The 72,089-nt window shown below is 36.9% G+C and overlaps 2 protein-coding genes across 3 annotated transcripts in view; one reads left to right on the forward strand and one right to left on the reverse strand.

Moving 5' to 3' along the window:
• Positions 1–14,131: 14,131 nt before the first annotated feature.
• On the forward strand, positions 14,132–50,155 carry LOC128982349 (protein Wnt-16-like). The gene is made up of 7 exons (XM_054401312.1): positions 14,132–14,220; positions 24,152–24,438; positions 30,272–30,428; positions 33,562–33,709; positions 36,569–36,709; positions 40,650–40,898; positions 47,560–50,155. The coding sequence occupies exons 1-7, from the start codon at positions 14,132–14,134 to the stop codon at positions 47,659–47,661; spliced, it is 1,173 nt and encodes a 390-aa protein (XP_054257287.1). The 3' UTR covers positions 47,662–50,155.
• A 4,416-nt stretch (positions 50,156–54,571) lies between these two features.
• Positions 54,572–72,089, reverse strand: part of LOC128982347 (5'-AMP-activated protein kinase catalytic subunit alpha-2-like) — a 51,958-nt gene continuing 34,440 nt past the window's right edge. The window contains exons 2-7 of one of the 2 annotated variants that reach the window (XM_054401308.1): positions 67,102–67,330; positions 65,562–65,609; positions 61,471–61,560; positions 60,232–60,302; positions 57,227–57,395; positions 54,572–56,333 (exon numbers count right to left, since the gene is read on the reverse strand). In XM_054401308.1, coding sequence (XP_054257283.1) covers positions 56,242–56,333; positions 57,227–57,395; positions 60,232–60,302; positions 61,471–61,560; positions 65,562–65,609; positions 67,102–67,330 — 699 coding nt within the window. In that variant the 3' untranslated portion in view covers positions 54,572–56,241. The remainder of the gene's footprint in view (positions 56,334–57,226; positions 57,396–60,231; positions 60,303–61,470; positions 61,561–65,561; positions 65,610–67,101; positions 67,331–72,089) is intronic. The other variant, XM_054401310.1, reaches the window with a different exon arrangement.

The raw sequence follows: 72,089 nt of genomic DNA on the forward strand, positions 1-72,089 counted from the left end.
GTCCGGACACGCGCCAACTGTATGATACTCAGTCGATGTCTTGGTCCAGACACGCGACAACTGTATGATACTCAGTCGATGTCTTGGTCCGGACACGCGACAACTGTGTGATACTCAGTCGATGTCTTGGTCCGGACACGCGCCAACTGTATGATACTCAGTCGATGTCTTGGTCCGGACACGCGCCAACTGTGTGATACTCAGTCGATGTCTTGGTCCGGACACGCGCCAACTGTATGATACTCAGTCGATGTCTTGGTCCGGACACGCGCCAACTGTATGATACTCAGTCGATGTCTTGGTCCGGACACGCGCCAACTGTATGATACTCAGTCGATGTCTTGGTCCGGACACGCGCCAACTGTATGATACTCAGTCGATGTCTTGGTCCGGACACGCGACAACTGTGTGATACTCAGTCGATGTCTTGGTCCGGACACGCGCCAACTGTATGATACTCAGTCGATGTCTTGGTCCGGACACGCGCCAACTGTATGATACTCAGTCGATGTCTTGCTCCAGACACGCGACAACTGTATGATACTCAGTCGATGTCTTGGTCCGGACACGCGCCAACTGTATGATACTCAGTCGATGTCTTGGTCCGGACACGCGCCAACTGTATGATACTCAGTCGATGTCTTGGTCCGGACACGCGACAACTGTGTGATACTCAGTCGATGTCTTGGTCCGGACACGCGCCAACTGTATGATACTCAGTCGATGTCTTGGTCCGGACACGCGCCAACTGTATGATACTCAGTCGATGTCTTGGTCCGGACACGCGCCAACTGTATGATACTCAGTCGATGTCTTGGTCCGGACACGCGCCAACTGTATGATACTCAGTCGATGTCTTGGTCCGGACACGCGCCAACTGTATGATACTCAGTCGATGTCTTGGTCCGGACACGCGACAACTGTATGATACTCAGTCGATGTCTTGGTCCGGACACGCGACAACTGTATGATACTCAGTCGATGTCTTGGTCCGGACACGCGCCAACTGTATGATACTCAGTCGATGTCTTGGTCCGGACACGCGACAACTGTATGATACTCAGTCGATGTCTTGCTCCAGACACGCGACAACTGTATGATACTCAGTCGATGTCTTGGTCCGGACACGCGACAACTGTATGATACTCAGTCGATGTCTTGCTCCAGACACGCGACAACTGTATGATACTCAGTCGATGTCTTGGTCCAGACACGCGACAACTGTATGATACTCAGTCGATGTCTTGGTCCGGACACGCGACAACTGTATGATACTCAGTTGATGTCTTGCTCCAGACACGCGACAACTGTATGATACTCAGTCGATGTCTTGGTCCGGACACGCGACAACTGTATGATACTCAGTTGATGTCTTGGTCCGGACACGCGACAACTGTATGATACTCAGTCGATGTCTTGGTCCGGACACGCGCCAACTGTATGATACTCAGTCGATGTCTTGGTCCGGACACGCGACAACTTTATGATACTCAGTTGATGTCTTGGTCCGGACACGCGACAACTGTATGATACTCAGTCGATGTCTTGCTCCAGACACGCGACAACTGTATGATACTCAGTCGATGTCTTGGTCCAGACACGCGACAACTGTATGATACTCAGTCGATGTCTTGGTCCGGACACGCGACAACTGTATGATACTCAGTCGATGTCTTGCTCCAGACACGCGACAACTGTATGATACTCAGTCGATGTCTTGGTCCGGACACGCGACAACTGTATGATACTCAGTTGATGTCTTGGTCCGGACACGCGACAACTGTATGATACTCAGTCGATGTCTTGGTCCGGACACGCGCCAACTGTATGATACTCAGTTGATGTCTTGCTCCAGACACGTGTCTCAAGCAATGTGTGTTTAAGCTCTGATTTTATACTAGGACACGATTTTTTTCCAAATACGGTGTCTACGACACCAGTGTTGAAGCAGCCTGCTGAAAAGGATAAGGATTGAAATTGAAGATTAAGAATGGAACCTCAAACAGTTGGCAATGTGGATAAGCAGATAACATAACATATAAGTATAAAGAAGAACTATTGAAAATGACAAAACATTATGTACAGTATCACGGCAATCACTTAAAAATATTGTGTGTACCCCTTTTTAAATCCTAAGCAGCTAATATACGGTGTTTTTTATGCAACCCAAAATACAAGTACCATAACACACTGTTTAACGACAAAACAAGCTCACATTTTGGTATCCCTGTATTCTTTATTTCATTGCCAATCAGCTGATATGCATTGTTGCATAGTTATCTATGAGTATTGTTAATAAGTCTCAACTTGGCGTTTTCGCAAGCTCTATTTGAGCATGGGAAAATCAATATTTCGTCTTATTTAGAACAAATTATCAATAACACTAAACCGATATCTGGAATGATGCAAAATAGTTGATCGGCAATGAACGAATCAAAGCAAACGGGGTAATATCATATGAACTGGTATTGTCGTTAAAAGTGTCTCACGGTAGTTGTAATTATTTTGGTTGCGTTTAAAAAAAACACCCTGTACCTAACTCTGAACAGTTGTATATATTTTTTACAGGAGGCTAGACCTAGAGGGACGCGGTACTGCTAAAAGGTCATAATAGTCACTAAAAGGGTTAAGGCCATAAGTTATTGGCGGGATTTGAACACGGGATCTCGGGGACCAGGATCGCGGTCTATCACTAGACCAGTCTCTTTCAATAACCCAGACCAGGCTGTAAGCATAGATGAAGTAATATTATTATATGATTATATTACTATAACGTAATATTATAGTATAATTATATAAGTATAATTATTATAATTGTATTAATTCATCTATGCTGAAGATATTGCCGACCGACCCGGCGAAGGACAGGAATATTAAATTAAGCTGTTAGGCTAATCATATTTCGCATGGTTAATTATAAAATCTATAATCAGCTGACATTATTTATTTGTGCAACTAGTGAGCAAAGGGAGCAATTGACTCACTCGAGAGAAATACTCACGAGCCGTAAGCGTGTGAGGAATGGTTTCTCGAGTGAGACAATTGCACTTTGCACTCGAGTTGCACATTATATTTTTCCTACAGTTACCATAAAACAAACAAATCGGTAAAGAAACGTGACATATTTTTACACAGAAGTGAACTTTTAATATAACAGTTAATGATACAACAGTACAACAGCTGACCAGCTGATTTACAGCCAGTGCTGCCAACGTATTTCACGCGCATACGACCTTGTCTGCATGTTACGCGCTCACTATTTCGTGCCTTCACGTTGCAAGTCTGGAGTGAGACAAAGTAATTAGAGCATTGTCTCACTGATGAGCGAATTGGCCACTTTGCTTTCTCAAATCAGTGAGAGAACATGTACATTGTTAGGTAACTGTAGGAAAACAATATTATTTAAATTTGATAATGACGCAATAACTAAATAATTTGTTTGTGTTTACGTCTTGATTTAGAATACGCATTATTCAGCATATAACATACTACGACGACATCAATACAATATTAGGTGGTTGTAGGATACTTAAATTGAGATCGAATAGCTAATTAAAGAGGTTCGGTTTTAACCAGCAAATAGTAATGTTTATAACAAACAAAGGAATTTTGACAAAACAGTATACTTTAATTTGTCAAACCGCTTATATTACTTTTTTATAACTTTATATAACTTTATATATATATAACTTTACTTTATATATATATATAACTTTATATTTGCTTGATTAAAATGGACAACATCCCAATATGAAAACCTGCTCTATATCAGGGACCAGGGTGAAAAGATAAACAGGTTTACGAAAGGGAAGTTCTAAATAAGACACACAAAACTTGGTGTTCATGAAACATTGACCCTGATTTCCATCTTATAAAACACCACGTCCTCTGATCCACCCCTACTGACCTGTTGCCGGCAAATAATTCAAGGTTCACTTGTGAAAATGCAATGAGACGGCCTTAATCGGGTCAACTTAATTAAACTAATATGCTTTTATATTTCTTCATTTTCCAAAATGTTTTCCTATAGGACTTGAGATTGGTTGAGCTTAATTCAACTCCAAGCATGGTTTATGTGTACACATACTAAACAATATACGACAAGTCAATACACTTTTACGAAATTGAATTTGAAATCACTTCGTTTAACAAGTCATCAATTCATTAAGTAAAAACAATTAGATATAGGTTCTAATCCCACCAATCACCAATGAATTTGATCAGGTAGTGATAATGCCCTCCAGGTTTGATCTGAAGTAATGTAAATGGTTCCGGGTAAGAGCCTAGTGTCCTAAAATGTGAGGGCGGGACATAAATAGAATAAATGAGATATCAATGAAATAGTTATTTGTGTAACTAGAGCAACAAAGGACATTTGTGCTCGTGTTACACATGATATTTTTCCTACAGTCACTATAAAGCATATAAATAATTAGTCTTTCAAACACTATACAACACGTTTTTAGGTTAGGTTAAACCCAAGCGTTGACTGGAATGGGAAATAATGAACCAGCTGATTGTAGTCGTAGTATTTTAAGTGTTACTTATTTAAAAGAGTTCAAGTATAAACAGTAGGCCTAATAATCATTAGCATATAGAATAATCAAGTTGATTCTTCTGCAAAATATGCCAATATAGTATATTACGTTACTAGTCCTGAAAATAAGTGTTTACCGGACAAGTGTGGTCGTTCCCGTGCGAGACCATGGTGGAAGTAAATATTTTTTTATTTTTTTTAATCTGCCTAAAAAATGCTTTAAAGGTATTTTCTTGTTTATTAAGATCGTATGAATGTTTTAAAAACGTTTAAAAGAAAAGTCCAGAAAGTTCAGAAATACCGAAACTATAAACACGAAATGACAGGTTAAATCGTAGTTATAATAGTCAATCAGGTGATTATAGTATTATTATCTTTAAGTCATGCCAATCTATTTCCAAGCGTACACGGATTACGTGCATAATAGAACCACGCTGTTTTGTGTTGTTTCGTTGGAATCCTGATGTGCGCCAAAGTATAAACCTCACGACAATAGTTATTCGTGTAACTAATGGGCAAAGGCCTTTTGCAATCGTGTTACACATAATATTTTTCCTACAGTCACTATAAAGCACATAAATAATTAGTCTTTCAAACACTATACAACACGTTTTTAGGTTCAGCTGGCAACACAAAAAGGTGCCCTAGAGAAAGTAGTACCCGGTCCGTATCACTCCGCTATTTTTCCTCGGCAAGAAATGTGTTCTGCGTTTTGAGAATATAGTTCCGTATGTTTTTGTAATTTGAAGTGGTTTCCGCGCCTAAAAAAAATGCTTTAAAGGTATTTTCTTGTTTATTAAGATCGTAGGAATGTTTTAAACACGTTTAAAAGAAAAGTCCAGAAAGTTCAGAAATACCGAAACTATAAACACGAAATGACAGGTTAAATTGTAGTTATAATAGTCAATCAGCTGCTCATAGTATTATTATCTTTAAGTGTTGCCAACCTATTTCCAAGCGTACACGGATTACGTGCATAATAGAACCACGCTGTTTTGTGTTGTTTCGTTGGAATCCTGATGTGCGGTAAAGTATACACCGGACGACAAAGTATGAACCGTACGGCAAAGTATAAATATGCAGCAATTAGCAGCTTTCTGTACTATAAACAGTACAAGAAAGCCAACTTTGTCTGGTGACTGTAGGGAAATATAATTTTATAATTCGTTAATTATCAATTCAATGATTTTCATATTTCTCACAGTAATTCTTACAGATACTCGAGTATTATTAATCTAAATCATGTTTGATTTAGGAATAATAAAATATTGAAATTGTTTTCTAATTTTATCGTCCAAATTATATTAAGTTCAAAACGTAAACTGTTTTACAATTTTAAGATTCAAAATCCTCACTAAACTAAAATAAAACAATAAAAAGCCTCCACTCCGTCAAAAGTTACACAATTGCTTTTAAAAGCTACAAACTAAGCAATGAGCACTTGGAGAACGAGTGAACAGTTTCTTTAGTTAATTTAAGTTCGAAAGCAACTCCAACCGTGCATAAAATTTGAAGTAATAGAGCAGATTAGAGAAGTTTAATTTCGGCGATCTGGTGCAGACAGGGAGCAAGTTTATCGGGCGTAAAAACTCTTTATATCCAGACCAACTTTTAATGACTTTATTGCAGTCTGTCTGGATACACTTCAACTTTCTACAAGGCACTGTTCTACATTTCTGTTTAGTTATCTCTTTAGCCACTGGTCCCGGACCTTTTTGTTATGAAAATTGGTTGAAACAACGATTTTTAACATGAATCGACACTAAAAATGTTTGGAATAATTTGTAAATGGTTTTAGTTTAATTTAAGGACATGTGGTTCAGTTTACTTGCATACGAGACTGACTGTGCTCAGTACCAAGGCAGCGATGTCGTGGGCTCGAGTCCCGGCTCAGTACCAAGGCAGCGATGTCGTGGTTTGAGTCCCGGCTCAGTACCAAGGCAGCGATGTCGTGGGCTCGAGTCCCAGCTCAGTACCAAGGCAGCGATGTCGTGGGCTCGAGTCCCAGCTCAGTACCAAGGCAGCGATGTCGTGGGCTCGAGTCCCAGCTCAGTACCAAGGCAGCGATGTCGTGGGCTCGAGTCCCAGCTCAGTACCAAGGCAGCGATGTCGTGGGCTCGAGTCCCAGCTCAGTACCAAGGCAGCGATGTCGTGGGCTCGAGTCCCGGCTCAGTACCAAGGCAGCGATGTCGTGGGCTCGAGTCCCGGCTCAGTACCAAGGCAGCGATGTCGTGGTTTGAGTCCCGGCTCAGTACCAAGGCAGCGATGTCGTGGGCTCGAGTCCCAGCTCAGTACCAAGGCAGCGATGTCGTGGGCTCGAGTCCCAGCTCAGTACCAAGGCAGCGATGTCGTGGGCTCGAGTCCCGGTTCAGTACCAAGGCAGCGATGTCGTGGTTTGAGTCCCGGCTCAGTACCAAGGCAGCGATGTCGTGGGCTCGAGTCCCGGCTCAGTACCAAGGCAGCGATGTCGTGGGCTCGAGTCCCAGCTCAGTACCAAGGCAGCGATGTCGTGGGCTCGAGTCCCGGCTCAGTACCAAGGCAGCGATGTCGTGGGCTCGAGTCCCGGCTCAGTACCAAGGCAGCGATGACGTGGGCTCGAGTCCCGGCTCAGTACCAAGGCAGCGATGTCGTGGTTTGAGTCCCGGCTCAGTACCAAGGCAGCGATGTCGTGGTTTGAGTCCCAGCTCAGTACCAAGGCAGCGATGTCGTGGGCTCGAGTCCCGGCTCAGTACCAAGGCAGCGATGTCGTGGTTTGAGTCCCGGCTCAGCACCAAGGCAGCGATGTCGTGGGCTCGAGTCAATCCAACTAGTACCAACTAGTATCCAAGATGAGTTTTGTCTCGAAATACAAATGTGAAACTTTTTCAATTAACTGCAAGTTAGTGTACCATCGACTTGTTCGTCAAGTGCCAAGAGTCCATTAATATCCATCTCCAACGACTGCTGTCTCACTTCGCCATGGTCCATTCATCCATTCACAATCATTAATCCTAGTTAATGATCAAAACGGATATGAGGCCGTTTTACGCACAGAATTAACATTTATTTTTGATGCCACGCACTTCGGTCTTGGCCCTCGTGTTCACACGTATAGTCCATATTATGATTTAGGAATTCGTAACGGTTCTAATTTATATTTATTTTAAAACTGTCAAACCCTGAGAAATTGTCACGGGTTTTTAGAAGAAATTTGTTTTGTACATATATTTTTTTAAATTCCTGGCCTTGTTACTAATATGAACATAAGATTTTACATAACAAATATTCAGTTTTATTTAGAAACAAAAATTAATTTAGGACCAGTATTTGGGAAGAGGTGATAAAATTGTATTCGTAAATTTAATTCTAGCAGTACAAAGACACGAGTACGTGGCTGGAGCAAAGAGGATTACATTAATTCGTTGTCCAATCGGGAAAATCTAGTGAACCAATAGTCAAAGTTCAACTTCTATGTATCTTTACAAAAATGGGTGTGCATGTGATTATAAAACAAATCGTATGATCAATGGTGAACCAAACCTAATAATCAGGTAATTTACTCAAATGAAGTATACTGTTTAGGATAAAATAATAAAATAATAGAAATAAAATATATGACATAACTTATACCAAGAAACTCAAAGTCTTTAGAAAAAAATCACAACATGCAATTTTGTGGAACAGAATTATGGAAATGTTATTAGGCCTACTCTGTGTAATACGGGACTGTGCATTTTCTCTGTTAACTAAAATAACTATGTCCAAACACATATTTAAAAACCTAAACGGCTATAAACCAAATTACATCGAATTTACCAAATATTACTTTCTACTGGATTGGAATCTGGAAGAGGGGTAGGTGACATGTCGGAGCCTCAACTATTTCAATTAATTGAGCCTCAGAACCATACGATTTATCGGACATTCGGACCAACTTAATTGGACATGGCAACAAACTCACAATCAACTCATTCATAGATTCCATCTCTTCAACAAACTCATCACAAACATCGTGATTGGCAATTTTTGTAACTGTTAAAGTATCTATGAGTCAATTTCCGAGTAATTTTCCCAAATCAAAATACCTGTAACAAGGATTGTTTTGTTTAAAATCTTAGTATTTTAAATATTGGACAGAATTTTGATTGCCTGAATAACATAGCCGAGTGTTTTCAAATCTGAAGGTAGCTGGTCCAATCCCACGCTGGTTTGACGTAATTCGTCATTGGACTATAAATCTCAACGAGATATATCGACAAGAATATGGCTTGCACCTTCCATTACAAAAGACGAGAACATATAATGTCTTAAACACACAAGGATTTACACTAATATATATTTATGGTACATAATACTCCCTATCACCCTCTTACATCATGTGCATGAAAGGATATTTTTACATAATATTGTTAAAGAAAATGTTAACATAAGTACAAATAATTTCCTTTACAGTACTAAGAGTATAGTAATTTCAACTTTCAGTAAAAGTTCATAACGATTATGTTGTTAGTAATTAGTAATTTTAGTTTATCCAGCTGATAGTGGTGGCCTCTTTAAACTTGACATTTGCCTATAAATAATAATATAAATATAAAAAAGTAATAGTATATTACTTTACTAGTCCTGAAAATAGATGTTTGCTGGACGAGTGTGGTCGTTCCCGTGCGAGACGAAGTCGAGTGTGGGATTACCATACGAGTCCGGTACACACATTTTGGACGAGTTACGTACGATAGTTTACGCCATACTAATAAATCTGTACAAATCCTTATATATTTCCACCAACTAAAGGACTAAAAATCACTAGTCATAACCTCTATCGTACGTCACTCGTCCAAAACACATTTTGGACGAGTGACGTACGATATTTTACGCCATACTACTCTAAGCTAACTTAACAATAAAAAATCTGTACAAATGCCTATGTATTCCCACTAACTAAAGGACTTAACAATCACTACTCATAACTAGAGGTTATGTTTTTGTTTATAAGCATTCATTGCCAAATATAATATAATCAGCTGATTAGTGTCCGGTAAATACTCAATACAGTACAGTAGTACGTAATGAAACCCCATTTGATTAAGCTGGCGGCAAACAGCTGTTTTCTGTACTAAATCCTTGTTTGAAAATTTTGTTAAACAGTGTAGTGTGGCGTAAAATAAAATACAACCAAAAACCAAATTCTATCAAACGAAACTAAAAATAAGTAAGACCTTCATATTCTCCTTTTGTATTTTGTAAAGAATATATAGCAACTTTAGCCTAGCCACCTATGACTTTAATAAAACTACCTATTTAGTGGAAAACCAGTATTTTGAAATTCAATTTTGAGGTTATTTTCTAATATTATGTATTGAAAATGAACTAGTTTTAGTTTGTTTCTACAGGTATATTGTCTGCACACGTTTAATGATTTTTATACATTAATTTCTTTATGACTAGCTAATTAGGTAAAATATTACACTTCAAAACAAGTTAAGAAAATATTTTCAGACAACGCAATTGTTCGTTGATTTGGCTAGTTCTTGTAAGTTCAGCGAGTAACAGAAGTATATACAGGCAAGATTCGCTTCTGAATTCTATTGATTTAATTTAAACTATTAGTTCTTACATGTTCAAAACTATAACTAACACATTTGGTTCCTTGGATGAATTTTCATGAGACATTTGTACTGATAAAGTATACATTCTGATGTCCGATTTCCGATTCACTGTTCAGCTGCGCAACAGGTTCTACTACTGCATTGGGTGGTGTGAATAAAAACTAGTATTTGCTTAAACTAAGCTGATTTCAAGTATATTCTAAGTTCTAGGTGAATAAAAATAGTCAGAATATACTACCCCTAGTAAATTCTAAGATCACCAAATGACTAGAATATTCTAACCTTTGTAGGTGAATAAACGCTAGTTTTTACTAGCCAAGGTTAGTATATTCTTAAAGATTTTTAAGCTAGGGGTAGGCAGGCTAGCTTTCTAGTGACGGAGGCTAAAGTAGGGTTTTCATTCAGTCATATGGCTATGTTTATGATAGAAAAACGCACTGTGATAGCCGTGAGTTAGATGTAGATATGTAAAGCAGCTTATGCGTTTTACTAGTGAAAACATGGATTTTACAAGTGAATTTTTAAAACTGCTGTAGCAGTACTAAACGTTGAAGTTCCGCAAGTGATCTTTGGTTTCATCTGTTTTATATTCGTTTTTCTTTTGTTTTACTCATTTAATATTTTTCTTTAAACCCCTCCAATTCACCAGTGAAGGAAACAGAAGGTCCTTAGAGTGGGTCTCCTTCATTTTCTGCGTGTCTTTTAATGCCCACTGAAATGGAACCGGTAACTTTACTAAACACGTCTTTTCTTCCTGATTCATATCTAGAAATTAATTTTCCTAGTCTTTCGGCTTGATGGCTTTGTTTCCCGTAGCTTTCATATCCGTCTTCTTTTTCAAACAGTTTTTTATCAGTCAGTCAGTTCAGACAGTCAGTCAAACAGTTATTTATGAGTTTTTTTTTACTTGTGCCTCAGTATTAACCTTTCCTACTACATTGCAAAACTTTTTTGTTAATAAGGACAAGGCTTTAGTTTTTGTTTGAATTTTTTATTTATCCAAGACATAACAATTTTTTTAAGATTTTTACCAGCAATGCCCGATCAACGTTAGTACATGGAGGGTAATCTTCACTTGCAGACAGATTAAGCTATAGACTGAGGTATTCCTGTGTAGTGTCATAGATTAAATTAAAAGAATGGTAGTGTGTAGAAACAAAGGGCACCAAGGCGGGTGATATGTTCAGAATTGAAAGTTTGTAATTTGTTTAGTATTTTCTAGGCCTAATTTACTCTAACCTGTTAGAATGTACTAGGATTCGCCAAATGACCCAAGTATATTCTAACTAGTTTTAGCAAATTCTTATTCACCTCGTTTTGAGAATTAGCTAAATAGTCCAGTCGGCAGGTAAAAAAAGAGGTGTTAGATGGAAAAAGGTCGGAAGTTAATGAAACTTGGGGATGTTGTTCAGGGATGATAAATCAACATTTTCCCAAGTTTTGGACCTCGAGAACCCTGTGGAAAAAAGGGGGTGGGGGAAAAACATCAAAATTTTCGACAATTTTTTTCTTTTATCTCAATAACTTTTTTCCCTTACTTCCTACCGAAAAAGCATACCTTACACTTTTGCAGACCGTTAAATTTCCTACAATTCTATATTTCAAACATGTTTGTACGATAATTTGTTACCGAGCAATAGTATTTTAATTTTAATGTATTTTTTAAAAACCCACCAAAATATGCAAAAAAGCAGAATTCTAACTTATTTTTTCTATTACACACAAATTATCACAAAATGTTGTAGTAATTATGGTTCCTAGTTATAAGAACCATCTCTGGATACCCCCCATATCCCACTTACCCCTGACTCACCTGACTAAGGTGGCTTCCTACACCCCCCCCTTGGTTCCACACTACCACAATATTACATTATCTTCTACGTATTATAGAATATTTTACAATTGTAATTGATTAGTATGCATGTATACATACTATCACCATCACATCCATCAGTCTGCAAGGTCGTTAGATGTTTCTTTTCTGTCTTCACTCATTTTTGCCTTATATACTCTGCCGTGTTGTCGCACTGCCGCGCTGTGTAGCTTACAGTTATATATTAGTTTTAGTCCTCCATTAATTACGTTAAATTTCTTGTTCACAAGAAATGTAGGAATGAAGAGTGTGTACATCCCTTGCGCATTCCTTCCTCGGTAAAGATTGATATAGGGAAGGGGTCGAGTTTAAACTTAAATAGCTTATTATTCCTCAGATCCTTTTGCGATACAGACACACTGGAAAAGAGTAAGAGGATCGACAGTGAGTTTTTTTGCCAGCAATTTCAACGAGCATGGAACGGAAGTGAGATTCACGACCTTATCATTCTGTTTAAGTTTAAATTCCATAACATTTTCACTCACCATTTTCTGAACATCACCATTTTCTTCATGTATGATATCCCTATCTCCCGTGCTAAGTGACAGTTAACTTCGTCATGACCAATAATTCATGTGCTCAAATAAATCTCCTGGATGTGAGGGAATTGGGGATGTTGTTAACTATGCGAGCAGTTTATCAAAGCCCATGTTGTCTCTCACTACATGGGTTGGTCTCATGTCTAAATGCTGCTCAGATGTCTCTGAGCGAACTTCAGCGAACAATTCTACTTGGTCACAAATGCGTTGAAGACATAGCGTGCCCAATGTACATGGGCTTATCCCAACTCCGCGCGGTGGTCAGAAATATGTCAAACCCGACTGTCCGACTCTGCGTGGTGGTCAATTTTGGCCTGGAGCTGTGAGTTTGTATTTGAAGTTTGAAATTGTTATAAATGTACATAATTTAGTACTGTAAGAAACCACATTTACTAATAAAATAAAGTTAATTAGTAAAAAATAGAATACTTATGTTTCATTTGAATTTACCTATCATTAACTTAGCCTAACCAAACCTAACCTGTCACATGAACAAAGTAGCTATGGACATTTAAAAGTGTAACATTACTTGGGGACACACGGTATGTATATAGAATATTTTACATTAAACACATCATATCTCACACGAAATTACGTTAGACTAAAAGTGACCACCGCGCGGAGTTGGACTGGACCCTTCGCGGGCCATAAAACTTTTCCTCGGCTTAAATTTGACCACCGCGCAGAGTTGGGCTTTCCCCATGTACATATGGAAATCACAGAACGCTTACTCCGCGTCCACGAATGAGTCCTCCATAGCTCTTCATAGCCCGCGTGAAGAGCATTTCTGGTAGGCTACCAACCAAACGAGACTAAAACTAATATATAACTGTAAGCTACACAGCGCGGCAGTGCGACAACACGGCAGAGTATATAAGGCAAAAATGAGTGAAGACAGAAAAGAAACATCTAACGACCTTGCAGACTGATGGATGTGATGGTGATAGTATGTATACATGCATACTAATCAATTACAATTGTAAAATATTCTATAATACGTAGAAGATAATGTAATATTGTGGTAGTGTGGAACCAAGGGGGGGGGGTGTAGGAAGCCACCTTAGTCAGGTGAGTCAGGGGTAAGTGGGATATGGGGGGTATCCAGAGATGGTTCTTATAACTAGGAACCATAATTACTACAACATTTTGTGATAATTTGTGTGAAATAGAAAAAATAAGTTAGAATTCTGCTTTTTTGCATATTTTGGTGGGTTTTTAAAAAATACATTAAAATTAAAATACTATTGCTCGGTAACAAATTATCGTCCAAACATGTTTGAAATATAGAATTGTAGGAAATTTAATGCTCTACAAAAGTGTAAGGTATGCTTTTTCGGTAGGAAGTAAGAGAAAAAAGTTATTGAGATAAAAGAAAAAAATTGTCGAAAATGTTGAAGTTTTTCCCCCACCCTCTTTTTTCCACAGGGTCCTCGAGGTCCAAAACTTGGGAAAATGTTGATTTATCATCCCTGAACAACATCCCCAAGTTTCATTGACTTCCGACCTTTTTCCATCTAAAACTACCTGCTGACTGGACTAAAAACTAGTTGGAATATACTAATAAGAATATACTAGTTTTATTCACTCCACTGATTATATGGCACTTCGGGTGATCACATTTGCGGGATACTACGACCACTGTCGCCCGATTTTTGAAGAACAGCAAGTACTAACTGTGTTCAGCCAGTATGTGTACAACATCCTTGGTCTCCTAAAGGACAAGGAAACTGACTTTGACAGAAGGAGAGACCAGCATACTTATGAGACACGAAATGCAGTAGACTTGGATATGTCCCGATGTCGTCTAAGCAGATCTCTGAAAGGGGATTGCCCAACTCCGCGCAGTGGTCAAATTTAATCCGAGGAAAAGTTTTTTGGCCCCCGAAGGGTTCAGCCCAACTCCGCGCGGTGGTCACTTTTAGAGTCAAGTCAAACTCCGCGCGGTGGCCACTCCTAATATCTACGGTAGTTGTTTTGGCAAAGTTTTTACCAAAACAAAGGCTACAGCACATTTGCATGGACGTGAGTTGAAGTTTCTAAAAATTTTGCTGATTTTATTACAATAATACCCCCGCCGCAGCAAAACTGCAGACTAAGCGAACTTCTAATTGCCTGATTGCATTACCAGTAAAATATCTCTTTCGAAATATACTATTTATTCCCTATTTAAATAGCATTAGTTTAATGAGTACACATAGGTTTGCTGCAAGAGGCAGGGTAGTAAGTGTCTTTGTAAAATGTCAATAGTTAAGTGTAAAATAAATGCATTTCCAAATTTAGCCAAAATACACTCCTTTTACAGGAAATTACAACAATTTACTTATTCTCCGTAAGAATAACATGGGAATTATAAAATTAAAATTTGTTGGCATTTTTTCTGTAACAATTATGGCGCATTATAACACTTCGATATACTAAATTATTTGTCTTTAGGCTCTACAAATTGCTTTCAAAAGAAATTGAAAAAAATTATGCTTTTAGGGTCAAAGTTGGGAAAACTCGATTTTTTCACCATAAACCCCAGTTTTCATGGTCCGATCGTGCTGGTTTGTGAACTCGTTCGAATAAATGTAGGTTTAACGTTCATACCAAATTTTTTTGCTCGAATTATCGTGCTAACGGATATATATATATATCAAACATACTGTATATATAAATTCGAACGGATGGTGTTTTCGGCCTTTGGGACATAAAAACGAAAAATTAAATCAGTGGGTCCAGGTCTTACCATAAGTCCATAATACTTCTTGGATCCTACGGTAACAACCTATTCCCTATATGGGAAATTCGCTAAAACGTTGGTCTGGGTCTGGCTTCAATGAAAATCCTCTTCATCGACGTTAAATTCACCATTTAATAAGACGTAAAAGAAATATTTTAGCTTATTATACAAGTAAAATTATAGATTCACAACTGGAGGTGAAACTTAAAAACCACTACTATGTAAGAAGTTCAAAAAGTCCGTGCGAAGAGTGTATACGTATGAAAGTTTATGAAATTCTCAGTTCACGATTATTTTTAATAATACATTTCATTAACGATTTCATGAGCTTTACGTTACTATTGTGTGCTGCGATCACGGATTTTACCTTATTATGCAGCAATATACTGCAAATTTGCTGTAACCTCTTTTTTTGTAAAAAAAAGTTTGCTCTGCATCTAAAAGTGGCTACAATGGACTTGAATGAATAATAAAACTTAATAATCTCTTCCAATAACATTTAACAAAGGAAACTATTAAAAATTCTTTTTGTAATCAAATTTAAGGTATAAGTTTGTTTTTGAAGTTTGCCAATAATGTGATTTAGTTTTTCTGGAAAATTAATAAGATATTACTTTCCGGTACTGTGATTTTTAATTATTTACGATTGTAAAATGTTTTACTAAGGTTAATATTGCTTCGAATTTTAAAGCTTATAATTATTGTTTAACTATATTAATTTAAATTTATTATGGTTTGAAATAAGTGTAACTTTTGTAAATTTTTAAATATTTTACTTATACAATTGTAGTAGGCTAATAATTTGTATTTTAATTTTAGTCCAGATATTTAAATGGAATGGTGTTTTGTTGTTGTTTGTTTTGTAAATAATATACACGATGTTTATGTTAACGATGATTAATTTGATGTAAATCTGTGTTATATGATTCTTATTAATGTTTGATAAAAACCACCAATTTTGGCTCACTTGTCCTGGAATTTTTAACATTTTGTACGTAGAGTAATTAAATATAAAGTCAATTTTGAAGTCTAAAGTTTTATTAAAATCCCTATACTGCTTTAAGTATTGATATAATTTTGTATTGCAAGTCATAAAAAACATAGACGTTTGTCGGCCATTTTTTCCAATTTGAGGAGTGTAGCTCACTGTTGTATGACTCAGAGATTACAGCTAATTTGTTATAGCAATCTGCGGTTGTATACAAAACTAATATTTTTGAACTTGGTACTAAAGTTCAGAGAGCTCATAAGCCCAGTAATAATATGAATGATTGACTATTGTAGAATTTGGAACGTATAAATTCACAGTCACTCTTTCTCACGGACTTTTTAAAACTTCTTTATATTAGTGGTTTTTAAGCTTCATCTCCTGTTTTAGGTATATCTTATCCCTTTTCCTTTCCTATAAATGAAAAACATAACATAAAGTATAACACAATTTCAAAGTTCAAACACCAACTCTCAGCCGTCAGGCTTTGAAAGCCAAAATTGACCACTGCGCGGAGTTGGACATGTGATGTGCCGCGAGGGATCCGAAGTGACCACTGCGCGGAGTTGGACATGTGATGTGCCGCGAGGGATCCGAAGTGATCACTGCGCGGAGTTGGACATGTGATGTGCCGCGAGGGATCCGAAGTGACCACTGCGCGGAGTTGGACATGTGATGTGCCGCGAGGGATCCGAAGTGATCACTGCGCGGAGTTGGACAGTCGGTTTTGACAGATTTCTGACCACTGCACGGAGTTGGGATAAGCCCCTCTGAAATGCTTCCCACGGTACGCTATCAGGGTTTTTACCACACTTCCTTAAACTGTAAAAGACTTGAAGGTTAAGACTTTCAAAAAGACCCTTCCTCAAAGCACTGGTGAAAAGGCCGTTGTACTCGTTGGCCGAGCTAGAAGAGCCACTCTTTCGTGCATGGATCTTTAAATGGGAATATTTCAATAAGTAAAAAAAATCCACGAAGTAAGTTTTGTTTGCTGACTAAAAACAGGACGCCTTGCATGAGATGATAACACAATTATTTTAAAAACGTATAACCATACAATTAGCCTCTATACGTCATTCATTGACATCTTTAATCCCTTCAGTTACGTTTATATAATTGGACTTTATAGTATAGAGATCGCATTTTTTAAGTTTATAATCCCGAAACCACCAAACCGGATTTGCCTTGGGGGCCCTACATTTTCTCCCAAGTTAATTACTTGGACAAAATAAAAAACACTATTTATGTATTATTAGGATTAAGACTGTATTTTCCATCTTAGTTTATAGGATGACACGCGAACATTTAGTTTTAAACATTATGTTGTTTTATTTTTTCAGGTTCTGTATTGTGCATTGTCTTGTAATATAATGTATTTACCGTTAGAAAATCAATATTCATATTATTATTACATTATATTCCGAAGATACACTCAAAGGTTTTGCCGATTCGTACAAGTTTCTAAATCACATTTTTTGATTGCTCGTGCATTTCCCCGCCCCTGCTGATTTCAACCCCTAATTTCTGATCCTGAGTCAGGCATAATCTAATTCAATAGCGGATCGTTTTCAAAAAATATATCGTTGTATGGTCGATAGAGTCTCTTTGCCCAGATATCGAATCGTTTACAGGGAATTGGCCAAAGCTCTGCTCTAATCCCATTCCCGATAATAGCCTTAGAGCCAAATACTAATTTTCGTTTGAAAAGAATCGCATTCGACTCGGGAAAACGGCTGAAATAGTGGAAAATTTGACGATTTTATATCGGACATTAATTTTATTCGTGGCCCTTTTCAGTATTGGCGTTTTCATCAGTGGCTATTATTTTTAATTCAAAGATTTAGTTAATTCATAATTTCTGTTAATCTATGTTATAGGATCTGCGATGAATTTTGTAATTTAAAGTGTTCGAATCTCAAATCAAATACTCCTTTGTAGTTAACATATTTACATACATGGCTTGCGTCACAATTTATAAATAAAATACATAATAAGCAATGACATCTAAAATACTACTATCATAAAAACGTTTGTGATACAAGCAAATATTTCCTGTCGTGGCTTAGAATAGTTAAAGACAACCCTATTAAGGCGAATCTCCTGTATTCATCATCCAGTATTCATCATATAAAAGTTTAACACGAAAAATCCTCTCTAAATTCTTTTATAAAAGTTCTGAAGATGTCCTTAGAAAATTCAGCACTCTGTTTAGATTTGAGTTACCATTAAAATTTGCATTTTAAATCACGTTTTTTTATTTAAATCTCTCATAAAGATAATGCAAGTCTGTTCGAAGCAGGACTTAAAGTTAGGAGCTTACCATCATATTATTAGAGCTCTTCTAGTGGGATTACATCGTGCAAGCAGAATGTGAATCATGACTTAGGCCTAACTGTTGAGTCATTCGAGAGAATAATTACTTTGTTTACATTCATAATTATTATATCATTATGGTGTGTTCTACTTATACGATAACAAGAACTAGGTTAGGTACGAAAATATCATAAAATATTGCCACGGACCAGTCATCCGGCCCGGGTAAATACCCAGTAGGCAGGTATTTAAAAATGGGTATTTACCCAAGCTATATCCTGGGTAAATAACCAAAAGTGAGGGTATTCATACAAGTATAAAACGTTAGCAGTGATGTAAATTTGTGATTAGCATGGATTTGTGATGTAAAAATTAGTAAAAAATATGGCGATTTATTGTTTAGAGGGTATACTTTGTCTAATATGGTGATTTAAAAACTCGAGAAACTCGTGAAGAATACCTATACGGTAAAAATTTGGTATTTTTGATTTTAAAGGGGGGATTTAAGATTTTAACCGTCAGTTATATAGATTTTTTGGAGGACCAATATAAAAATTATAAATTTTAGTGTAAAATTATAGACATTATATGGTTTTAGAAAATGTTTATGTTTACAAAAGAGTAGATAGGCTACTTATGTATAGTATCCTAATCCTAAAAACAAAATACTAATTATATTATATTTTTATTAACTTACTCGCACGCGATACATTTTTTTAGAAAGTAAATTAATTACTTGAATGAAGTATTATAAAGGTGAAATAAAGTTGAAAGTCAAATACAAGAATATAATTTTGGCCACGCTTAGTAATTCTGTATGTCTAATTCAGAAATATTTTCTTGAATGCTTAGACCACGTATATGAATAACATTGTTACTATTAGCAACACGTACATTATTATTGTCAACAGTTTTACTAAACGGGTTTGTACTCATTATTCAAATTGACGCAAGGGCTTTTAGTTTCAAATACTGTATGGATGTTCCTTTAGAATTATTAAACATGTTTAGTTAAAAATAAACTTATTCTATAAACCTTCAGTTATAAATAAACATATATGGAGAAAGATCTGGTAGTTTACTGTATATATTTTAGGATTTTGTGTACATTATCAAAATGTAATGATAATTTACACATAATTTGCATTAAATGTGTTAAATTCCTTATAATTTAATCAACCGAAGTAAAATATGCATTAGAAACACATTCCAGAGCTATCTAACGCGGAAATACTAAATTAAAACTCGTTTGTAGCGTGTAGTTGAATAATCACAAATACTCGGGTATTTACCTGCAGTTATAAATATCCGGGTACCTTATACCTCTATCATGGAGCGTATAAAACTCTATTTTGTTGTAATTGTGTTGTTAATAGGTCATTGGTCGGTAATCGGTGTAAGATTAGAATGTGTCTTGCTGACGCGATGCTGATGTAAGCCACACCACATCTGTCTAGCAGCCAGACATCTATCTAGACATCTATGTGGCGCCCCATGTTTTGCTGATACCAACAAGATTACGTACACACGAAGAGGTAATGACGCAGTTCCATTGATAATGGAAATTATTTTCCTGTCATACAACACTCTTAGGCCTATTTTATACTCTACTTCACATTCGGCTCTGTGAGTGCATAGATAGACCATGCGGCGGGCGGGCGGGACTAGATGCACGCAACGACGGCGCACCTACGAGCCGTAGAAACGTGTGGCGTTATGATATAGATATAGTTTGACAACTTGTGTTTTTGGCATATACCTGTGCCCGAATTTAAATTTGTTATATCTCAGTTGTTAAGGTCGTACAAAAAAGTGCAAAAATAGTATAAAATTATAATATAGTTCATATGGTAAAATAATATATAACTTCTTGGGCTATAGGCAATACCCATACCCCGACTTGAAATTTGTTATATAAGTATCAGTTCGTATGGTGGTACAAAATCTTTTTGGAGGCGCGAACCTGTACAGAGACAGTACGAGATTGTGATTTAGATTATTATCTAATATTGTATATATAGATCGTGTTTTGGCGTAGACCTGTACCTTGACATAACATTTTTGGCCCTAGAGTCTTAATTTAAATCGTACCAAAATGTTAGCGTTTCTGTGTACTACAAAAATAATACAGTACTATGATATGACATAGAATGTTCTAGTATTTGGGCACTCAGGTTTTGGCGTAAATTGGTCTGCAACCCGACTTGAAATTGGTAATATCTCAGATGTTCAGGTGGTACAACATGTTCTTTTGGTGGTACAAAAATAATACAAAATGATATGATTTGGTTGTATGTATTTGGTTTAATATACAACTTGTGTTTTGACGAAGACCTGTACCCTGAGTTTTGATTTTCGTATAAATATTTTGGGGAAGGGGTAAATGTATGTTTGATGATACAAAAAAGTACAAAATTATGATATGGTTTAAAGTTTGAAAATGAAATGTCGGGGTACATATAGCACTATTGCCCAACCTTTGTTCTCATAGCGTCAGGAAATTTGAGAGAAACCCCTTAAATCAAAGAGTTCATAAAAAGGAATACGTCCGCTGTCGGTAGGTTACCGATCATGTCTAAGCAGGCACGCTTTGGATTATTATTGTGTTCATATTCAAAGTACAACTAATTAAATTAACTAGTTAACTAGCTAATTCTATACAGCCAGGTGCTACTCACCAAGTTTCATTAAATAAGTTCATTAATTAAGTAAGTTCATTAGTTTCATTAGCGGTTATCACATGTGCTTCACACGCACAAGGTCCCTGGTTCGATCCCGGGCGGAAAGAAAGAATTTTGCCAAAAAAATCAATGAATTCTTAAATATTCTCGTATTATGATTACAAACAAAGTTCGAATAAATACTTCATTTTATATTTTTACAAATTTGTATGAATGGTCTCAAAATTAATCTTTTAAGAATCTAAAAGATATAGAAACAAGCTGTAGCAACCTTATGACGGACACATCTTAATTAATTATATTGTCCAGTGGCGATGATCCCGGGGTCAAATCTCAACAATCATGAATTGCTTTTAGATGGGTTTCATGAATCAGTTTTTGTTTCGTAAATAAATTAATTAATTGTATTAATTAATTAGATACTTGATAATGCTGCGACCTACTAGAACTAGACCTAGCCCCGAAGTTATATGTAAAACGGGTTCGGTCTATAGCCTTCGCCCTAGGACGTAAAGGTAGTACTTAATAAAAAATATAAAAATTACAACTTTCAAAAGTACAGATTATGTAGTTGGATTCGCTATTAAATAACTGCACAAGCTTACACAATTTGTGACTATTATAGCTTGTGCTGCATAATATAGCTAAATTATTGACACAAAACGTCAAAACTAGAAATGTATAGCCACAGTCACTGCACTAATTACTATTATTGATGCGATGGTCGGGTCATTGCTGGATAATCCATAAATAATGGGATTTAAACAGAGAACTAATAAACACGTGTACGTTCATTAACAGAGTATTTGCACTCACACTATTATTATACGTATTCAACTCATTGCCATGGTTACTATGTTACATTGAATACCAATCTGTTCAATCATTCAAGCTATTTTTATTATTGTTTTTTGACGTTTTCTTTTAAAACAAATTTATATTTTATAGACGAATCGTGTACTCATAATATAGGTAATTATAAAAAAAGAGTAAGACATGGTTGAGAAATCGATAACACTTTTGATTATTCTGATAACTAGCAGTGGCAAGGTTATACAGGGTGAATAAAAAGTCAAGACCAAACCCCCCCCTCTAATATTTTTCCAAGTAAATATACAGAGATATCCGTTTGGTAGTCGTGCAATCTTAGCAAGAAGTTTTATTTTATGATTTTGAAATTTTTGAGTTGCCCCCCAAATCCCACCTTTTGGGGGGACACTAAAAAATTTCAAAATCATAAAATGAAACTTCCCGCTAAGATTGCACGACTACCAAACGGATATCTCTGTATATTTACTTGGAAAAATATTAGAAAGGGGGGGAGGGGGTCTTGACTTTTTATTCACCCTGTATACATCGATGGTGGCAACTAGTAGGGAGTGGTACGATAGTGTGATGTGGGCCTTCAAATGTAATAATCTACATGCACAAACAAATGATTAAACACTTCAAAAAAGTATCTCGAATAGAATAACCAACAACAGCTCCTTCAATAATGTGACGCAATTTAACGTAGGCAAACCACGGTAACAAGCGTTGTCGGTAATGAAGGAACTCAAGTCGTATATTTATTTGAAAATTAAATAATAGCCTACCGGTATCTTATTTTTATATTTGGTTTATTGTTTACTGTTATCTGTTATTGTTTGTTGTTTTGTGGTTGTTTTGTTAACTGTTGAATTACAGTACAGCATTTAAAATAAGCGTAGGCCTACACACTGCTATGAAATATTTATTATAGGCCTATCTTACTTAAGTTTTTGTACTGAACCACATTTAGAATCAGTCTTAATAAAACAAACATCTTAAAGCAAAAATAACTAATTTGGAAAGCTCCTATTACGAAGATATCTTAATATATTAGTTTTACATGTAAATCATCCCCTTTCCTATTTTTACTATTCAATGAAGTTATAAAGTCATCTCTTCGAAGGTTAACACCTCATGATCCTTCAATCTCGACTACCAAACATTTTCAACAACTCGCGATATTTAAGGCCAGTGAAACACTTACCGACAAAATCACCGGACGCCGGATCCGGCGAACGTTGAGATACACAGGAAGGTATGGGGAATGACGCATTGTTCCGGTTCGGCGAAACAGCCGGTCCGGGGGGAAAATGCTCCGGCAAAGCCTACGGATATTCCCTACTTCGCCGGACAGCCGGACCTGCCCTGCCCCAATCCTCAGTCATCCTGGTTCAACCGAAAATTTTTATGGGTGGTGGTTGTGTTGTACTTTATTTTAGCGCAGTGTACAAGTGGTTATTTAGTTTTTATCTTTTATAAGTCAATTTAGTTTTATATTCCATCATGAGTAGATATGGATTTATTAATAGGTTTAGTTCATGAACAAAACCAGAAATCTAGGATAGATCTCTGGAAATTTACAAGGACAAGAACAAAACCAGGGACAGCTGTGTGGCGCTCAATCCAGCCTTTTTCATTCCTTTCGTCATTCCTGAGCTGTAGAAATAGAGGATAAAATGCTCTATGAAGTTGCTCCAGAATGGGATGAACCCATTACTCGGTGTTTCCTCTTTCTTCTGTGGTGGAGCAACCACAGTACCACGGCCAATTTCTTAGGTGTTGACAGCACCATTTCAAAGAAATAACTGATGATTCAGAGTTCATTACACAGTATTTATTGTCGCCGGCTCGGGGCAAATAGTTTTCGCCCTGACAGTGTGTTCTCACATTCAACCTTTGGCGTTTGCGCCGGAACCGGCTTCCGACAAGTGTTGCCTGGCCTAACATGCTAGTAACTGGGTGGGATCGTGGAACAACGTGCCCGCTTCGGCATCATTGAAGATGTTTTGTAGTGAAATAACATGAAGCGTGAAACCAGAGGACCTAAAGCTATAAAATGAGTGGTTATTTTAGTTGCTCAGTACATTGTAATGTTTGTTACAGGTGCCTAGGTGTAGTGGGTGTAGGACCACCCATGCAGCAGAGTCCTGGAGTGGTGGTGGAGGGGGAGGATCCAGAGCTAGCGGAGGCTAGAGCTGTATGTGGCTCACTACCAGGACTGGTGGCTCAGCAGATTGAGGTGTGCATGGCTCACCCTGGCACCATACGCAGTGTCAGCGATGGTGCACGCCGTGGTATAGAGGAGTGCCAATTCCAGTTTCGCAACGAGAGATGGAACTGTACGACCAATCCTGAGGAACAAAGTGTTTTCGGATACATTCTCGACAGAGGTATGAATACTTCTAACAATAGTTGAAATATACTGAAATAAGTTTGTCACCCAAGCTAGCTACTCTGAATACTTTGTTCTTGAAATGACCAAATCTTAACAAAGCTTGAAGCTTTGAAATGGAAGGAACTAGACATACCATTTTCCATGCTAAAGTTCTTGACAGTTTTAGATTTAAATTTAATGGAATGAAATTGAGTCAACAACATCTTGTGGTGGTGTAAATTAGTATCTCAATCAATTTCAAATAAACTAAGTATTTAATCAAGCAAAACTAAAAATACAAGTCATTGTAAACTGTAGCATCCTTTACGTCAATGAACTATCTCAGGAACTATGAGACAGAATATGGTTTTGACAGCAGCGCCATTGAATTAATTAGTAATCCCATTTATTATTTATAATTTATTTATTCATTTATTTATTTTATTATTATTAATTTATTATTATTTACTAGCTGTCGCTATTTTCTATCCATAATGAACCAATCAAAGAGGGCACTGGTGTCTAGAATTTCATTTTCTACCTCTTTTTGTTAATGAGATTGTTGAAGTGGGATAAAAGGTGCTATAGATCTATAAGAAGTTGTCCTGTCATTTTGGCTTACTTAAAAAGTTTGCATATTCGACAGAAATCAGTGTTGTTTATCAGCGCAACCTGTTAGTGGCTCAATTCAACTTTACATGGGGATGGAATGTCTACGTAGTTCTGTACTTAGTGAGTGGCTCATTACACTGGTTTGGTTAAAACTTTACATGGGGATGGAATGTCTACGTAGTTCTGTACTTAGTGAGTGGCTCATTACACTGGTTTGGTTAAAACTTTACATGGGGATGGAATGTGTACGTAGTTCTGTACTTAGTGAGTGGCTCATTACACTGGTTTGGTTAAAACTTTACATGGGGATGGAATGTGTACGTAGTTCTGTACTTAGTGAGTGGCTCATTACACTGGTTTGGTTAAAACTTTATATGGGGATGGAATGTGTACGTAGTTCTGTACTTAGTGAGTGGCTCATTACACTGGTTTGGTTAAAACTTTATATGGGGATGGAATGTGTACGTAGTTCTGTACTTAGTGAGTGGCTCATTACACTGGTTTGGTTAAAACTTTACATGGGGATGGAATGTGTACGTAGTTCTGTACTTAGTGAGTGGCTCATTACACTGGTTTGGTTAAAACTTTACATGGGGATGGAATGTCTACGTAGTTCTGTACTTAGTGAGTGGCTCATTACACTGGTTTGGTTAAAACTTTACATGGGGATGGAATGTGTACGTAGTTCTGTACTTAGTGAGTGGCTCATTACACTGGTTTGGTTAAAACTTTACATGGGGATGGAATGTGTACGTAGTTCTGTACTTAGTGAGTGGCTCATTACACTGGTTTGGTTAAAACTTTACATGGGGATGGAATGTCTACGTAGTTCTGTACTTAGTGAGTGGCTCATTACACTGGTTTGGTTAAAACTTTACATGGGGATGGAATGTGTACGTAGTTCTGTACTTAGTGAGTGGCTCATTACACTGGTTTGGTTAAAACTTTACATGGGGATGGAATGTCTACGTAGTTCTGTACTTAGTGAGTGGCTCATTACACTGGTTTGGTTAAAACTTTACATGGGGATGGAATGTGTACGTAGTTCTGTACTTAGTGAGTGGCTTATTACACTGGTTTGGTTAAAACTTTACATGGGGATGGAATGTGTACGTAGTTCTGTACTTAGTGAGTGGCTCATTACACTGGTTTGGTTAAAACTTTACATGGGGATGGAATGTGTACGTAGTTCTGTACTTAGTGAGTGGCTCATTACACTGGTTTGGTTAAAACTTTACATGGGGATGGAATGTCTACGTAGTTCTGTACTTAGTGAGTGGCTCATTACACTGGTTTGGTTAAAACTTTACATGGGGATGGAATGTCTACGTAGTTCTGTACTTAGTGAGTGGCTCATTACACTGGTTTGGTTAAAACTTTACATGGGGATGGAATGTGTACGTAGTTCTGTACTTAGTGAGTGGCTCATTACACTGGTTTGGTTAAAACTTTACATGGGGATGGAATGTCTACGTAGTTCTGTACTTAGTGAGTGGCTCATTACACTGGTTTGGTTAAAACTTTACATGGGGATGGAATGTCTACGTAGTTCTGTACTTAGTGAGTGGCTCATTACACTGGTTTGGTTAAAACTTTACATGGGGATGGAATGTCTACGTAGTTCTGTACTTAGTGAGTGGCTCATTACACTGGTTTGGTTAAAACTTTACATGGGGATGGAATGTGTACGTAGTTCTGTACTTAGTGAGTGGCTCATTACACTGGTTTGGTTAAAACTTTACATGGGGATGGAATGTGTACGTAGTTCTGTACTTAGTGAGTGGCTCATTACACTGGTTTGGTTAAAACTTTACATGGGGATGGAATGTCTACGTAGTTCTGTACTTAGTGAGTGGCTCATTACACTGGTTTGGTTAAAACTTTACATGGGGATGGAATGTGTACGTAGTTCTGTACTTAGTGAGTGGCTCATTACACTGGTTTGGTTAAAACTTTACATGGGGATGGAATGTGTATGTAGTTCTGTACTTAGTGAGTGGCTCATTACACTGGTTTGGTTAAAACTTTACATGGGGATGGAATGTGTACGTAGTTCTGTACTTAGTGAGTGGCTCATTACACTGGTTTGGTTAAAACTTTACATGGGGATGGAATGTCTACGTAGTTCTGTACTTAGTGAGTGGCTCATTACACTGGTTTGGTTAAAACTTTACATGGGGATGGAATGTGTACGTAGTTCTGTACTTAGTGAGTGGCTTATTACACTGGTTTGGTTAAAACTTTACATGGGGATGGAATGTGTACGTAGTTCTGTACTTAGTGAGTGGCTCATTACACTGGTTTGGTTAAAACTTTACATGGGGATGGAATGTGTACGTAGTTCTGTACTTAGTGAGTGGCTCATTACACTGGTTTGGTTAAAACTTTACATGGGGATGGAATGTCTACGTAGTTCTGTACTTAGTGAGTGGCTCATTACACTGGTTTGGTTAAAACTTTACATGGGGATGGAATGTGTACGTAGTTCTGTACTTAGTGAGTGGCTCATTACACTGGTTTGGTTAAAACTTTACATGGGGATGGAATGTGTACGTAGTTCTGTACTTAGTGAGTGGCTCATTACACTGGTTTGGTTAAAACTTTACAATGGGGATGGAATGTGTACGTAGTTCTGTACTTAGTGAGTGGCTCATTACACTGGTTTGGTTAAAAATTTACATGGGGATGGAATGTGTACGTAGTTCTGTACTTAGTGAGTGGCTCATTACACTGGTTTGGTTAAAACTTTACATGGGGATGGAATGTGTACGTAGTTTTGTACTTAGTGAGTGGCTCATTACACTGGTTTGGTTAAAACTTTTCATGGGGATGGAATGTATACGTAGTTCTGTACTTAGTGAGTGGCTCATTACACTGGTTTGGTTAAAACTTTATATGGGGATGGAATGTGTACGTAGTTCTGTACTTAGTGAGTGGCTCATTACACTGGTTTGGTTAAAACTTTACATGGGGATGGAATGTCTACGTAGTTCTGTACTTAGTGAGTGGCTCATTACACTGGTTTGGTTAAAACTTTACATGGGGATGGAATGTGTACGTAGTTCTGTACTTAGTGAGTGGCTCATTACACTGGTTTGGTTAAAACTTTACATGGGGATGGAATGTGTACGTAGTTCTGTACTTAGTGAGTGGCTCATTACACTGGTTTGGTTAAAACTTTACATGGGGATGGAATGTGTACGTAGTTCTGTACTTAGTGAGTGGCTCATTACACTGGTTTGGTTAAATCTTTACATGGGGATGGAATGTGTACGTAGTTCTGTACTTAGTGAGTGGCTCATTACACTGGTTTGGTTAAAACTTTACATGGGGATGGAATGTGTACGTAGTTCTGTACTTAGTGAGTGGCTCATTACACTGGTTTGGTTAAAACTTTACATGGGGATGGAATGTGTTCGTAGTTCTGTACTTAGTGAGTGGCTCATTACACTATTTAATTTTTAATACAAAAATTTGCTACATCTGATTGATATTCTACTTCAGTATCCAAAAGTCAATGCTTAAACTCTATGATTAGTATTACAATGTTCTTACCAATTCTATCAATCATATAATTTTAACAAGTGCTCGGCTCAACTAAAATGTTTGAATCACTTCATTTAGTATACGGTAATTTTTAAACTTTATCTTGTGTTGTAAATGTTTTAGGAATTAATAATTTTAGCAATTTTCCCGTAGGTCTCATAGTAAGCCCTAGACCCAGGACTGATTTACTTTTTCATTTTGATGTCCCCAGAGGCCAAAAATACTACCGTTTGCACAATAACTCGAGTAAAAAAATTTGATAAAATTTGGAACAAAAGTTTAAACCTACAACATACAACTATTTAAACAAGTTGGCTAACCAACATTATCAAACTATGGGAACAGGGTTTCATAGAGGAAAAACCGGATATTCCCTCTTTTGACCCCCCAGACATACGGGGTGGCTGAAAATTAACTTGTTAACTATTTGAGATAGGTACTTATAATCGGTTTGCTGCAACCTTCTTAGATATGAGGGGCTACAATAATGATAAATAATTTTGTAAATTTTGCCCTTGGGAGTTGTAAGGGAGGGGGGGGGGTTAGCTCATAATTTTCAAATGGGAAGAATAGTCGACTTTGGTAGCATTTACCAGGTCTTGATGAAACTAAACAATTGACATAAAGAAAACAAAAATCAAACCACTAATAACAAAATTGTGCCCTAAAACGATTCAAATCCAACTACAGTAGAGTCCCGCAAACTCGGCGTAATGTGGACTGGAAGGGTGCAGAGTTTGTGAAATGCCAGGTTATCGGGAACTAGGGTTAAAAATAAGGACAATAAAATTTAAAAGCTTTTTAACCTTCCTTTTTTTATATTACAAGTCAGTATTAAGTCATCATATATAGTACAAAAAATCCTTGGTATGAGTTGTGAATGATTTTACTTGAGCTGGCTTGAGTCCATGTTTAACTTGAACTCAAAATATTAATAATTTTCTGAGCCAGGTGATGGCCGAGTTATCCATACTGCCGGGTTATCGAGTTCTGAGTTTGCGGGACTCTACTGTAACAATAATAATTTTGCAATTTCTTTCTAAACTATTTTGTTGAATTTAAAACAACATAATAAACAAAATAATTTAGTATTTTGAAGCGTTGTTTGTTGTACGCCTAATGGTTATGAAGAAAATTCCAAAAAACTGTAAATTTGGAATTTTAATGTTGTCATGGGGGCAAATCAACAGTTGTAGTTTGCTTGTTTAAGAAAATATTTTATCAAATTTGGCAAAATTGTTTGTTTCACACTAAGCTTAATAGCATTTAATACATTAATTAGCTTAATACATTTAAATAAATAAAAAATCACTTTAATCTCTTCACTGTACCGTACCAGCAAACCTAAGTATTCATGAAAATCAATGTTTTTTAAATAGAAAATTTGGAAATTTTGGTACAAACCCAACCAGGTGAATATAAATTCTCTAAGTCTGATGCAGGTTTGCTGCCTACTATTGCATGTGATCAAATCAAATCAAATCAAAATCATGTTTATTTCAGGAAGTAGAATACATTGTTACAATACTTTGTCAGTAAAAATGGTATACTTATGTTATAGTTACCTATGTAGGTCTAATAATATAATGAAATAGTCATTAAATATGAAATGCCCCTCTCATAGGCTACTGCCCATGTGTGAAAGATTTCCGCTATCAGGAAATGTTTATGTGTGATGTTTATGGGTGCAGGCAGTAAGGAGACTGCATTTATCTACGCTGTGACCAGTGCTGGGGTAGTGCACGCTGTCACACAAGCCTGCAGTTCTGGCAACTTGACAGAGTGTAGTTGTGATGCTGGCAAGCAGGGACAGACCACTCCAGAAGGCTGGAAATGGGGGGGTTGCAGGTCAGTGTAATGCAAAATCATAATTCAAATTATAGAAAATTGATGACTTAAGTAGTTTAGTTAACTTTCGGAAATATTAATGTCATCCTAAATGCCAGTATTAAATTCTTTTAGTAAGTTTTGCAGGGTTATGGAAAACAACTTATTGTTAATAATTTAATTAATAATTTAATTATTTTTCTAGTGGTAATAATGAAACTCTTGGTCCTAGGCAGGGCAAGGTAGCTGCATGGTTTGGTTATGAGCAGATAAAGTGCTTGCCTATAGTGATCAAAAGATTGTCAGTTCCAAAAATAATTGTTGTGTACATTTTTATTTCTCCCGCAATACGCAAATAATGAGGCGTAGGTAATTTCTAACTAATGTACCATTAACTTAATTGTCTTGTATAGTACTATACTATAACCAATACCATTTTGACAAAACCATAAAAAGTTTTGACATGAGCAAAAATACAATTTAAAATATAAAAAATTACTGTATCAACAAAACATATTCTACCGTGAGGTAATGGGTTAATTCGTGAAATGTAACAAAGCTAGTGTAGTTGTAGTGGATTCGGTTAAGTGTACATCAATAAAGCAATTTCGTTGATTGAGTGACAAGGTAGGCCTAATGTTACGGATTAATTGACAGCATTGAAATAATTGATAACCAGAAAGACAGACTGATATGCAGTAGATTGATTTGTAACCTCAGTACCATCGACTAATTAGATTGTCTCTCTATAAACTAAATTTGTCACTAAAAGTTGTTTTTTGAAAAAAATTATTCGACCTACATCAAACCGTAAACAAAGTATTTGTTTGTAAATATATTTATATACAATTTGTACTTTAATACAGAGTTGATGATTAACACATTTTTAATATCATTATAACATCCTTGTAGAAGCAAACCAGATTCAAAATAAGATTTCTAGTTTCTTTATTGCATGATTTTTACAGGTTGAAAACCACTCCTAAGAGAAAGAAAATAATTAGGATTCTTTGTTTGTTAAATTATATAAAGCTTCCCATAAAAAAATAAATTTGGTAGATTTTGTTAGAACATAATACAATATCCATTAAAATAATAAATAAAACATAATAAACATACAACAACCCATATTACAATATACATTTATTATTTTTATACCCGCTATGCAATGTTGCATTTTGCATTCCTCAAAACAAATTGGCGTAATGTAATAGCAAGCTGGACTTATGGCTGGATTGCAAACTCACTTGAAAAAAGGGACACATCAAGATCAAAGGAGGGTTTGGAGCTATCCTCCAGCTAAAGGGGTCCGAGGGGACTTTATTAAAATGTTATCGTTGAAACATGTTCTTTTTTGCTAATTTGGGATAATTTTTTTTTAAATTTATCTACGAACATGTAATTTAATTTAAATTGTGAGGCTGTTAAAAAATTAAAAAAACCCTCCACAGCAAACCTGCAGAGTAATTGAATTTTCATTTACCTGGCTGGATTTCTACTAAAATATTTCCTTATACTTCCTATTTAAATAACATTAATTTTAGTGAGTACCTACTTAGGTTTGCTGGTACAGGGAAGGTAATAAGGAGTTTTATTTATTATTTTTTCATTTTTTTATAGCTTAATATGAAATCAACAAAATTGCCAAATTTGATTAAACTGTATCCATAAACAAGCAAACTACAACAGTTTATTTGTTCTCCAAAAGAAAAACATGGGATTTGTTATAAAAAACGTATCAATGACCTTACCTCAGTCATGGCAGGAGATTTGATTGTAAAAAAAAATAAAAACACACATCAATGTATACATGGCAGCTACAAAGCTGAAATTTGTGTCATTCTGTTCACAAATGATGCCAGTAAATAATGATTAGCCTCGTTGCGGCGTACAAGCGAACTACGGATTCATACCCGAAACCGGCCCTCACTTAAAAGACCACTCTCGTACATTTTCATTGGAAAAAACAATGTTCTCTACCTGAAGGATCGTGTAATTTGTTCTGCTGTAAAAATGATATCTTAAATAGTTTGAATACATAAATTAAAAATACAAATAATCCTAATGGCAGATAACTCACTAACGAGGCATTAAAAAATATTTATTCCTAACTTTCATTTTTCTTTTGACCCATTTAACCTGTTCTTAAAATATTTGTACTTACTTACGGGACACTCTGTATACTATAAAAGTTACATAAAAACTTAATAATATTACAACTAAATAAATATTACAAATAGCAAAAGATCGTAAAACTGTTATTTTTCTACTTTCATTATTGATAATGACACTTTAAAATACAGTCTAAAGCCTGGAGACAGGGTTGGTTGTTACAGAAACACCAGTCAAATGAATAATCATATCCAAAGAGTATGTTGAGTTTGACTGAATTTGCAACAGATGCTAATTTGTGTAACAGTTGTGAGCGATGTGGCATCTCTGAAACTGCAAGTAACTTTTGGAATCTTGACTTTCAATTGGTTTGCGTCGTTCCCTAATTCATCCTTAGTTAGAAATACAGAATTATATATCACTAAATCATCAAATTGAGACAGGAGCGCGATGTAGCATATTTTAACCTGACTATGAGTGAAAGGAGAGATGCATTTTGTAGTTTGGTTACTGACTAAGACCAAAGCCCAGTTGTTTTAATACCAAGACTATTTATTGAAATACCAATATAAGGACAGCTGGGTCTAGATTTGAACCATTAAAAAGCTATTGACTTTTATAATTATTATGCTACTAGTGTGATACTTTTAAAATAGCTTTTGGGTTTTCACGTGGTGTTCTACATAAGCAATATTACATTTGTATTCATGAATAGATCATACTAATCATTTTACAAATTTGTATTGCCTTTGCCATCTTACCTATAAATAAAAATATAACACAAATATTAATTATTGCAAATATATACCATCGCAGGGCTGCCCCGAGGGGAATTTTTAGGCCAGGAGGGTGCCGGACCCTCCCCCCCTCGCACTCGGGGTGGTCCTGATACTATGCTTGATCATGAAACTTCATAACATTGTTTAACAAACGAGTTTCAGCATGTCAACTGTAGAGAGTGAATGTTTTTCTCAAACAAATCTTCTTTCTCAAACATTCTATCATTTCACAAGACACTAAGTTTACGTTTGTTGGCTTTCAGTGACAATTTGCAGTATGGAGTGAACTTTGCCCGCAAGTTTGTAGATGCTCCGGAGAGGATAAAAGCCTCTGGACTTTCGATTAAGAACCAAAAATCCTGGAGTGTGAGAGTTAGAATGAATCTTCACAACAATGAAGCAGGCAGACAGGTTGGTAACAAATATGAGGAGTAAAGTGGGGTTTGATAATCATAGAGTTTTGGATTCTAAAAAACTTCCCAATTTCTTTGGAAAATATAAAGTAAATTGAACATTTTCCATTGCTAGATTTGTAAAATGAGGTGCCTTTACATTTGTTTTTGTCATGAGAACCGAAGCTCCCTGACGACTTCCCGGTACCTGGTTACCTAACCCGGGCCCCATGGCGTAGGCCGGAGCTTACGCACCAACCCTGTATACACCATGGGGTGGATGACTTAAGGCCATCAAGCTTATCGGCTGCCAAAGGCAACTCCCATCTGAAAGAGGGTTGCCCCTCAATCCTAACCAGGGATACCGACTACTTGGTCAAGCGCCCACTCCACCTGGTTCCCCCAGGTACGACACCCTGAAGGACCATAGTGGAATGCCCTGACGCATTTAGTGCAAGCAACACTCGGGACCTATCCAATCCCTGACAGGCAAAACCCGCCATCAAAGCCAGGAAGAAGGGGACCACCAGCAAGCTGGTGGGGGGAACCCCAACCACCCATTACCACCACTACCCGATCGAGGCCTTACCCAGTTGCTGGGAAGCAGAGGTGACCAAGATGTAAGGTGCAAAATTTTAAGGGGGGTAAAAACGTACTGCGAATAAATGAACACCAGAACTTACCCGATTTTGATCCACAATAGCCTACTCCTAGGTCTATGCGTTGGCCCTAGCTTCGGCTATGAGCCAAAGAACGTAGGCCTAATTATTTAATAACATTTAAGTACACAAACACACCCACAACTGCATATTAATTCATAATAGCACTCCGTTTCACCAAACAAAGTTAAACCGACCGATTTTACAAGTATTTATCACCGACAACGACAACATAACCTCAAACTGGTGTTTGTTGATTGACGATGACAGACGATAACTAGACTGAATCCCCGATCAGCTGTTGGCTAGTTTCCAAAATCACCACCGGAGCGCTTAAGCCGCGGCCGAGGAAATCGGGATTTGAGCCGGACAAGAGTATTTCGCTGTTTGACCGCCGACTACGACGACGACACTACGATTTTATTACGGAGGTTAGCTATACCATACTAGTTAGGCTCTTTTCACGTTTTACGTTATTTTCATCTCACGCATTGTTAATCTATCATACATTTTCGCTTCCTTTAAGTCCCGATTCAAATTATCTAAATTTTAATAACTTAGTTTTCGCCGACTTCATTCTAGACCCGCCAGTTCCTGCCTGCCAGTGACTAGAGGTGATTATCGTTTGGTTTGATTTAAATCAATTAGTTTCAAAATTACAATTTCTATGAATGATTATTCCGTACGTTTATTCTAATGAATTCACCGTTTTAATACCCCGAGACTTGTCGTCTGAGTTCTAAACCCTGTCTTTGGCGGGCGAGAGAACCAAGTCTTGGGAGTAGGCTGATATGAACAATCAGCTACGAATATTAGTATTAAATTTATCTTAATCATCCCACGACAAATTCTCCATTCGATTAAATTTTAAATAAATTGATCAGTCAAAGCCGTGACAAGTTCATATCGACTCCTGGATTTTTTCTCGGCTCCTTCTGAGCACTCCGGGGAAGAAATTTGAGTGTGGCTGGTTCTAGGGGTAGGCCTAGCCTGATGTAGGTGAATACTAGTTTATTCCCCCCCTAGAATTTTGCGTCACAAAGGCGATAGATCCCTGAACACCCCCAGCGGGCTTGAACCCAGCACCCAATCTACTTCGTTTGCCCATCAAGCCCAACATCACTGCCAGGCCATCAGGGTTTCCCAAAAGGAGGCAGGAATAGAAGTGGATCCCACCCGGATGAACCTATCCAGCAAAGGTGGCGACACCCTTTGCTCAATTGAGGTTCCAGGGAAAACCCCCCACACTCTAGATAACCATACCTTCCGGTCTCAGAGACAGGGATTGGCTGATGGAGTGCGCCCAGCCGTTGCCCTCACACTGCGGAAAGTTATGTTCCCCTAGATTGTCCCCGTGAGCTGACGGGTACTCGCCTGACTTCACCTCCAGGAAGGCTACTTCCAAAGTCGAGGATTTGCCACACAGAATGCTGGTCGCATGAAGCAAGCGGGCCGAAGCCCAAAGGATCATAGCTACAGGCAGATGATAGATTGGTGGCGCACTTCTACCTCTCGCAGAGCTAAACATCCCACCAACCTGGATGGAGGAATGTCACTGGGTACTCTCCCCTAAGGGGCTGGCTTGTCCAGTCGTCCATAGCTATGGCCTACTTGCAGCGCCGATTCCAACACCGAGCAGTTACCTGCTTTACTTGCCCGTTTTTCCACCTCCCAGGAAGAGGCTATTTCCAGAGCCGAGGATATGCCTCACATAATGTCAGTCGTACACTACAGGCAGGGCAAGCCCCAAAGAACCACAGCCACAGGCAGGTGAGAGACCAAAGTCTAGCAGAGCTGAACATTCACCATCCTGGATGGAGGAATGTCACTGGGTACTCTCACTTTGGGTACAACCCAAAAAGAGGCTGGCTTGTCCAGTTGTCCATAACTGTGGCCTACCTGAAGTGCCGGTTCTAACACTGGGCAATTACCTCCCCTCTGGGGGGGCAAGAGCTAGGGTCCGCGTGATCGCTAGGCCACGTACCCACGCAAGCATGGGCCCCCTGCGGGCAAATGAGGTGCCTGGAGTGGAAACTTTTTAATGTGATTTGTACCTATTTATGACAATATTTTTATCTTTCCGAAACAGAGGTGCCGGAACTCCGTTCTGCCGCATTTCCTAGCAAATCGAGCACTGCATTTTTCTACGTAAACTTTACTTTAGTTCTTTTGTGTAGGAAAAAACTTATCTCCATTCAAATATATTATTTTCATTTCAGGTTGTGGCATCCCTGATGCGTATGCAATGCAGATGCCATGGCGTATCTGGCTCTTGCGAACTCAAGACTTGTTGGAAAACAATGCCATCCTTCACCGAAGTGGGTGATACTTTGAAAAGGAAATACCAACAGGCTGTACAGGTATTTACATAATTTTAAAATACTCTTTATTGGTTGAGTATATGAATCAGAAGCAGTATTTTTTTTTAAACTTAAGTCAAAATCATAAATTCAATCATTATTTTAATAAATGCATATAGTATGGCATTATGTTACAATAAATTGAAATAATCTCTGTTAATGAGCTTATTCTAAGGCTCTATGCTATCGAAGTTTTGCTTCACTTGTGTTGAGGTTTTAGGTGCTGTTTGTCTTTAAAACCTTAAAGACCTAAAGACAAAAAGCAAATGTAAAAAAGATCTTTTTTGAGAGTGTAATACTAGGTGCCAAACCATTGAACTACTATATCGTTTGTTCAGTCAGTCCTCTAGCTATAGAATGCTGTGGGACAGCGCTATCAGCAAAGGTCTCCAGAGATTCTTACCCTGCTCTGCACCTCTTATTCATAACCTTGTAATGATTGGCCTCCCAAATTGTATTCAAAGGGTTGCATTCTTATAGAGTTCACTGAAGCTTAAGATGGTCCATCTTCTTTGTCATCTGCAAGGGACAGGCCAAGGTATCAAAGGTCTTCATCTGAATATGTCGGATTGTTGTTGCTCACCAATGCGACTAAGTCAGAACCTGATGTCTTCAGTCACCTGATGAATGCTTGTATTCGACCAATCAGTTCCTCCCCAGGAATGTGGCTCCCTCTTACCAGATTGCCAAGGGTTGTCTGTCTTACCTTAAGGAGGTACTCTCAGTTAAAAAGCAGTTGATTAGCAGTCTCCTCTGACCTGCCAAACTTCGTGTATAGTGGAACTCCATATACAAACCCCTTCAATGCAGACAATTTCTGAACTGTCCATGCCTGGTGATCAGTCCTATTGTAGTTGTTGGTCCATATCTAACCTCAGAATTTCTGACGAAACCAGTTTGGAAGGTGTGTGAAGGGAAGGGTAATAAAAAAAAAATAATAAACAATAATCAAACATAAATTCCCTGTTTTATTGCATGTTAAAGTTCGTTTCAGCTGTTATTATTTCTTGTTAGATATTTATTTATTTGTGGAATATCTGTAATCTAAAAGTATATACTCATGTTAAATAATTTTAAGAACATTTCTATCATATTTACACTTGTTTGTGTTTTTAATTTAATTAATTTTTTCAACAGTTTTCAATATTAAAGATGTTTATAATCATGTTAAAAAGCTATATTCCTAAACTGTTTAAGTAGTAGGAAATATATTTTTTTGTACAGTTAAAAGTTCACACTGACTCAAGACAAAGTAAAGGATGGAAAAGTCAAATTAGTATTATAAGAAAAGCTGCAACCAAGCCTTTTTATAAGGCTTATGCAGTTTTTGTATCGTAAATACATTGTAAAGGGTGTCCCAGTAAGAACGCCGGATTTGAGGAGCGTCTTATCCTTATCTGTATTTCAATAGGAAATTCCCAAATTATCAGCGATGTTACCCGTATTAGGTCCCATTTGTAGTCATGAATCGCTACACGACGTAACAACGCGTGGTCATAGTTAAAGTGCACTACAAGTACGGAAGCTGCGAACTATTTACGGCCGGGACAATGCACCAAATGATCCATCTGTCCGAAGATTGGTTTATAAGTTCGAATAAATTGGCTCAGTTCTATACTGGGGATATTAATTTAAAGTCGCTTGTTTTCGCCAATAACCCTCAAACAATCCAAGACTTGAAGGAGGAAATGATTCGTGCCATTAATGGAATTCAACAGGAAGTGTGTGAAAAAGTGATGGAAAACTTTGTCAAGAGATGTCGAGCTTGTCAGTATTCAGCAGGTTGGCACTTACAAGACATAATACTCTATTACTAATCGGAGATATTATGCTTTAAGATTCATGTTTCATATTGTAAATTTAGCGAGAAAATATATGGTTTGTTAACATTTCAAATCCGGCGTTCTTATTGGGACACCCTTTATATATGTGCTGTACCAAGTAATAATAAATAAATAAACAATAAATCCTTATTTGTCGTAAAAATACAGAGGTATTATTGATAAAGTCATAAAATGCAGTGCAACTGCCAGGTCATACAAGTATTTTTTTAATTTAAACTATCTTAAAGTTAATTGCTTAATATTGAAAAAAATTTATTGACAAATTTACATGACTAGTTAAAAAGACACAATCACAAATTAAAAACTACAACTGCTGAAAAGAAAAAAAATACAAAGAATACAACACCTAAAACTGGACATCTTCACAACTGAAAAAATCGTTCAGTCCCAACAAACCAAAAAAAGGGGTGTCCCAACAACCATAAGTAAAGCTTATTTTTAAAATCTTGTAATGGTCTGTTTGCAATTAGCTTTTGAAAAACATTGAGACTTTTATAGATAATATTTTGTGGCTACTTGAGGTTTTATTTAAATGATGTTATTCTAAAGCAGCACATTTTTGTTTCTTGTGTTGTACCTGTGATTGCTAAATTTCAGATTGTTATGCATCCCAAGGTTGTACATCATCATATACCATACAAATAAAGAACAGTCTGAATCTCGCATTCTATGAATAGTTTTTTACAATGCTCATTCTGATTTGATCTATTCATTACTCTTAATAAAGCCTTTATTTGTAATTTCAAAATATTTTTAATCTTGCTGTCCAGAGTATTTTTATATCCACCCCAGAATATCAATACATATGTTATAATGGATTGAAAGTAAGCATAGTATGCGGTTTTTATATAATTGTTTGGAATTTGGTGTCTCAGGCGTCTCAAAAGAAAAATTATTCAGGATAATTTTGAAGACAGATAATCAATGTGGGATTTCCAGGATAACCGATGGTCAATATTTATTTTTATTTATTTGAAACAAATTGAAACACACATTTTTACATATCATTTTTCACCATGCTGCAAAAGCCTGACATGGCTTGTCTGCAGCTCATTAAACTAAGGGAAATCAAGTCCAAACTCTTATCACTTCCATCAGTCAGTGTGTGTGTCCTCCTTATCTCTCTAGCCTGTTATCACAAACATCTTGAAGTCCCAAAACTCTTTACAATAAAACAAAAACCTAATATGATTTAAAAAATTGAAATTCTTGACAAACACAATCATTTAAAAAGCTGAATAACATTTTTTTATTTTTATTTTATTTATTTTTTTTTTAATTTTATTATTTTTTTTTTTTATTTATGCAGTATAAATAAACTCTATTTAGTCGAAGAAAAAATAACTATAAACAATTTACAAATTGATAACATTTTTTTTTTTTTTTTTTTTTTTTTTAACAAAACTCTTTAGACCCAGATGAAATAACTCTAATGATAACTCTAATGAACTCTCTAATAACTCTAATGAAATAACTCTAATGAGTAGGCCTATACCCTAAAATTTTGCTGTGTGAACATAGTTCATGTTAGTTACGGAGAAGTCTTGTTTTAATGTAAATACAATATTTTGAATTTTGTCTTCATTTAGTAATAATCCATTTTAATGGAACCACCTTGATGCAGCCAACATTGTCTGATGAACTGTGTAATGTCTAGCTCAATCAGCTTACTATTGAGATGAATGAAGGTGGTATCATCCGCATATCAAATGTACTTTTTATTTAAATATGATGGCAAATCATTTATATAAATTATAAACAAAGGGACCGGAGGGACTGAACCCTGAGGTATACCCCATTTCAATGTTTTTTCTTGAGAGATTTTTCCATAGGTAAAAACTATTTGCTTACGGTTTTGTAAATAAATAGGATGAGAAAAAAACTTAGAGGTGAACCAGAAAAACCTAAGATAATTTAATTTGTTTAAAAGAATATCAAAGTCAACACAGTCAAAAGCCTTACTGAAAAAGGAACGATGTGGGTGTTCTCATAAAAGGGGTACTTCATCAGCCCATCTCCGACAATGTTCTTCATATGGTACATATTTAATACAACAATTCTATTATATTTTTTATTACACATTGTAGTACTTTCAGGTGTCACGAGGTGTAATAACCGGAGCTGTTAAAACCAAAGGAAAGAAGCGTTTACGGCGCAAAAGTAAACAGAGTAAGAGGCTACCAGTGGCAAAGGGAGATTTGGTACACATCCACAAGTCTCCAAACTACTGCGTACAAGACCCTGTGAAAGGGATCCCAGGCACACAAGGTCGAGAGTGCAACAAGACTTCTACAGGACCTGACTCCTGTGATCTCCTATGTTGTGGTCGAGGGTACAACACTCAGGTAAGACACCCTTCTTGGAGAATGATTTGAGATGTTTAAGAATTTTGGAAAGTTATGAGGTTTAAGTTATTATGTTTAGCAGTGGCAGATTTGGGAGGGGTGGGCTGAAGGGACTGCAGCCTAGGGCGGCAGATTTTTAAGGACCGCAAATTTTAGATTGTGTTTTAGTATGTTTTTTTTTGTTTGAAATTTCAAAAATATATTTAGCTAAAATAAAAAATGAACTTTATAACTAGAAGAGTCGAAGGTTGAAAATTAGACGTACTGTAATGATCAAACCTTTCCACATTCAACCTCCACTAACACACAGCAAAGTGGCGTGATGACTCATTTTCTCGCGAGTTACTGATCAAGGCAACACTTACTTGTACTGATGCAAGCAATATATTAGGTATGGTATCCACTGTTTTGTTGACATGTTTATGATGTCACTGCAGTGATCAGGTGTTTGAAGTGAAGTTTTGAGGTTAGGAAACGAAATAAACAGCCAGCTGTCTTGAAACCTTTTAGTACAGAATTGAGATAGGGAATAATTATACTGTATGTATTTTGAATATTAAAGACGTTTTTTTTTATTCCAGATCATGTGAGTTGTTATTATTTGAATAGACTAAAATTTGCATTACAAAATTAAATACCTCGAATCAAACTATACAGTAGCCTACTTTTTTTACTATTAACCATTTGATTCCATTCCCACTCCAATAAAATAAAATAGTACTGTGTTTAGGATTTATCTGTTGTAAAACAATGTTACAAAGTAGGCTATGATAATTTAATCAAAACTTCATTTTACTTAAAATGTTTAAAATGTCGTTATTAAACCTTGTTTACTTTCATATTTAAAATTATTATCGTGGCTTTGGTAATTAATTACTAATGAGTTAGTATGCAATTAAAAAATAATAAGAATAGTATAGTAATGAGAATAAGATACCGGTAAGTCAAAAGCTAGTGGGGAGATTCAGCTACTGTGTAGGCCTACTGGTAAAAGACAGGTGAGTTGAGGCAGACGGCACTTATTATAGTTATTTGACCACTGTGATTTGGCGTCGACCTGCCGCAAGAAAAGCGTACACGGTTGGAGGGGGGGGGGGGGGGGAATCTTCAAATCCGCCTCTGTTGGTTTGTTAACTGTTTTGACTTAATTCAGTTTTATTTCAATTGAAGGAGGTAACTAAACCAAATCAGTGATTTAGCATCATCTGAAAGACCAGTTATAAAATGAAGTCGTCCAATGTTTCCACAGACCTTCGGTTGTATTTGGGCTTACGATATTTTTGAAAACTAATAAAATTGAGCTTAACCACAGAGAAGTAAGATAGAAACACACTTATGGCACAACCGTGCACTTTCAGCTGTAGTATGTTGTGCCAGAAAAATACTTGTGATGAGCAAAGAGCCAGAAAGGTGAGCACTGTGTGGACATTCCTATCGCACAGGGTCTTTCTCCACCGTGAGCGTTGTAGTACATGAGGGCTAGGGAGTGGTGTAAGTCATTTACAGCTGTGGCTGTTAATTTTAAAATAATAAAAATGTAATAACTGTACTTGTAAATTAATAAGTTAAAAGAACCCGATACTAGGGACAACTTACTACATAGCATGTTAACTCCGACTGACGTTCCACTCCGCTTCGTGCCATCGTTCCTCGTCGGTGACGTCACTCAGCAGTGCAGCCAACCACACACACAAACTCAATATTCCTCTGGCAATGTAATATAGCCTTATATATTACACTCGCCCAAACTTAAAATAAAACTCTTCTCTATCGGCCTAACCTTTTTCTTCTAGGCTAAGCCAAATTAACAATTCTTTTTTTCTTTTCTTCTTTACAATTTTTTTTTTGTTTCTAAGCTTCACAAAATATTTCAATAACACTAAATAAACTTTCCTTCTTCAAATAAATAAACATAAAATCTTCTCTCTCTCTAACTCGGCCTTTTAACTTAAAGGTCGAGCCGCTTCGGCTTTTGCACAGTCCTTTGAGATCTCCGAAGTGGCGGCGGGCTGCACTGCTGGCTGGGCTGCACTTCGGGATGCTCGTCTGTAGTGTGCGTAGCTGGAGACTTAGGTAGGCCTACACTCCGTTGTTGTCTTGGTGATGTATTCCGAGTTTCCATGACACGAGGTGATCGCTCTGGCGGAGTTTGTATTCCCACAGCAGACTTGTTCTCAGGGGATTTGATCGGAGATTGCACTACTGGGCTATTGACTGTAACTTCCTCTTCCTCAGTCAACTTACTAGATCTCAAATGATCAGCGTGGCAGAAACGTATTTTACCTCCCAGGACGCTCACCACATAAGTAGACGGACTTTTCCGCTCCAAAATTCTCCCAGGAATCCAAGAAATGATCTCCTGCCGTACTGACTTCACAAGCACCTTTTCTCCCTCCACAAAGGATCTGAAACTTCCCCGATGGTTATCGGCTGCTTCCTTCTGCGCCTCCCTCTTCTTATCAATGGCTGACAATAAACAGGGTTTAAGCATTGTCAACTTAGTTCTCGGTTTCCATTGAAGGAACAATTCCGCAGGGGTAACACCAGTGACAGTACTGGGTGTGTTGCGAAATGCAAAGAGGAAATTATCCAATTTATGTTGTAAAGAAATGGTCTCAGAACCACTAGCCATAACCTGTCTTTTAAGGTTCTTCTTGACTTCCTGTACAAATCTTTCTGCAGCCCCATTCGAGGCAGGATGGTAAGGAGGTGAGAGCGTAAACTTAATACCGTTGTTGCTCAGAAATTCTCTGAATTCCCCACTAGCAAAATTGGGACCATTATCACTGACCAATTCTTCAGGTAGGCCAAAAGACGCAAACAGCGTACGCAGTTTTTCAATGGTTTTAAACGATGTAGTAGATTTCATGATAAACACTTCTAGCCATTTGCTAAAACTTTTAACAACTATGAGCATTTGTTGTCTTGTTAGTGGGTCTTCCGCATAATCCACGTGGATGCGCTGCCACCTACTTGAAGCTCTAGGCCACTGACATAATGGCACCTTAGCCACAGCATTCCTTGTACACTGACACACATGACATGAGAGAACAGTCTCTTCAATGGTTTTATCAATCCCCGGCCACCAAACAAAGCTTCGGGCTAACATTTTCATCCTATTTATTCCGGGATGCTGATCATGCAGCAATTGGATAACGGCACTCCTCAGTTTCTCTGGCACCTCTACTCGACTACCCCATAAAACACACTGGTTCTCCACGGACAACTCATCCCTTCTTCGAAAATAAGCAACCAGCTCAGAATCTTGACTATCACGCCACCCATGCCAAATGAAATCTCTGACCTTTGTCAAAACAGGATCAGTATCAGTAAGTCGAGCGATATCCTTAGCAGTAATAGGATTGAGATCACTCACCAATTTGAAACAGTCAAAGGCCTCTACCAGGGAAGAAACATGAGAGATGTAGTTGGAATCCAGCTCCAATTGGTCGTCATCAGGTAACGGTAATCTCGAAAGAGCGTCCGCATGTGGCAAGTCCAAGCCACGGCGGTACTTTACTTCAAAACTGTAGGCGGAGAGGATCAGGGCCCATCGTTGAAGACGCGCAGCGGCGACACAGGGAACTCCCCGCTTATTTCCAAAGATTGTCACTAAAGGAGCATGGTCAGTCTGTAACACGACATTTTTCCTACCGTAAATATATTTATGGAATTTTTTTACTCCAAAAACAAGAGCCAAATCTTCTCTATGCAACTGTGAATAATTTCTTTCACTAGCACTCAAGGATTTCGATGCGAAGGCAATAGGCCTCTCTACTCCATCAATAAGGTGCGAAAGCACGGCACCAACACCTCGTGGACTTGCGTCACAAGTCAAAACTAATGGTCTATTTACATCATAATGAACTAAGACATCTGAAGACAATACCCATGTCTTACTTTCTTGAAAAACAGAAGAACATTGGGATGACCATACCCACGGTGCATCCTTACGAAGTAGATCGTAAAAACAGCTAAGTTTGTCTGAAAGATGGCAAATAAACTTCCCATAATAATTTATAAGGCCTACATAGGCTCTTAACTCTTCCTTTGAAGTTGGCTCAGGTGCGTTCCGAATCGCCTCTAAGATACCCTCCTGCGGGCTGATCCCTTTGGACGACAAACAGTAGCCTAGGTACTGTACTGACGGCTGTAAGAATTTACATTTAGAATCATTTACCTTGACTCCATAACTTTGAAGACGTTGAAGAACACTCTCCAAGCGTGACAACGCTTCCTCTTGCGAAGATCCACCCACCAGTACGTCATCCAAATATGCCACTGACCCAGGTAGGCCACCAATAATTTTGTCCATGGCCGCTTGAAAGAGAGCCGGAGCCGAAGACAAACCATACGGCAGACGTCGCAAACGCACTAAGCCTTTGTGCGTAGTTAGAGTCAAGAGTGGTTGGGACTCCTCCGCCACAGGAAGTTGGAGATACGCTGCCTCCAAGTCCAAAACTGAAAACCAGCTACAACCTGCTAGAGTAGCAAAAATGTCCTCCGGTTGAGGCAAGGGATAGTGTTCCGACTGGATCACTTGATTAAGGGTTACTTTAAAGTCCCCGCAGAGTCGCACCCCACTTTTCTTCTGAATCACCACAATAGGAGTAGCCCACTGAGAGCTGGTAACGGGATAAGCAATACCTTCAGCAATCATCCTATCAATCTCATCTTCTACTGATTTACGCAACGCGTAAGGAACAGGGCGATATTTACAAAATTTTGGCACAGCATCCTCTTTTAACACAATACGTGCCTCAACATCCTTAATTTCACCAGGACCTCCTTTGAACACAGAGGCATACTTTTGTTTCAAACCAGAAACGACTTTAGGCTCATCGGCCTTACCTAGGGTTAGGTTAGGTTCACCACCCTTAGATTTAACACTGCCTGATAGGCTATTAAAATTACAAATAAAAATAGATTTCCAGTCAAAAGCGATATGTTGTAGCCAACTACGGCCTAGAAGCATAGGCTGGTTCGTACGATCAATCTTAACGACTATCATAGGTAAATGATAAGTCTGGTCCATGTAGGCTACTTTGACTAAAGCTTGTCCAATAACATTGACTTCATTGCCTGAATATGTAAGCAACTTGATATCTACAGTACTCAATTGTACATGAGGGAAATATTTGTTAAACAATTCTTGAGGGCACACAGTTAGTGCCGAGCCAGTATCAATTTCCATTAATACGGATACATTCTCTATCTCTAGGCTTACCTTAAAGGCAGAAACATTGTCACCAGAATTCATACTGTACAAAGACAAACTTTCAAACTTCACTTCATCTGGACCATGACTAGGCCTAGGCCTATTTTCCTCTTCCATCTGATGGATTTTAAATTTACCACTTTTTATGGAATTTTTCACTGGATTTTCTGATTTGAACCTGCAAACCTTACTGATATGACCCAACTTTTTACACCCATGGCACTTGTAATTACTATACGGGCAATTATTAGCCCTATGCTCTGGATTGCCACAACGAAAACACTTATTTATCTGGGACATATCTCCCTTCACATCACTTGAATTTGATTTAGATCCCGCACTGTGAAAATTTGAACCTCGGTTGGAAACACGTGGATTCTTCTTGACCTGAAACCTGGAAATTTCCTGAACACTTGTATTCGAGAATAGACCTGTTTGTTTCTCGGCCTGTTCAAGCCTGAGTGCAAGAGCCAACGTTTTCTTCAAATCCATTTCTTCGGAAAGTAATTTTTGACGAATTGCTTCATTTTTAATTCCCGAAACTAACTTGTCTCTCAGTGCGTCCGATAAGAATGTTCCAAAATCACACGTCGAAGCCAAATGCTTCACTGCCACTACGAACTCTGCAATACTTTCAGATTGTTTCTGGCATCGACTATAAAAAGTATAACGCTCAGCGACCACAAGGCGTTTAGGAGAATAATGATCTTCCAAGATTTTGCTCAAATTATCGTAAGATTCTTCATCAATCTTCTTAGGAGAAATAAGATCGGTGAGGACGGCTAATATTTTAGGGCCTATTACAGTAATCAAGATGGAGACCTGCTTCACGTCCTTGACCTCGTTGGCCTTGAAAAAGTGTTTGAAAAAGTGAACGTAACAAATACGAACTAATATCTTCTTCGTACGGATTAAACTCCGATATCCGACCGATACTAGACATTTCACGCACACGCGGATTTAATTTCGTCGCCAAATGTAATAACTGTACTTGTAAATTAATAAGTTAAAAGAACCCGATACTAGGGACAACTTACTACATAGCATGTTAACTCCGACTGACGTTCCACTCCGCTTCGTGCCATCGTTCCTCGTCGGTGACGTCACTCAGCAGTGCAGCCAACCACACACACAAACTCAATATTCCTCTGGCAATGTAATATAGCCTTATATATTACAACCCTAATAATGTCAACCAGTTTCAAGAACTTTTTAATTAAGTTACCTTTTTAGCGAATTTCCTATTTAGGGAATAAGCTATTTTGTTTTGTAGTTGCCTTGAGTTCTTGAAGTGTTACAGTATTTTCCTTACACTCATTTCGCCACGAGCTGTGGCATCTGAGGGGCCAAGGTCAGAAAGTATCCCAACAACCACCAGGATTTTAATTTAGATTGTAGTCATAAATGCCATTTACCCTATTAGAAATGAACTGTTTGTTTAAGGTGATGAAGCACGTGGAAAGATGCCATTGCAAGTTTGTCTGGTGCTGCTACGTCAAATGCAAGACTTGCGAGACCCAAATTGATCGTCACACATGCAAATAAATCTCACGAATTGCAGTACACAAATTAGTTAAGAAATAATTTAAGGTAGAGTAAGTTGTGTGCAATCACAAGTGATTTTACTGTCATCGACGTTTGCTTGATTCTGTTAAGATTGCTATGCGGTAACTTAGAGTTAGATCTTTGTGTCTCAGTGTCCCTATATTAGCCTCTCTTCCTTTAGCTCTCTCTTCTCTCTATTTATAATTAAATTATAAACTGTTTAGTCAATATTATATGTCTTATAATTTTTTATGATAAGATGCTAATCTATTTTACTTTGTAAAACTAATAACCCAACCTGAAAAAAATGCCAAATATAAAAAATTAGATAACTAGATTTCCAGCTAAGTGTAATGTATGCTATTGTAAGATTTATTGTATTATTTCCACTTAAATTAAATGAATATGATTTGTAGTTGATATATTCAATTAGTGATAAAAATGTTAAAACAAATATATAAATTCTTAGTTCTATTAATATCCAGTTTTACCGAAGAAAATTAATTACAAATTGAAAATCCAGTTAAGTTTGTCTCTTTGTCTTTTTGTTTGAATGGTAAATGTAAGATATCTAATCCACATAATGAAAGTGTGATGCAAGGTAAAAAGAAGCACCTAACTTCTAAACAAATTTTTACTTTGACAGTAACTTGTAGTGTATTTAGACTCAAGAGACTGTAGTAGCCTCTTAAGCTTTAACAATGAAAATCCTTGTATAACGTTAACAAATTTAGATTTCTTACAAAATAAGTCAAAATAGTCAAAGTGTAAAACCTTTTCAATCAGGGTGGGAGCAAATTTTCTGTTTCTTACCTTAGCTTTCCTTACTCTTGTTGTTTTATTACTTAATAAGAAGCAGGACTAACTGTGTTCACTTCCTCTCCCTAAGTTAGTATGATAGTGGGATTGCATTTATAATTAATGATCTAATCTTTTGATTCACATGAATTAAAGCCAAACTACATGATCATGGAGTAACTAAATTATGATATGGGATGAAGTGATATATCCTATAATTTTGTCATTGGGTGATACCATAGACAAATAGAATAAATATAGACTGTCAGCTGTGCTGCGGTTGGCATAAGTCCCGGCATCCACCGCTAGGTTTGCCGTGTAGTTATGGCGCACACCGCTGCAGCATCTGCTGGTCACATACGGCTCCTGCGCTCCTCGCCTGCAGCGGTGGCCACCGGAACCTTCCTTTGACAGTCTATATTTATTCTATTTGTCTATGGTGATACTCTTGCTGATCATGTCACTAATAAAACCCCAAAACAAAATTTAGATTAATAATTAATTACAGTACAGTAATAATACTAAAAACACAACTTACTAGACTACTACTTTTGAAACAATACCTTAGTTTATAACACAGAGTAACTTATGTAAGTGTTTACTTTGTAAGACCAACTAAGTATTATGGTTAATTTCAAATGCACCAAGTGGTATAACATCTTTAACATCTATAATTTTAAACAAACAACATTTTGAATAAATTTAGTGAATATTACTGTTGACAAAATAATTATGTTATGGGGTTTTACATACACTTGTCTAAAATTCTAATGTTAAACAATAACAGTTGAAAACAGGTTTCAGTATTTTACATTTTTCAGTAACCCCCATAGTTAATTATCCATTATTCAAAACCAAGGCTTTTTAGCATTGAAAAATTATCTTATGAAGTAGACAAAAACATATAGGCCTACAAAAACTTTTCTTGTTGTTTACTAGGCTAACATTTTATATTTTAAAATGTCTTTTGAAATTGGAACTTAGCTTAAAATGGGATCAGCTGGTCTCCAATACAAAAGGAAAGGAATAAGCATTTCTCAAACTTAGGAAAGCCAATTAAACAAAATCTACAAAGTGTAAAACGTGAAATGTTCAGAAGAAGTTGCAGGGAGATAACTACAATTGGTATAACATATTATATTTTCCAACTCTTCCTTTTGTCACAACCATAACGAAGTAAAAAGTCATCAATCATATTATTTATTTATTTTGCTTATATACTCCTGCTGAATTTTCAATGTGATTCAGTTTCTGTGTTATAATTGTTTTCACTATCCATTCATTTCTTGTGGAAATATTGCACACATTGTACTTGGTATTCCTCTATTATTACCAGTCAAGTTGCAACACTTAAACAATAATTATTGTTTAAACAAATAAATCCCACTATTTACACAATGTTAACAACCTTCGTTAGCAATGTACCTAATCAATGTAGAAATATAGTTTATCTCTTAATTTATAGTATTAATTTGTAATTAATTGTATTGTTGTAACCGCCATGTCAATATGTAAAATTGTACAAGTTCCTTCTACTACTAAGGACAATGCTCCTAGATTTAATGGTATTTTAAATATCACATAGTAAGATCAGTATTTAAAGTTCTAAAATAGATTTTAAAGTGTAATCGATTTGTGATTTATATAGTTTAAAATATGTTTTCTTCCTATACATTCTGTATAAATAATAAATTAAACTTTTGATAAGATGTTTTGTATGAACATTTCATTTCATCCCTTTAAATGACAGTATATAGTGATAATTTTTTTGCAAACATATTAATATAATTTTATTTTAATAAAAATACTGCAATTGCAGAACTACTCCTAATAGTCTGTCAATGAAGGGGTCTTGTGCGTGGACAGAACCATTGATCATATACAATATACAATCACCGTGCGCACGGCTGAACGGGCTCGGGACTGCGGCGGCACTCTCCTGAGCCCGTTCAGCCGTGCGCACGGTGATAGTTTTATTTAAATGTTTTCGTCTTCATCAGTGTCGTGTTTTTATGTTTACGTGGTCAGACTATGTTTTTTCAATGTAAAATATTTTACGCGGTTGTTACACCAACAATGCAACTAAGTATGGAATAAGATGTTACCCCCCCCTACTAAAGAAGAAATAAAAGAAGCATTGAGACGAATGAAAAACTGGAAAGCTCCAGGAATTGACAATATCCCCCCTAATATCCTCAAGGCAAATCCAGACATGTTATGCTCCTTTTTAGAACCCCTATTAAAGAAGATCTGGGAAAGGGAAACAATACCAGAAGAATGGAATCAAGGAGTACTCATAAAGCTTCCAAAGAAAGGAGATCTGACAGACTGCAATAACTGGAGGGGAATCACACTGTTGCCAACCTGCAGTAAAATTCTTTCAAGAATAATTCTCAACAGAATTCGGAAACCCGTTGAAGAAGTCCTTCGTGAAGAACAAGCAGGATTCAGGGAATCTCGATCGACAACAGACCACATCAACACTTTGAGAATAATCATTGAACAGTTTGTGGAGTATCAAGCTTCATTATATATAGTTTTCGTAGATTTTGAAAAGGCCTTCGATTCTGTCAGTAGGAGGAAGATGTGGGCTGCAATGGAAGCTTTTGGAATTCCTCACAAAATCATAAGGCTCACACAAAAGATGTATGATGGATACATTTGCCAGGTGGAACACGCTGGGAGCCTCTCAGAACCAATCTCAGTGGAGTCTGGAGTAAAGCAGGGGTGCCTCTTGTCACCAATATTGTTTATAATGACGCTTGATTGCATGCTTCGGAAGGCAACAAATAGAAACCGAGGCATAAGGTGGGGGTTGCATGGCCGCCTAGAAGAACTGGATTTTGCAGACGACTTATGTCTCCTTGCAGAAAGCTTCCGTGACATTGAAATGAAACTAAATGATCTCCGTGTAGAAGCTTCAGATGTTGGGCTTAAAATAAATGGAAGGAAGACTATGGAAATGCGTATAAATGCACGTAACAATCAAGTCTTGCAGCTACACAACAAAGACATTGAGAGCGTAACTGAGTTTTGTTACCTTGGTAGCATGGTAGGACTGGATGGAGGAACAGACCTAGATATCAAAAGCAGAATTAGGAAGGCCAAGGGAGCGTTTGCCCAACTACGCCCTGTGTGGACATCAAGGCAGATTCTGCAGAAGACAAAATTAAGACTGTTCAACTCCAATGTCATGTCTGTCTTGCTATATGGCTGTGAGACCTGGAAGATTAACAACACAGAAGTGCAAAGCCTACAAGCATATGTCAATAGGTGCCTGCGGTACATTTTGAAAATCTGGTGGCCTAATGTGATAAGAAACGAAGATCTTTGGATGATAACCAAGCAAGAACCAATCAAAAAGATTATCACCAGAAGAAGGTGGAGATGGATTGGCCATACGTTGAGAAGGCCGCAGAGCTGTATAGCAAGACAGGCACTAGACTGGAATCCGCAGGGAAACAGAAAGCGGGGCAGGCCAAAAACAACATGGAGGAGAACCATAGAAAGAGACCTAGCAAGAAGACAGCTGACATGGAGACAGGCCAAGGCACTTGCTGAGGATCGAGACGGGTGGCGAGATTTCGTCGAGGCCCTATGTTCCACCTAGGAACTCACGGAAATAAGTCAAGTAAGTCATGGAATAACCTAGTGCAACAGCGGAGCAGAAGATGACCTAAAGGTCGAAACGTGCGTCCTCCATAAATATAACTGGATTGATTGACGTAAGTTGTAATTATTAATTTAAACATCAATCCGTTTGCTACAAATCAATCATGATACTAAATTAGTATTGCAGCCTGTGATAAATGTTAAGTATTCTTAAGATGATGGCTTGAAAAGGTAGTTTTGAAAACCAAAATCATTTAAAGCTATGGTTCCACAGGATGCGGAATCTCCGCCGTGCGGTGCGATTTTTTCCGCTGGGGAATTAAAACGACACTGGTTTAATGGAGTTCCCATGTGTGTGGTTCCACTGACTTGCGATTCCGCATCCCGAATTTTCGGTTCCGCATGGCGGAGAAATCGTACTGGTCTGAGAGCAGTAGCAGTGCGGATTCCGCCAGCGGAGAAGAGCCATCAAATATTGCGACCGTGCAGTTTCATTATGTCTTATGCTGTAAAAAGAGTTATAGATGAACGATTATAAAGTAACACCTATAATCGCAACAAACAACCGATTTTCAACAAACTAACTGTTAAAATAAATTATTATAATACATTTAACATAAACTGTCGAAAATGGTAGACCTGACGAACAATTATCCTGAGATGTTTGGGTATCAAGTGTTAAACGGGATCTCGTGATTGAAACACCTTAAGTTTTGTTAAATAAATAGCAAAAATAGGCCCCTTCACTGTCTCGATTCTTAAATATGTCACTTCGATCACTGTGACTTGACACTAACAAAGATAAAAGATCGACAACATCATCATCAATGTCATCATATAGCATCAAAGCCAAAAGGGCTTTCCTCTTTCTATCCATACTCGTCGCTAGTTTGGACAGAACTGAATCTCCGCAATGTTATTTTCGCAGTCTGTAGAACCACCCCTCTAGATTTTTCGCTGCGTAATTTTCCGCTGCGAAAAATTACGCACCGCATGGCGGAGATTCCGCATCCTGTGGAACCATAGCTTAATCTGTTCAATTAAAATATTCTCCAACTGGGTATATAAAGCTCAAGAAAAGCATTGAATTTTTAAAACTTAACTGACACAGAGAAACCAAGTAGACAGCGCAATAAACTATGTACGATTAATTGTGAGGCACCGTAAGCTCAATTGAGTGAAATCTCCCATGTCAATTTAAATTTAACTACCAAATTAAACTACTATTTCATCCTTAACTGACTTGGTACTGATTACACAAGGGGAAGATCTGCTTTGGATAGGCCCTACACCAGACTAACAACAGTACAGCAAAGTTTTGCTAGTATATCAGTAAAAATAGTAAATTGTTTTGCAAGTGAAATACTTGACATTCCTTGTACTCGGCTAAAACAAAAGTTGATGGTTTGGCTTGCTGACCAACCTTTTTACAGTTTAGATGAATTTTTTGCAGAATACAATTGTAATGGTAAAATTGTTATCTAGTTCTTACTTAGTCCCTAGTCAACTGTTACCTAGTCTTTCAAACACTTGTTTAAGTAGGTACCTCACTTTTGTTTCATATATATAGTTCTGTGTTTTTCAAATGATTTTAGCTTTATTTTCTTGTTGTCTTTGTTATATTTAAGTTTAATGAAGATTCCATGTTATAGGTCTATTGTAACATATGTTATTTAATGACCAATAAAGATTTATGATTTATGATTTATGATACTTTTCTACCATGATTAAATAAAGAAATTAATTACACAAATGATTAAACCCAATTATAAAATCCATTTATATAGTTTTATTACATCAGTTTATACGACAATTTCATTAGAAACCAAGTCTTTGTCTGCTAGCAGTTGACAGGAGGATTTAATGAAAACTTAACTATAGAAAAAAAGAGCACTAAAGTGTTTTGGAGTGGTTTGAGATGAACAGTGTTGATTCCTATCATATCAAAAAAATAATAAGGGTTTGGACGGCAGCCCATAAAATCGTTTGCGTTTGTGATATTTTATTCACAACGCCACTGGTGTGATCAATAAAATAACTTAGCTTAAAGCAAAATGAATCTGTTGCCGATTTGATTATCACGTCATATTTTCAAACTCCCGGCAGGGACCTGGCCGATGTTGGGTCCTAGCACCTTAATGTCTGTTTAAATATTGAACAGTTTACTACACTTTATATATCTTGTCAAGTTAAATGGTCATGTAGCTTTTGTTTTGAAAGAGATTTAATTACCAGTCTGTTATTAAAGTTACACATCGGTAGTTTTTTAAGGCCAAACATGGATCATTAGACTTATTAAAAAATCCTGGCTAAAAACAGCTGGTCTTGGTCAGCAACAAAGCCGTAAGGGTCGTCTTGTACACTTATATCCACCCAAGTGTGATCAGTGTCTTTAAAAAGTTACTAACAGATCGTTTTACAAACACATTGTAAAACTTTATTAACTGTGATGCCAGTTCAGAAATATTGTTCAAAGGATTTTGATTAAAACAAATCAAGATTAACATTTCTCTTTTATTTATAACACGACTTTAATAAAAATAAGATAGCATAATAAATTCTTTCATAGTGACTAAACTAAAAGTAACATTAATTTGCATATTCATATACACTAACAGTTCAACGTATCTACAAAAAAGCTTACACTGTACACTTGTAATTCGGATGTAGCATCATTATGGTTTGAGGAAAAGGGATTTAAAGTTATATAAAGTTCTATAAAGTTTTACCAAGTTAAATATGTTATTTCTAAATAGAATACGAGGCATATACACTTAAAATAAATATTTTTTTTTGGAAGATCAGCTTTTGAGATTTTAAGTCCTATTAATAACTCGGATACTATTTTCAATCAAATGAAAACGATATCAAAATATCTCTATTTAATAAATTTTTACAATATAAAATATTGAATTGGCTCACACAAAATTGCAAACAGATGGGAACATTCGGATTGCCCCTGTCCTGAGTAATAAAAATTTTAAACTCATGGGGGGATTGGAAACTTTTATCTTTAAATATAACTATTTGCATTACAAATATGTACGTTACTCAGTTGAAATGAAAAGGCATCACCATACAAAACAATATGACAAGCAATAAAAACGTTCTGTTTTTTTTTAATGTAGCATTTTAAATAGATTACAATAGGTATTAATTTCTTCGCATTCACCAAAATATAGTATAGTGAATATTCTCTGAACATTTTTGTCATTCCTAAAATCTTTGAAATTTTTATTATTAGATGCATCAAGCCAATGTTGTTTGACACCCTAGTTAATTCCTACTGTTAATAATACTTAATAAATTACTTAATAAAACACCCTACATTGAGTCCCTGGGATTGATTTACAGAGAGTAAACTAAAAAGAATAAATATTATAGAATTAAATAATGATGGTTTAAATAATTTTAAATAAAAATAACATGATAATAAGGTACATATATATAATATTATGATTTGTAAGTTACACTTGTCACTTGATAGAAGTAGTATGATCATTTCAAAATAACTTTTAAATTATCTATTTATTTAATACTAATATAAAAACGATGTAGTAAAGGTCAAGTTTATAACTGCAAAATTTATTTAACACCAGAAAACATTAGCATAAAAAGCTTAGAACCATAAAAGTCATAAAAACCATGTAAAAAGAAAATATTGTGATCTAATTAATTCCAAAATCATGTAACAATCGTATCTTTGTATATCACAGTTGTACATCCTGCATCTAGCCAAAGTTAAAAGAGAGTATTATAAATTCTCTACTACCTTAACTCATTACAACAACCCTTATACTATATCCAGTTACAATACAAAAGACCTTAATAAATTACAAAGGCAAACAGCTTTAAGGTATTCAATCACAGAAAAAAATTTAATTGAACAAAGATAAAACAAAATTATAGTTGTGGTAACATTATGGCCTGAAAAAGACCAGTAAACAAACAACGTAAAAAGTAAACAAATTGCAAAATGAGTACGTGAAAAAACTCAAAACTGATCTTGGTTAATACAAAGAATTGATCGCTATAAAGAAAATGTTTACAAATTACTGCGAGAACAACAACAAAATAAAGTATATGCAACAACATTTAAACAAACTTGAATCTTTAAAGGAAATTAAAACTAAAAAAGTAAGAATATTGACGAGGTAACTGAATGAAGGTTTAGCGTGCCAGTTGGGTGATAAGAGCAGCACACATCTCAAAAAAGAACATGATGTTATGTCCCGGGCACATTTGCTGTATCTTGTCAGGGTCTGGAAAACACAATATAAATTAACCTGCGAATAGAGGAGTTAGGGTGGGTGGAATAGGGTCTATGGTGGAGAGCCTAGAGATTCAATTAAGGGGAAGAGAGGGGGAATAGTTATTTGTGCAACTAGTGAGAAAAGTGAGCAATTGACTCACTCGAGAGAAATCCTTACTCACGAGCCGTAGGCGAGTGAGGAATGGTTTCTCGAGTGAGGCAATTGTACTTTGAACTCGAGTTGCACATTATACTTTTCCTACAGTTACCATAAAACAAATAAATTGGTGAAGAAACATAACCTATTTTTACACAGAAGTGAACTTTTAATAAAACATTTAATGTGAAGTGACAAATACAACAGTACAACAGCTGACCAGCTGATTTACAGCCAGTGCTGCCAACGTATTTCGCGCGCATACGACGTTGCCTGCATGTTACGCGCTCACTATTTCGTGCCTTCACGTTGCAAATCTGGAGTGAGACAAAGTAATTAGAGTGAGACAATGTTAACATTGTCTCACTGATGAGCGAATTGGCCACTTTGCTTTCTCAAATCAGTGAGAGAACATGTACATTGTTAGGTAACTGTAGGAAAAAGCATTATTTCTCCTATTTTGATTAAAACAAGTGAGAAAAAGTCTATAGACCATTCATAGTCACATCAACTATAGTTTGGTGGTGTGGGGACATAGCCACACAACCCAGAGTGAGCTGCTGCTTGAGAAGAAGACTAAGACAATCATTGCATCCTCTGGCACCTTAATTAGTGTAGACAAAATAATAGACACAATCTATCCAACCTATGATGGTCAAGGATGAAATAATCAAGTATTCTAAGTATATCATCTATTGGACACTAACTTAACAGCTAATATGAAATGTTGATGATAGTTCCAATACCTTGAAAAGATAAGGCTGCTGAATCTTCTTCATTACTGAGACTTTTGAAGTCAAGTAAGTAACTCTTGTAGTCCACCTGATAAAGCTGAAGAGACATCTTGGTATACTCAGAATCTGCAGTCTTGCGATGGCGCACACGGACGTGGTAAGGATTTACAACTTTCCATTCCTGAAAATATCAACCAATTTAATGCCAAAGCCAAACATCAAAGTAGGTATTTTACCTACAACAGTTTTTTTTAAAAGTAGCCCGTTTCAGTGCAGTCCTTAGGATTGAAAAGTTTCACATAACAGCATTGTTTACTTCCATAACAGCATAGTTTTACTCATAACAACACGGGTAACGGACCAATGAGGTTCAAGGATTGAGAAAGAACAAGTAAAATTGTAATGATTCGAACTTCAACTAATTAGCTGTTCAGGCCAATTTAATTGTGTTTGGTACAATGTTTCGTTGCATCACTGTCAGTGGAAATGAGATGTTATAAACAAAAACATAACCTCTCTTAGAAGTTATGAGTAGTGATTTTTAGTAATTAATTTTTAGTAACACTGTTGAAGGTAAAGTCGTGTACGCAAATCGCGTAAATAGTGTTAACGACACTCGTAGAAGTTTTTAAGGCACTCGCCAAGGCTCGTACCTTAAATTTTCTACTTGTGTTGTTGTTGTTAACACTATCTTTAGACAATCGTTGCGTAAACTACTATATTCTATTGTTTATGTGCTATAGACATTGCTAATATCACCAAAACATTTTCTTATTTTTATAAACTGTCCATAGCTTTCCAGTGCCTTGTAGTTTTAATTCCCAAGTCTCTATAGACAAAAAGCAATCCGTCAAACATTGGAAAATAGTGACAGAAGTTTTGTATGCATTGCATCAATCCCATCTTCGGAGCAAACTACAATTCAAGATGAATTGCTGCAATGCATCAGAAACGTCTCCCATTTTCTTTGTCAATCCATCGTTTAGCTCATTCATTAGCTTATTCAACGCGTTCATCTCTTGATTCCACAGTCTACTTTGACCTGGGAAGACTGCCCTTAAGAGTCCTTGGAACCTAGACGTTCTAACTCATAAAACAATTTAAAAACTAAAAAAAGAATACTTCCAAACCTCACAGTACACTAGATATTTATATTGCAATCACTTTATTTATTTTCATCCTAAGAGTGTTGTCCATAAATTAAGGTCTCTATCGTGCTCCCATTGCAGCCACGCCAGCTAGTTCAAATCTGAGACCAATGTCGTGGTCCTTACTTCATCCACTACTATTCTAGCCGATTCCCACCTCTATGACAGGATTAGTCCTTCCTATCATAGTATTCAAAACGCTGAGAGAGAAAATCAAATTTTCTCTAGTCTCCTCAACATCACAATTCAAAACATCTAGTTACAAGTTGGAAGCTTGAATTCTTTAATCCACCCAGCAGCCAAAATCCTCACTATCTTCATAGTGCCCAGCTTGCCGGGCAAGGCCCTATCTTGTGATCGAATGTTGCCAGGGAGTTAATAGGCTATATATAGCTCTGCAAGAGGTTTATATCACACATTTCCTCACTCAATAGCTAACTCTCATTATACACTAATTTACCACCAAACACAATAGTATTATAGGCCTATCATGTTATGGTTACAACCTAGGTTAGCTGGCTAACCTATAACCTTGGTTAGGGATCCTAGGCTATGCCTATGTTCACGCCAGGGATAGGCTATTAATGGTCTTGGTTTACCCTTCCTCAAAATAGGAGCCACACAACTTAAAAAAAATTACTGAATAGTACAAATTTACTTAAAAGGACTAATTTTACAATTATTATAGCCTACTGAAAAATATTAGAGATGTGTCAAACCCCATAATCGCAAAAAAATTAAGGACATATCCCGCACTCGTGAAGATGTCATTGTCATATTTCGCAAGAGCAGCAAAGTCCTGAGCATTTCCCGTGTCGTTTAGTTATCAGTATTATCTTCCACAATCACGGCAAAATCTTTACCATATTATCCTGTGGTTGCAAAGCATCATGATCGTCAACCGCCATCACAGAAACTATCGTCATCTGCAATCGCGATAAAGGTGTGAATTTTTAGATGCCTGGATCCTTGCAGACAGGTTCTGAGATCATGATTACATTGTGATTGTGAAATCTTGAATCGAGCTCGAAAACTTAAGCCGCTCGCACACTTCTACTGCTAATACAAATCATGCAGTTTTTTATCAAAATTATGTGTTATTTTCTTAGGTACTTACTATTGTAGCAACGGAAAAATTAATAGCTCCACTTTGTACAACCATCAAGTTTAGTGTAGCTTCAAACCGGTCATTAATATTGGACAAAATTATGATATATAAAAATTATCTTAACTTTTTTCTTATGGGGCTGGGGTATCATCACCCCTTACTACCTCAACCTAAAAGATCTTTTGTAGCACCCTTTTAGCTTAGTCACCCAACTGAAGTCTTCTTGCGAAGCTGCTCAGTTGGTGCACACCCATTTCTTGTATTTCAGTACCATCGGGAATGCCTTTCCTAGGTGTTTCAACCTCTTCTGGGCTATCGCCGGACATTCCAGACATATGTGCTCAGCGGATTCTGTTTCGTAGAGGCAGAATCTGCACTGGTCCGTCTGTCCCTATTGTCTTGAGGTACTTCCTTACATAGCCATGCCCTGTAAGTAGACCTATCAAGAGGCTTATTTCCCCTTTTTGGAGGTCGAAGATGTTTCTACATTCCATACTAAGAGGATTGATGAGCATCTTTGATTATCTTAGCTTACTAACCTTAATATTAATTTATTAAGTACTTGAAAGTCTAACATTCTGAATCCGAAAATATTCAAACCCGAAACCTCGCAATATCTAATCCAACTCGATGTGAGCCTTGACTCTCCGATCCAAACTGAAATATCACTATCCACACACCTCTGAAAGGTACCATCATAAATTACATTAGTAAGAATAAAAAAAAAAAAACTAATTTCTAAGCAGTAAAAGTTTACTTACAAAATTCAAGGCTTTCATGGCTCGATAAACTTCATTCATGATATCATTGGGCTTGCTTTGCGAGCGGATGCCTGGAAAGAACAGGAAGTAGGCTTAAAATAAAACACTGGTAATTATCATAAGTCTGAAATAGATGGCTGAAGGATTAAATTTACAGTAAACAAGTTTCATTACTCATATTTCCTCATTTTTTCAGGTATGTGTGGATTTTTGGGTGACAAACACAAATGGAGATTATGGTATTGATTTTATTTCAAAATAAATTAGTTGTAAAATGTATTCGATGCAGACATAAAATTATGTAAAACCACACCAAAATCTCGGCATCTACATAATGAGTTAATTATCCAGGGGTGAACCCTGGATTTGAATCGAGCTACTATCAATATAGTTATGTCAGTCCAATAAAGCACTGTAGCCCTTATGAAGTGTATGGCTGCAGCGGCACGGTTCACTATTAGGTGATCGGAACACAAGTCTAGTTCTGAGTATTACAGCGTGCAATCCATTTGAATTATAGAGATCGATAGGGTCTACTTAATACTTATAAAGTGAGAAGGGAAGCTACTTACACACAACACTTACAAGAATAATTCTAGGATTGTGACAGGCCTGGTCATTAATACCACTGGAGGAACAAGTTTGAATGGGAATAGTAGAATGAATGGGAATAGTTTGAATGTACAGGTGAAGAGGAAAGCAGATTTTAAATGCATGTTTTTGGAATTGTAGTCACACTTTACTGGTCTATAAAGTATATCTTCACTTGAAGTTGAGCAGTACATCATTTGCTTGGGTTCGATAAGTATCAATACTAAATACTTAATACTAAATAGCCTCAACCTAAATACTTGTGGCTTTTGCCCATAAACTCAAATGACAAACAAACACAAACAGCAAAACTTAAACAATGCTAAGTTGCAAAAACCATCAACAAGCAACAGCTAGTGGGGCAAGTATCTAGCGATGGGCAAAAAATGCCATCTATAATCTTAAGTGTTTATCAGACCAGGAACCAGGATCTAGTCAGTGCTCTAGGAACAGGAATCGATTGATATTGAAGATTTGGTGCCAAACTCAGTGACACAGTCTACAAGTCGTAATAACAGTGACAAATATGAAAATGCAACTTTACAAATGACTACACTATCTTCTAATGGTGCTAGCTGGATAGGCGCAGTGCACGAAAATATACTAGCTAATGTGTATTAAGGGTTAACTACAAAATACAAATGTTACCTAAGTGCCATTTGGCACGCTTGACTGGAGTTCCTCGGTTCGGTCTTGGATCTCCACCACTCATCTGACTCATGGCACGCTCTCTCAGAGCTGGAACAAATAAAGGTCTTGTTATTGATAGGTTATTGGTTGTTTGTAAAATAAAATTGGCATCTCACTATTAGTCCTGTTTCCAAATACTACAAGCAAAAAACCTTGTACAGTAGAGTCCCGCAAACTCGGCGTAATGTGGACTGGAAGGGTGCCGAGTTTGTGAAATGCCGGGTTATCGGGAACTAGGGTTAAAAATAAGAACAATACAATTTTTATTCCTTTTAGCTGCCTTATTAATTTATATTTATATTACAAGTCAGTATGAAGTCATTAGATATAGTACAACAAATCCTTGATACGAGTTGCGAATGATTTAACTTGAGCCCAAGTTTAACTCGGACTCAAAAAATCACTAATTTTCTGAGCCAGGTGATGGCCGAGTTATCCAGACTGCCGGGTTATCGAGTGCCGAGTTTGCGGGACTCTACTGTATCACAATGTTCTAGACAAACAATTACATAGTTTAAGGTCAAAATGTGTTGTTTAAAATTTTCTCTGTAACTTTTTAAGTGGATGGATATGTTTTTTGAAAAATTAATTTTTGTCACCATGTGAAAATCAAAAAGTTGTAAGCAACGTGCATAAATAAGCCACACATTGAGCAAAACACGTTTAAAATTCTAAGTATTTTATTTTTAATTTTATTGAAATGTTTGATACTACTAAAATACTGTTAGATATACAAATATTTGTTACTGTAAAATTTTCAATATCTTAAGATAACTATAATTTGAATTAGATCAGTTTTTACCAAGAACCTTTTATCATTGACTATACACAGAATAGACTTTCCATGTAATGTAAAAATTTGAAGTAAAAAAAAAAAACGTGGTTGAGATGGTCACCAACTAAACAATATTCTGTGTTAAGAGATAAATCAATCAGCTGTTTGCTATGATACTGCATTGGTTTGAAATAATATTCAACCCAATACACTAGTAAACTCCGGTGAGATGGTCCTGAACTTCATCTATTTTTTTTGGCTTCAAACTTTCATATCACATGGGAAGTATATTCTGTATAAAGTCAATGCTTTTATTTAATATATATTTGTGTGATTAAAATTATTCAAAAAAAATATTAAGTAAAATTAATAATTATTTGATTTCGATTCTCTACTCAACTCAATGAAATTTAATGAAGATATTTTGAGGAATTTGGTGACTTAAGCAGTAAAGTAAAACAGATTAGCGAACTTCAAAATGACCAAACTCGCATATTATGCTGGATCAAAATTATTGTGAAACATATTTTTTTAACTCTCTATATTATAATAATTTGAAAACTGAACAGTTAAAAAATGTCTGAAAAAGGCAGAACATCTTTAAATTAATGAGTTAGAAGAACAGAGTTTGGTCAAAGAAAAAAGCGTATTGTTTGACAACCACAAACCTGAATTTTACTTCAACAATGTTATGTTCTGTAAGTATTTTGAACCTGACGATTTTGAGCTTTATACTTACTTGTGATTACTATCAGAAAAAAAAACAAACATTTCAATTGCAGCTTTTAGTTTGGACGATTTTTGGCAACAAAATATGTTTTAAATCAACAAATCCATTTCTAACATCCAAACTACTTTGAACTATATCCTATGATCCTCAGTTGATAACCATAACTAGATGGTCAATAAATGTAACTAAAAAATGCACTTTTGTAGCAAACCAAGCATATGCTGTATTAGTGATGGCACTAGTATTATGTGTTAAGTTAAGCGATTAAAAAAGCATATTAGAAGTTGAACTATACACTACTCTCTGTTTAAACAGGGTGTCTAGTTTATTTCCATTATAAAATTCAAGACTAATTCCAGACTTTTCAAGACTAATTCCAAATTTTTCAAGACTAGTTTTTCAACAATTAGTGCGTGTTGATACCAAAATGTATCGATTCTCGATTCTTGATACCGATACCAATTTTTATAGCTTAACCAAATTTTCTATATAATACTACACCAACCCCTGTCTTTGTCATAAAGGAGTATTATGATAATGTGGTGTTTTCAAGTAAAAAAATAATGCAGCAATAAAAAATTCTAACTAGCAAATTTGGTTTGGCAAATTTAATTTTTTATCATGAAATCTTCCACGTACCGTACGTTTAGACATCATTATTGACTGCAGCGGTTACAGAAACGTGATCGTCGTCGTCCGCGATCACGGCAAAATCATGAATATTTTCCGCGGCCTTGTAGACATCAATGACATCATTGTCATCTCCCGCGGTCACGGAAATGTCATCGTCGTCGTCCGCGATCGCGACAATATCAAGAACATTTCCCGCGGCCGAGCAGATATCATCGTCGTCTCCCGCGGTCACGGAAACGTCATCGTCATCTCCCGCGGTCACGGAAACGTCATCGTCGTCGTCCGAGATAGCGGCCAAATCATGAACATTTCCTGCGGCTGTTTAGACATCACCGTCATCTCTCGTGGTCACGGAAACGTTATCGTCGTCTCCCGTGGTCACGGAAACATCATCACCGTCGTCCGCGATAGCGACAAAATAATGAAAATTCCTTGCGGCCGTGTAGACATCATCATTGACTCCCACGGCCACGGAAACGTCATCGTCGTCTCCCGCGGTCACGGAAACGTCATCGTCATCTCCTGCGGTCACGGGAACGTCATCGTTGACTCTCGTGGTCACGGAAACGTTATCGTCGACTCCCGCGGTCACGGTAACGTTATCGTCGTCCCCAGCGGTCACGGAAACGTTATCGTCGTCCCCAGCGGTCACGGAAACGTCATCGTCATCTCCTGCGGTCACGGGAACGTCATCGTTGACTCTCGTGGTCACGGAAACGTTATCGTCGACTCCCGCGGTCACGGTAACGTTATCGTCGTCCCCAGCGGTCACGGAAACGTTATCGTCGTCCCCAGCGGTCACGGAAACGTAATCGCCGTCGTCCGCGATCGCGATAAAATCATGAACAATTCCCGCGGCCGAGCAGATATCATCGTCGTCTCCCGCGGTCACGGAAACGTCATCGTTGTCCCCAGCGGTCACGGTAACGTTATCGTCGTCCCCAGCGGTCACGGAAACGTCATCGTCGTCTCCCGCGGTCACGGAAACGTCATCGTCATCTCCTGCGGTCACGGGAACGTCATCGTTGACTCTCGTGGTCACGGAAACGTTATCGTCGACTCCCGCGGTCACGGTAACGTTATCGTCGTCCCCAGCGGTCACGGAAACGTTATCGTCGTCCCCAGCGGTCACGGAAACGTAATCGTCGTCGTCCGCGATCGCGATAAAATCATGAACAATTCCCGCGGCCGAGCAGATATCATCGTCGTCTCCCGCGGTCACGGAAACGTCATCGTTGTCTCCCGCGGTCACGGAAACGTCATCATCATCTCCCGCGGTCACGGAAACGTCATCTTCGTCGTCCACTATCGCGGCAAAATCGTGAACATTTCCCGAGGCCGTGTAGACATCATCATCGGCTTTCGCGGTTACGTAAACGCAAGACGACGATCGCGGCAAAATCATGGAAATTCCCGACTTTGAAATCAAATTTAAGACTAAATCCCGACTTTTCAAGACCATTTTGAAATTCAATACTAATTCCCGACTTTCCCGATTTTCCCGACTACTAGACACCCTGTTTAAAAGTTATCGTTTAAAGCTAGTACTAACATATCTACCTCCTGTTTTAAAATGGTTTTATACATTAGGTTAGCATTTTAAACTACTTTAGGTTAAACATTTATTTTTGCCTAATAAGTTTAAAACAAGAAATAATGGTAAATAGATAAATAAGGAACTGTAGCCTATGAAGATTTTACTGCTCTTTTACTGAGCAAAAGGTTTTGTATCCGTACCAGTTTTTCTAAGATTATTTCAGCCTAAAGAGTTATCTTTGTTACAGTTTAGACAGCATTATAACTTGATTATTGGTATATGTCTTAATACTATAATACCCAGCATTGATCACCAGCCCGGTATTATTAAGCACCAGGTTTTATCTGTAGTTAAATAATTGCAATCAACACTACCTATTGAATCATTTCCCCCAGATAGGGAGAGAGCTCGTTCTCTGGAAACTGAAACATGACACAGCATTCACACAAAGACACGATACAATATCACTTGATTAGGAGTCTGTCGGGTCATTTATGGTGGTCAAAGGTGTTCCAATGTTTACATTTTTGGGCCGAGCTTTTATTTTCATGATACTGTCAGAAATATTATATCAATATTTACTGCTTTCCACCACAATCGTAGAAAGTGTCTTCAAATATTGCAGATTTCAAAATTCATTATTTAGCTGCAATCACAAGGAGACGTTCAAGATTGCATTGCGATCCTAGTAGATAATGAACAATATACCGATTGTAGGCTAGTATTACAATTAATATTTGATTAAATCAATACTTCCCAAACAAGAAAATTTTGGCCCAAGACACCATGATCAAAATATTTTACCCGACTTGACCCAAAGTAAAAAAGTCTGGCCCGCAGACCCCTATAAGACTAAAAATGCATGTTGCTTAGATTATACAAACTGTTTGGTGAATTTCTGCAAGAAACATTTCAAGAGATTTACAAAAATACATTATCTTATTCAGAAATGAGATTTCATCAAACAATAGTTTTATGGTTGAACAAATTTTGAGATTAAATTTATAACTAAAAAATACAGTGATAAGATATTAGTGAATGTAATTTAAATATTTAGGAATATTAAATATAATTTTAATTAGGAAGTTAAACCGTCCTCTCCTTTTTTTCTAGTTATTATAATTTGGAAAAGGAGCAATATTAAAATGAAAGTCAGAATTCACATCTAACCAATGTTTGTTATAAATTCACAGTTCACATTTCAAAGTTTGAATGGAGTCGGTGTTTACCTATTATTTATTACAGGAAATTATTGATTTTGTTGGTTTCAAGCGTTTAAACTTAACTACACATTTATATTTTTGTATAGAATAAAAACTCTTTCTCCATACTCTCTCTCATTTTCCTTTTCTTAGTTATAAGAAAATTCACCCCCACCCCTGGGTTTAATTGCCCTGTTACTTTTTTTAAGTTCCTAATTTAATGTCATAGTTTATCCTTTCATATTAAATATTTGGGTTAATAAGACTTCAGGCAAATTGAATTGTCAAATATTTCAACCGAGTAAGAAACAAGAAGAATGTTTACATCTTACTATGTTTTTCTGTGCGTTTCTTTCAATAATAAGCTCATGAACTACTGTTATTTTGATGTATTATCAAGCTAATCTATAAATTTTACCTACACGTTACCTAGTAAAAGATAATAATCTTTTAAAATTTATAACTGTAACAAGAAGTTATGACGTCTGTATTATATGACATGATCACTCAATGAATTAAATACTGCTGATGATTATTAATTGTTTATGGTTTATATTTTTCTAGTCAGATACTACAAAGTGTACAGGTTTAGAGATTTTAAATTTCACCTCCTTAAATTTTCAGTAAAAACAATACACCACAGAAGATATTATATTAACTTGAATAATCGTTCAGAGAACATTGATCTTGAACATATAGGTACTCAACATACGTGCAATTCTCTCTGGATGGGGCTTGATGGGGCTGGGGGCGAGCTCTGAAGGACTGAAGGACACAGGTGGAGGGCTGCTGGCTACGTAGAAATCCTTGAGTTCTGCCTTGGCCGCCTCATCAGCTATACGCTTGTTGTCAATCACCAGGTGATAAGCGATGCCCAGCTGGTCGTGAGGGTCTCCACTTAACAATGCGTTGTGCACTTCGTGTTCTTTCACACCAAACTTCTAAAAAAGAGTTTAACATTAACAGGATGTTACTTGACAACGGTGGAAGCTTTAATAGCAAAGGTCTCCAAGAATTAGTAGAAATATTTGAGTGCAGGTTATTGCTCAATAGCGAACCTAATTAAGTGTTGACATAAACAAATTGCAGTTGTTTCAAAATTAAAAGTTGAAATTAGTTTAAATTTAAAAAAAAATTTTGAGTAGAAATAATTCTAGTACTATTGTCATTGAAGTTAAAAATAGTAGCCTAGCTTGTGTTTTGGCAGCTGTTTGATTAAGTTAAATCTGTCTTAGAGAAGTGATTCCAGCAATTTCAAAAACTTATGACTCATTTTGAAAGTTATGCAACTTTCAAAAATGGCATTATCATTGAATCACAAGTGGTCAGCATCTACCAACTAATCAAAGGGATTGAAAACACCAGACAGTTAGCTGATCTATGCTATTAAAAAGTAAATAAATAATTCTACTATTTACAAAACTGTGCTTATTATAAGAATTGAGTTTAAGTTTGGTTTGACTTATATTTTTAAATTCTACAACTACACTAGATCTATTAAAAAATATTGTTCTTAGAGCACTTTGTGGTCCCGGATCAATGAAAAAAAAAAATGTTCATGGCTTTCCAGGCTCTTTGAAACATGGAACCAGTTTCTATTGAATTCTGGGAACGGGCCTTCTCTGGATGGCTCACCTAAAACAAAGCCAGTTGTCTATTCTAAGTAAAACAAACACATGCAAAGCACACAAACCATCTTAATGAACCAACAAAAAAAAATACAGAGAAGAAACAAATACAGCTAAAAATAAAGCATGCAATATCAGGGCCGCCCCGAGGGCGGGGCGAGCGGGGCGACCGCCCTGGGCGCCGCGGCTAGGGGGGCGCCGCGGCTTTGGTAGGTAAAAAATTTAACAACGTTATCGGCAAACAGCGAACGAATATTTTCCGGGAACTCGTAAACATGTAATCAATGACAATGACTATTTAAAAAAGACAATATTTAGCTTTCGTTTTCGTTTTATTCGTAAAATTAATACTGTTATTTAATATACAACTCGTACTATTACTAGGCCTACTTTTACGTCTGCCGTGTTGGCAATACTGCGAGTCCGAGACATACACACTGCGCATTCACCCACACGCACCTACACTTGCTCGTTTCTAACCTCAAATTTAGTTCAGTGTAGTTGAGTTAGTCTATGGTAGTTGTTACGTTACGATTAGCTCAGTGGTTGTGCAAACTTGAACTGTTAATAAAGACGTGGTTTTGACGATAAGTACAACATGTAACAGTGATATTTCCTTAGGCCTATAGTAGGATTACTACAAAGTGAATGACTGTTTTAAATAACGATGTCTAAAAAACTTTCTGGAGCGCAAAGACGCAAGTTAGTTCGAGAAGAGGAGGCTGCGACTGAAGCACTTCTGAAAAAAGTCCCAAAGCTTACATCCTATTTTGCTCCTTCCAGTTCTTCGGCGGTAATAATTAGTGAGCCTGAACATGTCTCAGTAAACGTGAGTACACCTAATGAAGTCCTTCCAGATTCAGTTTCGATTGAAGAAAATATTAATGAGAATGAAAAGTTGTCGATTTCATCTCCTAAAACCGTCAACGTAGGCCTAATCAATTCAGATCCATCCTCTTGGCCAGATATCATTAATAGAGATGAAAGAGACGAGTTAATTTTAAAAGGGCCTATACCGTTAAAGGCTGATAATGATTATCCAAAAAATGCCCAAAAGAGACATTTTTCGAATGAACACCAATTTCGATGTGCGGAAAATGGGGAAAAGGTAAAACGCAAATGGTTGGTGTATTCTGAAGGCACCAACTCAGTATACTGCTTCTGTTGCCGACTTTTCGAGCCTAATTCAAAGTCACAACTTGGTCAAAAGTCAGGTTTTAATGATTGGAAACACCTGGCAGAGCGACTTCGTTTACACGAAACCACACCAGAGCATTTAAAAACTATGACTATCTGGTTTGAAGCCGAGCTACGTCTAAAAAAATGTATTTCGGTGAATCATGCTCTATCGGACCAAATTAGGAGAGAGACAGAAAGATGGCAGGAAGTTTTTAAGCGCCTTGTCGCTATAATCTTATATTTGGCAGAACATAATATCGCTTTTCGAGGGTCATCTTCAAAGCTATTTACTAAGAATAACGGCAATTACTTAGGTCTGATCGAGCTGATAGGACAATTCGATGGTGTCATGTCAGATCACTTGCGAAGGGTAACTAGTGCCTCCTCCCAAGTGACTCTTCTAGGAAATAATATTCAAAACGAGCTAATTTGTCTTTTGGGATCTGAAGTAAAGAAGGCTACAATCAGAAAAATAAATAAATCCAAGTATTTTTCTGTAATCTTGGACAGCACTCCAGATATAACCCATAAAGACCAGATATCTCTCACAATCCGATATGTAACAGAACAAGATGGAATAAGTGGTGATGTGGCCGTTGAAGAAAGTTTTATTGGATATAAAGTGGCAAAAGAATCAACTGGAGAAGCTCTCTCAGAGCTGTTGTTCGCTGAAATTGAAAGTTGCCATTTAAACATGAATGACTGCCGAGGACAAGCTTATGACAACGGTGCTAATATGGCTGGTGTAAACAAAGGTGTCCAGGCTAGAGTCTTAAAAGAATATCCTCGTGCTTCGTTTACACCGTGTACCAGTCACAGTTTGAATCTGGTAATATCTGATGGTGCAAAGTCGTCTGTTAAGTCAACCTCACTGTTTGGAATAATTCAGAGGATCTACACTATATTTGCGGGATCGACAAAACGCTATTGTATAGTGAGTGAACACGTCCAATCACTAACTATTAAACAAGTTTGTGAAACTCGCTGGGAAGCGAGGATTTCTTCCATTCAGGCTATCAGGTACCAGTATGCTGACGTTAGACAAGCATTAATTGAACTTGCAGACAGTGTTGAAGACCCTAAAACAGCATCAGAAGCTCAGTCTCTGATATCGCATATGGAAGATTTTTCTTTCTTGACTTGTTTAATTGTTTGGCACGACCTTCTGTTTCAAGTTAATCTTGTAAGCAAAACATTACAAGGGAAAATGACTGATTTAACATCAGCCAAAAGGCTGCTTGATAATTGCCAAGCCTTCCTAGGGTCTTTTCGAGAATCAGGGCTTGTAGATGCAATCATTTGTGCTAAGGAGATTGCCGAAAGTATTGGAACTGAGCCCGTTTTCCCGAAAAAGCCTTTAAGGAAGAAAAAGAAACAGTTTTCTTATGAAGGGCCAGATGAAATTAACGGTACTCCACAGGAACTCTTTAATAGGGATGTATTTTTGCCCCTTGTTGATAGTGTAACCACATCTCTTACTGAACGTACTGAACAGCTGAAAAAGCACCATTCTTTATGGAGCTTTTTGTATGACCTTAGCAAGTTGCCAGAAAAAGAGGAGTTGAAGAAGTGTTGCCTGAAACTTCAAGAATTTCTTACATTTGATAACATTAGTGACATAAACGTAAATGACTTGTATAATGAAATTATCCACGTGAAAAGCATCGTTCATGATGAACATAAAACAAATGAAGCGTTATCTCCCATCAAGGTGCTAAAGAGTATTAAGTCACATGACCAAAAAGATCTATTTACAAACTTGTGGATTGCTCTAAGGATATTGCTGACCATCCCCCTAACTGTAGCAAGTGCTGAACGAAGTTTTAGCAAGTTAAAACTCATCAAGACGTATCTGCGATCCACTATGACGCAAGAAAAGCTGAATGCATTGGCAATTTTATCGATAGAAAATGAGGCGGCAAAACAGTTAGACTTTAAAGACATTTTAACCTCTTTTGCAAATGCCAAAGCTAGGAAAATTCCATTGGGTGTAAATTAATCTTGTATTATGGTTTCAAAGTTGTATCTACTGTATTGCCAAAAGATTTATCTACATAAGTTCTGTTTGTTATACTGTAATTTCAATATTATAATGATACGTTTTTGTAAATAAAGTGTTGTGTTTCTTAATAAATGGTATACATTTTTTTTTAAACAATTTCAAAGATTTTCGTCTCTAATGCTTTTTCATATACTTTTATGGCAAATTATGTTAGCAAAAGTTCGGCATTTTGTAAATAATAGAGTTATTTTTAAATGCTAACAGCGTGCATTTACTAACATTATTGTTTACATTGACCGTCTATGGACCCATTCCTATATTTAAACAAACTGAATACTGTATGTAAAGGATTTAAAAAATACATGGATAACGTTCGATATCGATGAACCCTCTATCGACGCAAACCCCCGAAATACCTTTGTTTAGGAGGGGCGAAAATTTAAATCTTGCCCCGGGCGTCTATAGCCCTCGGGGCGGCCCTGTGCAATATAAATTAGGATAAAAGGCATACTACTTAAAAATGCACATTCCAATAGAAAAAATAACACTATAAGTGCTATATAAATCTATTTTGAGTTATTTTGGTGTTAGTACATTTCAAAGTTTGCCATGCAAAGTTTTAAGAACCATCTTGAAACTAAATTCAGAAATGCTTGAATTTGGCAAAATCTTAAATGTTTGATAAAATAATTTCATAATTAATCTTAATAAACTTTTAAACGTGCAAACACTAATTGCTTTTAAAATTAGAAAAATGTATTAGAATTCACAAATTTGAAATACTTGGGAGACTTATGGCCTACATTTTGAAACCTAAATCTAAAACTTTCCCAAAACATCAACACAAGAACAGAATGCTATAACATTGGTTATTACATAACTAACAATGTA

This window comes from Macrosteles quadrilineatus, unplaced genomic scaffold (assembly GCF_028750875.1).
Source record: "Macrosteles quadrilineatus isolate MER2022 unplaced genomic scaffold, UCM_ALF_1.0 Scaffold_210__1_contigs__length_175684, whole genome shotgun sequence".
Classification (NCBI taxonomy): Eukaryota; Metazoa; Arthropoda; class Insecta; order Hemiptera; family Cicadellidae; genus Macrosteles; species Macrosteles quadrilineatus.

Coding starts and splice junctions, on each gene's coding strand:
- LOC128982349 (XM_054401312.1), top strand. CDS start 14,132: ATGGCACTTCGGGTGATCACATTTGCGGGATACTACGACCACTGTCGC. Junction 33,710..36,568: donor ACAATGAAGCAGGCAGACAG/GTTGGTAACAAA, acceptor TTTTCATTTCAG/GTTGTGGCATCCCTGATGCG. Junction 40,899..47,559: donor GTCGAGGGTACAACACTCAG/GTAAGACACCCT, acceptor TGTTTGTTTAAG/GTGATGAAGCACGTGGAAAG.